Source organism: Lissotriton helveticus, chromosome 11, assembly GCF_964261635.1.
Source record: "Lissotriton helveticus chromosome 11, aLisHel1.1, whole genome shotgun sequence".
Classification (NCBI taxonomy): Eukaryota; Metazoa; Chordata; class Amphibia; order Caudata; family Salamandridae; genus Lissotriton; species Lissotriton helveticus.
This window is the reverse complement of record NC_136072.1, coordinates 1,869,700-1,941,788: the sequence shown is the minus strand read 5'-3', so window position 1 is coordinate 1,941,788 and position 72,089 is coordinate 1,869,700. Positions and strand designations below refer to the sequence as shown.

The window sequence follows — 72,089 nt, the reverse complement described above, 5'->3', positions numbered from 1 at the left end:
CGAGAAACGTAGTTAGATGGATATTAACATGTTTCTTGAGGATTTTGCATGCCCAGGGGAGCAAGGAGATCGGGCGGTAACTGTTGGGGTCGCCAGGGTCGAGGGTGGGTTTCTTCAGGAGTGCTCGTACCATGGCATGTTTCCAGGTAGATGGTACTATGCCAGTCACTATGGAGGAGTTCAGTAACTCCAAGAGTGTAGGCAGAATGACCTGGCCAGCTGAGACCAGCGTATTTGGAGGGACAGGGTCGCATGGGGAGCCAGACTTTATTTGATGCATCAAAGGCTCAAGTGTTTCTGAGTCCAGCTGGGGAAAATGATCCAAGATGTTTTGATGGGAGTCCTCTGCATCTATGGCAAGCTGTGATCCTTGGACAGGGGGATCTGGGTCCGTGTCTGGGAAGGATGAGTAAATTATATTCACCTTTTGAAAAAAGAAGTCTTGCATCGAGAGGGTGGGTTATGGTTGGCAGCTATGGGTGGTGGAAGCGTGGACAGGCTTTTTACTATTTGATACATCTCCTTTGGCTTGGATCTGGCCAGCATAATTTGCTCATTGTAAAAGGCCGATTGTGCTAATTTTATTTCAGATTTGTAGGCTCTGATAGCCTCCCTATAGATGGCTTTGTCCGTGGCGTCATAGCCCAGACGCCACTTCCTTTCCAGCCTCTTACACAGACGCTTATTGTCTCTAAGTTCTTCCGAGTACCAGGGTGCTGTTTTCCGATGCCTTTTTTGGCTGATGGTACGAAAAGGAAGAAGTGTCAAGTGATTTCTTGATCCAGGTATCATATTTCTTATTGTCTAAAAGGGGGTCACAGGTAAATGAGGGTCTAGAGGCTGTAAGAATGCTAGTCCACTGGTCGAGGCGTAGTCTGTGCCAGTTTCTCATTCTTCTCGGGGTTGGGGTAATGGAAGGGAAATTGTGTGTAGTCCAGGTGATGGGAATCAAAAAGTGATTGGTCCAGGGAAGACGGGTGATGGTACCCACTTTAAGATAGGCTCAGTTGCTGAAAACAGGATCTAGAAGGTGGCCTTTGACATGGGTGATGGAGGGGACGAGTTGTTCCAGCTGAACTGCGGCTAAACTTGCCGTCATCTCTACGGCGAGGTTGTCCGTGATATTGTCAAAGTGTATGTTGAAGTCGCCAAGTAGCGTAAAGTTTGACGGAGAGGTAACCAATTCGGCAACCACGGAGGATATCGCAGTGTGGAATTGTTTGTCTGAGCCAGGGGGCGGTAAATAAGAGTGCCCGTAAAGCTGTCATTGGGGGAGAATTCAATGACAAAAGACATGCTTTCGCAGTCGGCGATGCTCTCCATGGAGCAACGACACGTATATGTGTCTTTATAGATAATTGCGAGCTCCCCCGCCTTTTCCATGCGCGCGGTCTGCGCGGGCTATCTGGTAGCCTGGTGTAATGGCTTGTACCAGGTCTGGCTCAGAGTCTTGAGTTAACCATGTTTCAGTCAGGAAGACTGCGTTGTAGTGTAGTTCCTATAGTCCCAATAGGCTCTGCGCATTGGAATAATATCTTCAGTAGTGTAGACGTAGGACTGAGGTTAACTAGGTCTCTACTGACTATATTAGACTTAAGTTTTTGCCAGCTAGCTCAGAGTTCACTAGAAACTTTCTCGAATAAGCGAGGAGGAGTTTAACCTCCCAGGATAGACAAGAAGGGATTTAGTTTCTGACAACCATCAAACATGACAACTTTGCTCTCATTGATTAAGAGTATATCTCTAGAGTCGTGTGAAAACAAAAGACAACTATTTCACTCAGTCATAAGTGCATTGCAGAGAAAAGAGAGACGGGCGTTTTCAATAAAAGGTATTATTTATTGAAAAGTCTCCTTCCTCATACAAGAGAAATGAATATCTACAATTGCAATACTTAGGGTTACGTAGAATGCATATAGTAAAAGCAAGATTATTAAATAATACTGTAAAAGCATTGATATGGTTTCTTAGCCATATGATACTTTAAAATGGATAAAATATATACATACATATATACATTGACTAATCATACTCAACTGGTGCTTCTAAATACGCCTACCCCGGTGTACCTGACCTAAGCCTAATACGTGGGAAGGAGTAAGTAAGTAGCAGTTTAAGTTAAGTTTGTTTTGCCAAGAATCTGACTCAAAAATTCTCTGTAAGGGGTTAGTCAGTTCAGTACCTGGGATTTAGAAGGCAGGAGGGCTGGTATCTCTCTCTCAGGACTCGATATCCCAGTCACCCGCAAGGGTAAGCTGGAAACGCCGGAGGCTGGATTTTCTCGGCAGGAGAAAAGACGGCGTCTTTCTCAGCGCGTCAAAAAGGGGAGGGGCAGCGTCAGTGGGCTCTCGCATCAGCTGGGCTCTCGGCAAGTAGATAGCTGCTCCAGATTCACCACCACCGTGTGTTTGCTTAGGGCAGCGTCAGTATATTTATACCTGAAAGGTGCCGGGTTTGACGTAAGGCTGGACATAAGACGTCAATAAAGATGTCACTAAGACCTGGTCGTTCTTACAGTGCTTTACAGGAGTTCTTGGACGAAATCAAAACAAAGGCAGCGGGGATTTCCCAGGTTGCTGGAAGCTTGGATTTGTTTAAGAACTCTGCGTGCTTTCTAGGGGGCTGGAGGAGTAGGCTTGCTTAATGTGACAGCATGTGCTACGACTGAATTATGAATAGGGTTTCTATGCCGTTGTAGGGATATTATTGATTTATAACCGGACAAGGGCAAAGAATAGAAATATCGATTCAGGTTCCTAGATAAACACACTACAGTGTCAGGCATATATTCATCCAGTAGAAAGGACATTGCCAAGCTGTGTTTTGGTAGAGACCTACAGTTTAAAAGGAACATTTTATAGTCCTGTGAATCTTCCTTGATCTGTGAGGTAGTAAGCCCTGTATTACAATAAGAGCAGAGGTGTGGTACCTCCGAGGGGTGGAAAGAGTGGCGGCAGCTTGTTGTTACAGGGGTCCGCAGTTTATAAAGAGACCCTATGCTGTATTGCTTCCTTAATCCCAATAAAGAGGCAGGGGTAGTGGCCCCTGGCCCCGGTCTGCCACGGACAGGCGCAGACAGGCTTGCCGGGAATGGGAGTTCATTTTATAGGGCAGAGGAGGGTGGGAGGCAGCAAACCGCTGGTGCGCTAGCCTGATTTCAGCCCCAAGATGGCGCCCAACCCTGTCTCAGCCCGCGTCAGAGCCTGGGGTTAAAATTGCGGCGAGGAGCAGCGACAATTTCCAACAAAAGTAAGATTTAAAAATTCAAGTCACAGGTAGGATCGTAAATGTTTTAAAATTTCTAGCCGTCTAGCCCCCGGCTTCCGCCTCAGGGGAAAGTACAGTTCTAATTCCATCCCTGGGCCACCAGAAGTTAGCTAAGAATGTAAAGTGGCTCTTTAAGTGGCTTCCCTTACTTACAAATATGGGTAACGGGCTGTGAATGGCTTTCGATCTCAGACATCGGTCTTCACCATACCTACACGCGGGTGAATTCCAAAACAAGAATAGATTATTTCCTGATGGACATACAACTATGGCCAAGCCTTATTGATATGCGGGTCCTAGAGAGGAATGATAGTGACCATAACGCCCTCTCTCTAGAATTACAAGAGGTGTTTGGTTCCCGTTGTCAATCTGCGGAACTAAATCCCCAGAATCACTCTGTTACTAGCAACAACAAAAGAATGATTAAATGGCCACAAATAAGGAACAATGCAGAGTCCCTGTCAAAAATCTATACCATTGTAGCCAGTTTTCTAGTGTCCTTAGGGCCTAATAATTTTGACTTGCAAAGAATTGTAGACGCTTTCAGGATTGTATTAAGCAAGATCAATACATTCTTTTGTAAAACCTCTAGCAGGAACATAACCACAAGGTCCAAATCAAAAGTGTGGTTTCCTGGTGACTGTAAATTAGCACGCCAGCCTTTGATGGATGCAATAAAATCTGGCCACAGAGAAGCCATTATTAATCACAGAAGAGCCTAGAAAAAGGCCCAGTATGAGGCACTTTGGAATTGACACCAAGCGCAGTGGGAAGACCTGCTTGCTGCGGCTCAGACTAAACATTATTCATACTTCTGGCATGGGAAGAAGGAATGAGAAATAATAAAACTAAATAGGCCCGGCTGAAGGATTTATAGTGAAAGGCAGACTGCGATAATATGTAGAAGGCATCGTGTATGTATTATACTTGATGGCATTTTTCTTTTTCTATTGTTATCTTTAACGTGATCAAATGAATTAGAGGGGTATTACAATCCGTTTATGGGTGTACGGCATGTATAGGTCAACTGTTACTGCAACAAGGTACGGATGAATTTGTTTTTAAACTTGTAAATATCTTCATTTTAGCACAAATGTTATCCTTGGTTTTAAATGATTCTCCTACCACGTATTTCACTAAAATTTCATAGTAACTTAACCCAGATCTGAGACAGTTAGCCCCGGTTTTCTTAACCAATCACTCTTATCAAAAAGTTTGGCCTTTTTTCAGTTAATTGTATACGATGTGCTTTTATGGTTTTAATGCAAAATCAAATAAAGATATTTACTACTAACTACATGCAATGTGGCCCGGATCATTCCTTCTTCCCATGGTAAATCAGCAAGTAGACGTAAGATGTGCTTAGTGTTCCTGATAAAAGAGGGGAGTTTCTGTACTAATGGTTGAAGGAAGAGGGCCACATACTTGGCTAATCTTTCTGTCGGGCCCCCAATGCTGGACACAATCAGTCTCCCTGGTGGGAAGGATAGGTGCTTGTGTAATTAGACATGGGAGTGTTGGTCTAACCACCTTTAAATACATGTATTCAACACCATCAAGAAGGCCCTTTTCATGCCATTCCTTAAGACTGGCACTGATTTTACTCAAGAGTGACCACATGGGATTCGACTTCAGTTTCTCGTAACAGCTAGTGTCATTGAATTGTGTCCTTGCCTCTAGATCATAGTCTTCTTTATTCATGGCAATGTTCCCTCCCTTGTCTGCTTCTCTAATTATGGTCAGTCTGTCCGATTCTGGTTGTTTGAGTGCTGAACGTTCCCCCTTGTTCCCATTGTCTTTGAATCTGTGTTTGTAAGTTAGGTGTTTGCGACTGTGCTTCTCCCGATCCTCTTTACCGGTTTGTTGAAGGTATCCATCGTGTGACCACCCGGTAGGACCAGAGTACATTTTGATAACATTTTTAAACTGCTCGCTATTGTGCGATCTGTGTCAATGTTCAAGTCCTCTAATAGCCTGGCCATGTTGCTGGGAGCTTGTTCTAGGTCTGACATGGAGTGTCATGTATATCCTGTATACTCAATGTATCCGACACTATAGAAGATGGAATATTTACTCTGGTTTTATTATGTACAGGATTATTACTATAAAAAATCAGTTTTAATCCCGTTACAAATTTTAAAAGATCCACTTTAACTTTTCAGACATACCCCTCCTCATTTGGACAAAAACCCAAACCTTTTTCCAGTAGTGTTATGTCTGGTGAGAGTGTTATCACCTCCACCCCCATGTTCTAGGCGTTGATTAATTTCTTTTGTGCCCTGATCTCAACTTCATCCTGTCTTCCTCCATTTCCTGCTCTTGCCTCTACAGGTTTCCTTGTTAATCCCCCACGTCTGTGCTGGTCTTGGTTGCCCCTCTTTATTCTTTCGACCTCCTACCAAATGTCAATAAAAAGTTTCAATTAAAAACAGTGATGTAACTAGAGGCATATTATATATATATATATATATATATATATATATATATATATATATATATATATAAACATACATAATACATACATACTCAATCCAGCCGTGCATAACAGAATAAATGACAATAATAATTACTGCCTGTTTAGTAGTAAAACATAGCAATATTTGGTGTTTAGTGGAGTTATGACAACTTTTAGCCCTGGTGCCACTGCACCTGCTGCACGATTTAAATCAAGCCCCTTTTGGCTGCATTTGTGACTGCTTGTATAGTGGTAAACACGATCCAATAAAGTGCAAAGAAAGGTACTGCTCCATGAATAGGAAATACCACAAACGTTCTAAGGCCAAAGAATCTGCTTTACACAACAAAGTAATTTAAAAGCGAGCATTCCAACATACTGCAGAAGCGGTCTGTCTTCTCCCTGGGAAGAGATCTTATCGTATAGTTTAACAGTCCCTGAAGTCTGGACAGTGAATGGGTCTTAAGCAGTGTGAACAGCTTTACTAGAAGATCAGTGTCGTAAATGCGCGTAGCCAGAGGAAGTGTCTGTAAACGGTACATGCTGTGCATCCAGAGGCAGTGTCTATAAACGGTTCATGCTGTGCAGCCAGAGGAAGTGTCTGTAAACGGTACATGCTGTGCAGCCAGAGGAAGTGTCTGTAAACGGTACATACTGTGCAGCCAGAGGAAGTGTCTGTAAATGGTACATGCTGTGCAGCCAGAGGCAGTGTCTATAAACGGTTCATGCTGTGCAGCCAGAGCAAGTGTCTGTAAACGGTACATGCTGTGCAGCCAGAGGAAGTGTCTGTAAACGGTACATGCTGTGCAGCCAGAGGCAGTGTCTGTAAATGGTACATGCTGTGCAGCCAGAGGCAGTGTCTATAAACGGTTCATGCTGTGCAGCCAGAGCAAGTGTCTGTAAACGGTTCATGCTGTGCAGCCAGAGGCAGTGTCTATAAACGGTACATGCTGTGCAGCCAGAGGAAGTGTCTGTAAACGGTACATGCTGTGCAGCCAGAGGAAGTGTCTGTAAACGGTACATGCTGTGCAGCCAGAGGCAGTGTCTATAAACGGTACATGCTGTGCATCCAGAGGCAGTGTCTATAAACGGTACATGCTGTGCAGCCAGAGGAAGTGTCTGTAAACGGTACATGCTGTGCAGCCAGAGGAAGTGTCTGTAAACGGTACATGCTGTGCAGCCAGAGGCAGTGTCTATAAACGGTTCATGCTGTGCAGCCAGAGCAAGTGTCTGTAAACGGTACATGCTGTGCAGCCAGAGGAAGTGTCTGTAAACGGTACATGCTGTGCAGCCAGAGGAAGTGTCTGTAAACGGTACATGCTGTGCAGCCAGAGGCAGTGTCTATAAACGGTTCATGCTGTGCAGCCAGAGCAAGTGTCTGTAAACGGTACTTGCTGTGCAGCCAGAGGAAGAAAGATGCTCCACCTACTAGAGCAGATGTGGATGAGTACTTTAGCCTCGGGAACTGATAGGAGAGGCCCCTTTTAAGCTACATTAAATACAATAGATTTTACAGGAACAGCGCTGTGCAGGCGAAGCCTAAAATAAACATAACCTCATTTACTTTTGAAAAGCTTTGTATGGCCTGTGAAGTACCAGAGTCCAGCACACGCATCAGATACGACGGCTCTGTGTCCGGGAAGCTTCCGCAGCCCGGGTCACAGCACAGGAGACGGGTGGGGCCAGGGATCGGAGTCCATTTAGAGCAAAGGGCTCTGTGTGCTTGTATCAGGAAAAGAGACATGCTGAAATCAGTAGCCTCTTTAAACTGTGTTCCTTTTTCAGTCCCCATGCTTTTAATGCACTGAAAAAACGAATAAACTTCAAACAGGGTCTGCTATATGGCATTCTATTGTTAAACGGCAGGGGTGTTTATCCCACTTGCCATCCCATCTCGTTTCCCTTTCCCTGTCTCGCCCCCTCCCCCCTCACCCTGTCTTTATTACAAGTCGGCAATTTAGCGAATACCCTCATCTTTGCCTTGTATATGTATTTTTTATACTGAAACAATGTGCCTACCTATATTTAACTAGGATTAAACTTATATTTAACTAGGATTAAACAAGCATTAGTAAACCAGACTGATCTAGTGTCGAGCAGCTGTTTTTTTATGAACACTTATTACAAGCATAGAAATCATGTAAGTGCCCTTCACCAGGAGACAAGATTCCAATTTGAGCAACTTAACGGTACCTAGGGTTTAAATTACTGTAACCTGAAGAGCGTTTAGGCCCACTAAAAAGGACTTAAAGAAAAATATTTTAATACTTAATAATAAAAAGAATAGAAAAAAAGCGTAAGTATTTTTGAACAATCCCTGCAAAGTCTGTCGACGTCTAATCCAGTTGTGCAGCAGTAATGAGGCAAAAAGCAGTCACGGTCATAAGAGGAGGGCCCCTGCTGCCTGCTTTTGTCGCAGAAGTATAATGAATGACGAGTTAGAGAGACCAAAGCATGAAAACAGCCGACCCGAAGACCCTTCATGTATGAATATCGTTTTTTCTCAATAATATTTTCATGCTAGCTCTTGGACAGACATCGAAATGTGCGTTGGGTGAAACCTTGACTTCTGGCGCCAGCTTCATATTGGATTCTTAAATTTCATTTTCATCAAGTTCTCGCTTTTTATTCATTTTCTTTTTAACTCCGAACAAACATACATGAAGAATACTGCTTTAAGCCGACATGAATGACTTATTTATATTTGGCAATGAGCAGTGATTCATTTGAGCCATGTTGAATGTAGGTTTGGCCAAACGCCACTCATTTTTGGAGACTGGCACTTCGATTTCCTCAGCTAACTTTGAGGCAAAGAAAGAGAGAAAAACACAAAAGAGGCGACAGAGGAAGAGAAAGCTAGAGCACAAGGGATGAAAGCAAAGATGAAAAAAGAACACACTAGAGCAGAGGTCTTCAAACTTTGTTGCCTTGAGCCCCCCTAAGCTAAATATTTTGAAGTCGGGCCCCCCTCCAAAACGTTGTTGGAGGGGCAGGGCTCAGCACAGAGCTTTGGGCTTGTGACACCATTGCAGGGTTTATTATTCTGTAGCTCATAATCCACAGTAATTTGAGACTTATAAAAGAGTAAGTGCTTGAAACAAAAATTGATGAACAAACACTGTTCGTATTTAGGAGAGTTGTGAGCCCTTCACACTCCCGGGCCCCAATACAACACCACCTGCTTCACTAATAACAGCTGCATTCCTGAGTAGCAGGCTGTCTTGCGTACCTCTTGTATCCCTTCCCCACCATGCCTGGCCGCCACTCTGCTCTGGACACCGGCTCTGTATTCCCGCACATTGTCCCTTCTGCAGCAAGGGCTCCCTCTGCTCTAATGCTAGCAAGGAATATGAGCCCTCGTGTCCCTTTTGCAAAGACACCCACGCGCCACCCACGGAAGGCACCCTTGATGCAAAGTAACGCAAGGCAGCATGGAGCAAAACTTTGTGTTACTTTGGGGAACTATCCAATGCCAATCCTGACTTGCTTTGAGCAGTAAATCCCAGCGTAACACTCTGCACTGGGTTTGCATCGCAAAAGTAACGCAAACCTGTTGCAAAGCATTAGTAAATCTGGTCCCTACAGTGGTGCTGCGCAGTCTTGCTTTACATTTGATACAATCCAGTTTCAGGAAGCAGTCATAAACCACAGTAGCTTTGGTGTAGGTCCGGGTGAAATTTAAATAGCTCTGGCATAATTTGGGTCATTTTTGGAGTTTCATATCACAGGAGTTTCTCAAAATTATGCCATTATGCCAAACCTCGTAATTATGACATTGCTTGAGGTAATGTTACAGCGCCGAAACCTGGGAAGAACACGAACAACGAGAACGCCAGCAGCACTTGTGTTTTCACACTTTTTTTCAGTGCAAAGTTTATCCTTTGTTCAAAATTGGTACAATGACAATTTTGCACTAAAATATTGAGTTTAATGACAGATTTGCATTTTGGGTAGTTATGCGTAATTTTCACAAAATGTCAGATTTAATAAAAGCATTCCACAAATTCCACCCCCAGTTTGTTTTCCCAGAACACTGAAAAGTGACATTTCCTCTAATCCTTCTCTGTCGAACTGTCTGTGAATGAGATGGGAGAGATAGAGGGATAGAAAGTACAATGGCTTAGAAGGGTTAATGGTAAACCAGGCAACCCCTCCCTCCCCACTGGTTAATAGTCTGGCCACTCACTAGAACCAGGGATGGGTGACTTGTACAATGGTGAGCACTAAAGTGGCAAATTAAATACACTTACATTTTCAAAAGTCACAGGTCATAAATTACTATCTACACTTCTGCATGGCTCTTAAGAATAGCTGTAAAATAAAGCTACAGGCTGATGATTTGGTGAGATCTGATGCATTGTGGACGGTGGTTGGTTTGTTTTCCTAAATGCACCCGCTATCAGTGTTGCATGAGTGAAAATATCTGTTAGGTTGACTAATCCTCACCTCACCCATTAGAACCATTTTTTATCTAGGCGCTTGGTTCATCACTGAAACCAGGGCCCAGGCTAAAAACAGCCACTGCCGAGTATGCAAACTTGTTTTTAACTTCACGAAAATGAGACATGAATAAATGCCATATTCTATCAATAAAACTACACGTCTGCCCAGATGCTTGAATTTCCCTGCATCAGCCAATCATAAAGGAGAAAATAATATAATATAATATAATATATATAATATAATAGTATGCCCTCTGGAGAAAAACTATGATGACAAGCCAAAAAAGCTGGCTTAAAAGCCAACATCTTCTGAGAGGAGTAGACACTTGTTACCTGTAGGGTAGGGTGGGAATCCCCTGTGTCCAGCCCGTCCTGGGCACAGACGGGCTGAACTCAGGCGTAACTCCGGCGGAAATCCGGCATCCCCGCTGCGCGTCAGCATGACCCCCTTTTAAAGACGTCTAGCATCCTTATGACGACTAGAGCGTCAGACCTACGAAATGGCGCCAGCAGGCGTCCCTGAGTACCCCCAATATGGCCGCCAAAGATTCAACTAAACACCGGGAAGAGAGCCCGCGGAACAGCGGTGGGTTTGGATATTTTTATAGTGCAAGTGGGGGGGCTGGAAGCTAAAAACAGGGGATACTGAGCAAACGAAATTTTAAATAAAATACACAACGAGGTGGTTTAAAAAGTCCAGATTAGCAGCAGTTCCACTAAGAAAACACGCAGCGCGCAGGTAACGCTCTGAGTGAGCTAGCAAGGCTGAGCGCCTAATTTACCTCCCTTTTGAAGACGTCTAGCGTCCTTATGACGACTAGAGCGTCAGACTTACGAAATGGCGCCAGCAGGCGTCCCTGAGTACCCCCAATATGGCCGCCAAAGATTCAACCAAACACCGGGAAGAGGGCCCGCCCAACAGCGGTGAGTTTGGATATTTTTATAGTGCAAGTGGGGGGCTGGAAGCTAAAAACAGGGGATACTGATCAAACGAAATTTTAAATAAAATACAAAACGAGGTGGTTTAAAAAGTCCAGATTAGCAGCAGTTCCACTAAGAAAACACGCAGCGCGCAGGTAACGCTCTGAGTGAGCTAGCAAAGCAGCTAGCAAAGCTAGCATCTGTACATCACGCCCAGTTATCCTACAATGGATATTACTTTAACCGGATTCAGCTAGTGGAAGCCGTCTGAAGGACCACGCAGCACTGATGGTTGCAAATGGTCGACTGGCGCCCCCTTGAGATGTCTCAACGCCACCCCAGGGGCGCCCCACAGTTTGAAGACCACTGCACTAGAGTAACAATGTCAGGAAGTGTCAGAGTGAATTAACAAGGTCTAATAATCTACAATAAACACTATAAATGCACCCCAAGCTTCCATAAATCCAGCTCCGCTCTTAGGAACCAAAACTGTGGGTCCAGATGATTTTTTTTTTTTTAAACAAATTAAGCACTGACATGTTATGCATTTCTGCAAATTGAATTAAACATTAAGCATTTACATTTGCAAGGATGTTCCCTAAAATGCATTGAATCGTACTATATAAACTCAAAAGCAGGAGCATCGATTAGAACCCAAGAATACTTCTTCTGAACTTAAAACATTGAGCGCAGGCTGGCCTCCCCTTCATCTCTCTTGGTGGGGCCGTCGTGACACAATCAAAATGATGCTACCTCCAATAGTTTTGTGTATCCTCTCCAACATCCACTACCTATTCCATCTAAATTCTTTCAGAGGTCAATTCTATTCTGATCTCCTTTCTATGGAATGATAAAAAATCAAGAATGGCGTTACAGCAATGAGTAAAACCAAAATCTGAGGGCGGTGTCAATTTCCCCCATTTTTCAATTATCACGAGGCCTTTCAGTTACGCCAACTAACGAATTGGATTACCAATCAGACTGAGGATAAACCTCTCTGGGTCGATCTGGAGACCTCATTTTTAGTTCCCTTCTCATATCAGGAATATCTCTCCTTCACCCGCAAACGCTCTCTGCTCCCACGATTAAGCAATCCTGTAAATTATTATCTATTGCACCTCATTTAGTTGTACATAATTTAGATACTTTTCTCAATTCTACAATCTGCCACAACAAACAAATCCTTCTTAACAAGAAACCTCTATACTGGAAGAGCTGGAGACACAAGGGTCTGCTCTGGGGTCACCAACTTTTTGATCAGGGCTCCCCTTTTCAATGTACGCAATTCCACTCCCTATATCATCTCCCTTCTTCCTTTAATCCCACGTGGAGGGCTCAGTTGTTATCCGTGTGCAATATTGAGTTTGCTATATTTAAAACTAAGAATATTCGCAAGAGGACAAGAGGACTAAAAATATGGGCCCCTATAACCGAATGTATTTAATGGATTATAGAATTGTTCTCGCTTTCTTTTGCTTATTCTGGCTAAACATTAATTGTATCTCTTTACATATCCTTCTATTTGTCTAATCTGTTTAAATTGTATCTCTGATGCTGCGCGTTTATTGTTTCTGTTTCACTTCTGTTCCTTGCATAAACAATTAAAATAAAATTAAATTAATAATAATAATCCTACATTTTTTATCTTGCGGATTGTAACACTTGATACTTATGCTAAACTCAAATCTTCATCTTCCCCAACGCCCTCTTCCCTTGGTATAATCTTCTCCGTATAACCTCCAAAGCGACCCCCATTTATTCCCATTTATTGGTTCCCCCTGAGCTCCAGATAAAACGAAAGTAGATCTTTTGTGGGAATCTGATTTGGGAGTGAATTGTTTTATTTCTTTTTGGAACAGAATTTGGATGAAAATCAGGAAATCATCTCGAGCCGCCCGCACAACACAAACACTTTTCTTTTTTTATAATAGATTATTTTTTACACCTGCATACCTAAATAAAATTCACAACACAAATCTTAATACTTGCTGGACAGGCTCCCAGGTTAACGCTGATCTTCAGATGTTATTCACCTGTCCACATCTTTTTGTATTTTGGGGGCATCAAATTAACACTATTTTTCACACCTCAACCTCCCTCTACTTTAGAAATGTTTTCCCAGGCGGTCTAACACCGGACGGAGGGGGGGCGATCCCAAGTATTACTTATTGATTTATTGAAAGCCGTGGCTTTTCATCAGATATCAAAGAGCTGGAAACATTCGCTCTAAGTGGTCTTATTTTGCGTGGTGGTGGCGGTGTCACAACCAGCGCCTTGAGGCAGCATTTGTCTACCCCATCTCTCTTGCAACAAAACGACAACACCTCTGGGGCCTTTCACACAATATCCAGTCGATACTGGGAGAGAACTTCTTTGCCCGATCTCTCACAACAAGAAGCCCCCAGACCTCCCACTGCTCGTTGTACAGTGAGGCTTCATTCATCATTTCCTATAATGTCTTAAGATTGTTTCATTCACAAGTGTCATGTCATGTGATCCTGCGACTACACGCGTCCTCTTCTATAATTCCGTGTATTATTTTCATGTGTAGTTGATTAATACTTTTTATTGAACCTTCTTGCATGGGTGCATTAAGAAATAATGGCTTATACGAAGTATTGTTTATGACCATATTAATATTTCTAAATAAACACCTTGACGTTTAAAAACATTTTTTTTTTTTTTAGAACCCAAGAATACACTTTACAAGTTGACAGCTCGGCCATCGCAGCCTTTGTTGGTTTTACACCCATTAGTAGTTCTGTAAACTTCACTGCCTCCCCTGCAGTGTAACCACCCGCTCAAAAATGTGTAAAAAAGAATCCAGCAGATGAAGTGATTGTATCAACATATTGAACCTTGAAACAAACCACACTTAACACTTTGTATTTTGCGAGGAAAAAACTAAAAACCTCTGTCCTAACACACGTTTCATTTCTAATCAAATTAAATTCTTCAAAAGAGCTTAAGAAACTAATTTTGTTAAATTCAAATATCAAAAGAAGGACAACGTCCGCGAACAAAAAAGCGTCTGAACATAAATAAATAATTCCCATCACATTATCCACAAAGCACCCACCCGCCTCCAATCTTTCAAGCAACTAACCCGTGAAGGCTGCAGCTGCGGCTTTTAAAGGCACAAAAAAAAAACACAATCCCTCAGTGCAGGAAGTGATGACAGAGCAGGCCCAGCCAATGGAAGCCCCGAGAGTGAGTTCAAACTGGCGCCAAACTCACCTGGCATTAATTATGCAAATGAGGCAGGTACATAGGCGGCGGCTCCGAAGCGCTCTGGTTCGATCCATCAGTTGCGCCTCGAGTGTGTCCATGTCAGGACACAGCGTCCAGAAGCCTTAAGCCACACAGCGCCCAGAAGCCCAGCACGGAGCCCCACAGCGCCCAGAAGCCCAGCCCGGAGCCCCACAGCGCCCAGAAGCCCAGCACGGAGCCCCACAGCGCCCAGGAGCCGTGCACGGAGTTCTTTCATGGTGAGTAGCGCCTCTGAGGGGGTCATCAGGGCAGGAGTGGCCGGTAGACGGTCCCCCCCCCCCCTGACCTGGGGAGTCCGTCGCTCGCGGGCCCTGAACTTTCTATAATCCTCCCCGTCCATCTCCCCCCAGGGCCGGCGTCAGTCTGGTGCAGAGCGGGGGGCTCCATGCCTGGGGGGGGGGGCGGGGGGAGATGTCTCCATGCCTGGGGGGGGGGGCGGGGGGAGATGTCTCCATGCCTGGGGGGGGGGGGGCGGGGGGAGATGTCTCCATGCCTGGGGGGGGGGGCGGAGATGTCTCCATGCCTGGGGGGGGGCGGAGGAGATGTCTCCATGCCTGGGGGGGGGGGGGGGGCGGAGGAGATGTCTCCATGCCTGGGGGGGCGGGTGGGCCAGGCCCACCCAAACATGACCTTTGGCCCCCCCAATCATGACCTTTGGCCCCCCCAATCATGACCTTTGGCCCCCCCAATCATGACCTTTGGCCCCCCCAATCATGACCTTTGGCCCCCCCAATCATGACCTTTGGCCCCCCCAATCATGACCTTTGGCCCCCCCAATCATGACCTTTGGCCCCCCAATCATGGCAGAAGAGGCCCCTGGGAAAGCAGCAGCTCAGGGCCTCATCAATCTCAATGTCCGAAGTCGAAATGTCGTTTTCAGGGTCTTTAGAAGTTTAATTGAGTTTTGGGGATGGAGGTGGGCAGCGAACACATGAACAGGGAGAGCGAGCCCGGGCTCCGGCTCGGCTCGAAGAACCCATGGACGGTCCGAGCCCTGAAACATCACGTAAAATATGATACACTTTTTAAAATGTTGATGAGACTGTTTCTTTAACACGAGAAAGCTTTGATATAATGATGTCACAATCTAGCGCTGCACTAAGAAGCACTTGTTAAGTGTTAGGGCCTTATTTATGAAGGCCTCGCGCCGCCGGTGCGTGGTAAAAAGTGACGCGGCGCAAGGCCTTCATAAATCTGCCCCTAGCCTGAGCTTTTAGTCGGTCGTTCCTCGCTGCCCTCACATTGGTGACGGCGCTATCAGTGAACCAACAGTGGACCCTGTATGTGCCCATATTATACAGCAACATTAGTCTTTTTAATTCACACAATAGGTTTTGTATGGTTTGTTTTCTGATTTATGTATTTGTAAAGTGCTTTCATGCGCATATATGAAGAACATCGAGTTTTGGTGAAATAAAATGTGCCCCAAGCTCCCACAGCTCAAGTGGAGAAGCTGCGATGGATCCAGGTTTTGTATTAATTTTGGACAAATCATCGCTGAATGGCTGTTTGTCTCCTATGTCGATGCTTTGTTTTTACCTCCTAAGGTTTCTGTGATTTTTCTATAGTGTGACCTCTGCCTGCAGATATCGAAGCGCTTCACGTGAACACCGGTCGCATTGTACAAGGTCACATTCATGTCTTTGAGGCACTTGAGATTTGCCAGAGTGACAGGATGCTGAGCCAATCAATGACTCGAACCCAGCTCGACCAGCTCCAAAGTTGCAAGCTCTGGCTGGTATGCCACATCCTGGGTAGATGGAGGGTGGCGGGCAGAACGCACATAATGGCTCGGCTCACTATGAGCCCGACACTCCGACAGGACCTCAAGCGGAGCCAGGGCCAGAGCCAGGCTTCAGACTCGAGCCAGGCTTCAGGCTCGGGCCAGAGCCAGGCTTCAGGCTCGAGCCTTGGCGAAGCTTTCAGCGCCTGTCTTCCTAGTGCCAGATGTCCAGGCTTAGGTGTGGTAGCGGGACCTCCTTCACCTTAAGCTGCTCTTCCAGTCTGCTCGGAGTGCTGCTGCTGCTGGTGCTGGACATGAGAGCTGTGCTGTGGAGTATGGGCCTCAGCTGCCGCTCTAAAGTAACTCTCCAGATGCTGTGCGCCTGTCTGAAGCAGAGATGATGCACATCTTGGATTACAGATGTGACAAATTGGACCCACATTGCCCCAAACAAACCCTTGGCCCATCCAGACCAAAACCCATAGAACCGGGCCTGGTCCGCAGTGGGGGCTGGGGGGGGCACTTACAAGACTGACCCTGCCTGGGGGGGGGCGGGGATGTCTCCATGCCTGGGGGGCCGGGGGGAGATGTCTCCATACCTGGGGGGGGGGGGGCGGGGGGAGATGTCTCCATACCTGGGGGGGGAGATGTATCCATGCCTGGCGGGGGGGGGCGGGGGGAGATGTCTCCATACCTGGGGGAGGGGGGGGCGGGGGGAGATGTCTCCATACCTGGGGGGGGGGGGGCGGGGGGAGATGTCTCCATGCCTGGGGGGGGGGCGAGGATGTCTCCATGCCTGGGGGGCCGGGGCGGGGGTGCACGCACGGAGAAAGATCACAAGCAAACTAGCACCACGAATTGAACATTTAACATAGAAAGTAAGTGCACAAAAAAGGGATTTAATTACACAATAATGAATGAAAAAGCCACTTGCATTTAAAATGCAGTAAATGCCCGGGTCTTCGTGTCCGGGAGGGGGGGTGGAGGCTGCATTGTGACAAGATACTGTCTTTGAGATAGCGCAGGGTGTTCATGCGCCTGCTGCAGACCTCTCAGCCCCCCTCCTCTCTGCCCCCCTCCCCTCTGCCCCCCTCCCCTCTCTCCCCCCTCTCTCCCCCCCTCCCCTCTCTGCCCCCCTCCCCTCTTGGTCTGTTGTGTGTGTGTGTGTGTGAGGCAGCTTTGCTGCAGGCCCTCCACAGTGTATACGAATGGATATACTCTAAGAGTCCCATAGGAATGGCAGAGAGTACAAAGGTCTACGCATATACTAGTGATTAGTTATCTCTATATACATAGGGAAGGGATACGACTGGATATACTCTAAGAGTCACATAGGAATGGTAGAGAGTACAAAGGTCTCCTGCATATACTAGTGATTAGAGTTATCTCTATATACATAGGGAAGGGATACAAATGGATATACTGTAAGAGTCACAGACGAATGGAAGAGAGTACAAAGGTCTACGAATATACTAGTGATTAGAGTTATCTCTATATACATAGGGAAGGGATACGACTGGATATACTCTAAGAGTCACATAGGAATGGCAGAGAGTACAAAGGTCCACGCATATACTAGTGATTAGAGTTATCTCTATATACATAGGGAAGGGATACGACTGGATATACTCTAAGAGTCACATAGGAATGGTAGAGAGTACAAAGGTCTACTGCATATACTAGTGATTAGAGTTATCTCTATATACATAGGGAAGGGATACGACTGGATATACTCTAAGAGTCACATAGGAATGGTAGAGAGTACAAAGGTCTACTGCATATACTAGTGATTAGAGTTATCTCTATATACATAGGGAAGGGATACGACTGGATATACTCTAAGAGTCACATAGGAATGGCAGAGAGTACAAAGGTCTACGCATATACTAGTGATTAGTTATCTCTATATACATAGGGAAGGGATACGACTGGATATACTCTAAGAGTCCCATAGGAATGGTAGAGAGTACAAAGGTCTACGCATATACTAGTGATTAGTTATCTCTATATACATAGGGAAGGGATACGACTGGATATACTCTAAGAGTCACATAGGAATGGTAGAGAGTACAAAGGTCTCCTGCATATACTAGTGATTAGAGTTATCTCTATATACATAGGGAAGGGATACAAATGGATATACTGTAAGAGTCACAGACGAATGGAAGAGAGTACAAAGGTCTACGAATATACTAGTGATTAGAGTTATCTCTATATACATAGGGAAGGGATACGACTGGATATACTCTAAGAGTCACATAGGAATGGCAGAGAGTACAAAGGTCTACGCATATACTAGTGATTAGTTATCTCTATATACATAGGGAAGGGATACGACTGGATATACTCTAAGAGTCACATAGGAATGGTAGAGAGTACAAAGGTCTCCTGCATATACTAGTGATTAGAGTTATCTCTATATACATAGGGAAGGGATACAAATGGATATACTGTAAGAGTCACAGACGAATGGAAGAGAGTACAAAGGTCTACGCATATACTAGTGATTAGAGTTATCTCTATATACATAGGGAAGGGATACGAATGGATATACTGTAAGTCACAGAGGAATGGAAGAGAGTACAAAGGTCTACGCATATACTAGTGATTAAAGTTATCTCTATATACATAGGGAAGGGATACAAATGGATATACTGTAAGAGTCACGGAGGAATGGAAGAGAGTACAAAGGTCTACGCATATACTAGTGATTAGTTATCTCTATATACATAGGGAAGGGATACGACTGGATATACTCTAAGAGTCCCATAGGAATGGTAGAGAGTACAAAGGTCTACGCATATACTAGTGATTAGTTATCTCTATATACATAGGGAAGGGATACGACTGGATATACTCTAAGAGTCACAGAGGAATGGAAGAGAGTACAAAGGTCTACGCATATACTAGTGATTAGAGTTATCTCTATATACATAGGGAAGGGATACGACTGGATATACTCTAAGAGTCACAGAGGAATGGAAGAGAGTACAAAGGTCTACACACATACTAGTGATTAGAGTTATCTCTATATACATAGGGAAGGGATACGACTGGAACTACTGTAAGAGTCACATAGGAATGGCAGAGTACAAAGGTCTACACACATACTAGTGATTAGAGTTATCTCTATATACATAGGGAAGGGATACGAATGGATATACTGTAAGAGTCACAGAGGAATGGAAGAGAGTACAAAGGTCTACGCATATACTAGTGATTAGAGTTATCTCTATATACATAGGGAAGGGATACCAGTGGATATACTCTAAGTCACATAGGAATGGCAGAGTACAAAGGTCTACACACATACTAGTGATTAGAGTTATCTCTATATACATAGGGAAGGGATACGAATGGATATACTGTAAGAGTCACAGAGGAATGGAAGAGAGTACAAAGGTCTACGCATATACTAGTGATTAGAGTTATCTCTATATACATAGGGAAGGGATACCAGTGGATATACTCTAAGAGTCACATAGGAATGGCAGAGTACAAAGGTCTACACACATACTAGTGATTAGAGTTATCTCTATATACATAGGGAAGTTACACGAATGGATATACTGTCAGAGTCACAGAGGAATGGAAGAGAGTACAAAGGTCTACGCATATACTAGTGATTAGAGTTATCTCTATATACATAGGGAAGGGATACCAGTGGATATACTCTAAGAGTCCCATAGGAATGGAAGAGAGTACAAAGGTCTACTGCATATACTAGTGATTAGAGTTATCTCTATATACATAGGGAAGGGATACGACTGGATATACTCTAAGAGTCACAGAGGAATGGAAGAGAGTACAAAGGTCTACGCATATACTAGTGATTAGAGTTATCTCTATATACATAGGGAAGGGATACCAGTGGATATACTCTAAGAGTCACATAGGAATGGCAGAGTACAAAGGTCTACACACATACTAGTGATTAGAGTTATCTCTATATACATAGGGAAGGGATACGACTGGATATACTGTAAGAGTCACAGAGGAATGGAAGAGAGTACAAAGGTCTACGCATATACTAGTGATTAGAGTTATCTCTATATGCATAGGGAAGGGATACCAGTGGATATACTCTAAGTCACATAGGAATGGCAGAGTACAAAGGTCTACACACATACTAGTGATTAGAGTTATCTCTATATACATAGGGAAGGGATACGAATGGATATACTGTAAGAGTCACAGAGGAATGGAAGAGAGTACAAAGGTCTACTGCATATACTAGTGATTAGAGTTATCTCTATATACATAGGGAAGGGATACGACTGGATATACTCTAAGAGTCACATAGGAATGGCAGAGAGTACAAAGGTCTACGCATATACTAGTGATTAGAGTTATCTCTATATACATAGGGAAGGGATACGAATGGATATACTCCAAGAGTCACATAGGAATGGTAGAGAGTACAAAGGTCTCCTGCATATACTAGTGATTAAAGTTATCTCTATATACATAGGGAAGGGATACAAATGGATATACTGTAAGAGTCACAGAGGAATGGAAGAGAGTACAAAGGTCTACGCATATACTAGTGATTAGAGTTATCTCTATATACATAGGGAAGGGATACGGATGGATATACTCTAAGAGTCACATAGGAATGGCAGAGAGTACAAAGGTCTACGCATATACTAGTGATTAGAGTTATCTCTATATACATAGGGAAGGGATACAAATGGATATACTGTAAGAGTCACAGAGGAATGGAAGAGAGTACAAAGGTCTACGCATATACTAGTGATTAGAGTTATCCCTATATACATAGGGAAGGGATACAAATGGATATACTCTGAGTCACATAGGAATGGTAGAGATTACAAAGGTCTACTGCATATACTAGTGATTAGAGTTATCTCTATATACATAGGGAAGGGATACGAGTGGATATACTCTAAGAGTCACAGAGGAATGGAAGAGAGTACAAAGGTCTACACACATACTAGTGATTAGAGTTATCTCTATATACATAGGGAAGGGATAACAGTGGATATACTCTAAGAGTCCCATAGGAATGGTAGAGAGTACAAAGGTCTACGCATATACTAGTGATTAGAGTTATCTCTATATACATAGGGAAGGGATACGAATGGATATACTCCAAGAGTCACATAGGAATGGTAGAGAGTACAAAGGTCTACGCATATACTAGTGATTAGAGTTATCTCTATATACATAGGGAAGGGATACGACTGGATATACTCTAAGAGTCACAGAGGAATGGAAGAGAGTACAAAGGTCTACACACATACTAGTGATTAGAGTTATCTCTATATACATAGGGAAGGGATACCAGTGGATATACTCTAAGAGTCACATAGGAATGGCAGAGTACAAAGGTCTACACACATACTAGTGATTAGAGTTATCTCTATATACATAGGGAAGGGATACGAATGGATATACTGTAAGAGTCACAGAGGAATGGAAGAGAGTACAAAGGTCTACGCATATACTAGTGATTAGAGTTATCTCTATATACATAGGGAAGGGATACCAGTGGATATACTCTAAGTCACATAGGAATGGCAGAGTACAAAGGTCTACACACATACTAGTGATTAGAGTTATCTCTATATACATAGGGAAGGGATACGAATGGATATACTGTAAGAGTCACAGAGGAATGGAAGAGAGTACAAAGGTCTACGCATATACTAGTGATTAGAGTTATCTCTATATACATAGGGAAGGGATACGAATGGATATACTCTAAGAGTCCCATAGGAATGGAAGAGAGTACAAAGGTCTACGCATATACTAGTGATTAGAGTTATCTCTATATACATAGGGAAGGGATACAAATGGATATACTCTGAGTCACATAGGAATGGTAGAGATTACAAAGGTCTACTGCATATACTAGTGATTAGAGTTATCTCTATATACATAGGGAAGGGATACCAGTGGATATACTCTAAGAGTCCCATAGGAATGGTAGAGAGTACAAAGGTCTACTGCATATACTAGTGATTAGAGTTATCTCTATATACATAGGGAAGGGATACGACTGGATATACTCTAAGAGTCACATAGGAATGGCAGAGAGTACAAAGGTCTACGCATATACTAGTGATTAGAGTTATCTCTATATACATAGGGAAGGGATACGAATGGATATACTCCAAGAGTCACATAGGAATGGTAGAGAGTACAAAGGTCTCCTGCATATACTAGTGATTAAAGTTATCTCTATATACATAGGGAAGGGATACAAATGGATATACTGTAAGAGTCACAGAGGAATGGAAGAGAGTACAAAGGTCTACGCATATACTAGTGATTAGAGTTATCTCTATATACATAGGGAAGGGATACGGATGGATATACTCTAAGAGTCACATAGGAATGGCAGAGAGTACAAAGGTCTACGCATATACTAGTGATTAGAGTTATCTCTATATACATAGGGAAGGGATACAAATGGATATACTGTAAGAGTCACAGAGGAATGGAAGAGAGTACAAAGGTCTACGCATATACTAGTGATTAGAGTTATCTCTATATACATAGGGAAGGGATACGACTGGATATACTCTAAGAGTCACAGAGGAATGGAAGAGAGTACAAAGGTCTACACACATACTAGTGATTAGAGTTATCTCTATATACATAGGGAAGGGATACCAGTGGATATACTCTAAGAGTCCCATAGGAATGGTAGAGAGTACAAAGGTCTACACACATACTAGTGATTAGAGTTATCTCTATATACATAGGGAAGGGATACCAGTGGATATACTCTAAGAGTCACATAGGAATGGCAGAGTACAAAGGTCTACACACATACTAGTGATTAGAGTTATCTCTATATACATAGGGAAGGGATACGAATGGATATACTGTAAGAGTCACAGAGGAATGGAAGAGAGTACAAAGGTCTACGCATATACTAGTGATTAGAGTTATCTCTATATACATAGGGAAGGGATACCAGTGGATATACTCTAAGAGTCACATAGGAATGGCAGAGTACAAAGGTCTACACACATACTAGTGATTAGAGTTATCTCTATATACATAGGGAAGGGATACGAATGGATATACTGTAAGAGTCACAGAGGAATGGAAGAGAGTACAAAGGTCTACGCATATACTAGTGATTAGAGTTATCTCTATATACATAGGGAAGGGATACCAGTGGATATACTCTAAGTCACATAGGAATGGCAGAGTACAAAGGTCTACACACATACTAGTGATTAGAGTTATCTCTATATACATAGGGAAGGGATACGAATGGATATACTGTAAGAGTCACAGAGGAATGGAAGAGAGTACAAAGGTCTACGCATATACTAGTGATTAGAGTTATCTCTATATACATAGGGAAGGGATACAAATGGATATACTGTAAGAGTCACAGAGGAATGGAAGAGAGTACAAAGGTCTACGCATATACTAGTGATTAGAGTTATCTCTATATACATAGGGAAGGGATACGACTGGATATACTCTAAGAGTCACATAGGAATGGCAGAGAGTACAAAGGTCTACGCATATACTAGTGATTAGAGTTATCTCTATATACATAAGGAAGGGATACAAATGGATATACTCTAAGAGTCATATAGGAATGGTACAGAGTACAAAGGTCTACGCATATACTAGTGATTAGAGTTATCTCTATATACATAGGGAAGGGATACCAGTGGATATACTCTAAGAGTCACACAGGAATGGCAGAGAGTACAAAGGTCTACGCATATACTAGTGATTAGTGTTATCTCTATATACATAGGGAAGGGATACGCATGGATATACTCTAAGAGTCACATAGGAATGGTAGAGAGTACAAAGGTCTACTGCATATACTAGTGATTAGAGTTATTTATATATACATAGGGAAGGGATACGAGTGGATATACTCTAAGAGTCACACAGGAATGGCAGAGAGTACAAAGGTCTACGCATATACTAGTGATTAGTTATCTCTATATACATAGGGAAGGGATACGACTGGATATACTCTAAGAGTCACGTAGGAATGGTAGAGAGTACAAAGGTCTACTGCATATACTAGTGATTAGAGTTATCTCTATATACATAGGGAAGGGATACCAGTGGATATACTCTAAGAGTCACATAGGAATGGCAGAGAGTACAAAGGTCTACGCATATACTAGTGATTAGAGTTATCTCTATATACATAGGTAAGGGATACGAATGGATATACTCCAAGAGTCACATAGGAATGGTAGAGAGTACAAAGGTCTCCTGCATATACTAGTGATTAAAGTTATCTCTATATACATAGGGAAGGGATACAAATGGATATACTGTAAGAGTCACAGAGGAATGGAAGAGAGTACAAAGGTCTACGCATATACTAGTGATTAGAGTTATCTCTATATACATAGGGAAGGGATACAAATGGATATACTGTAAGAGTCACAGAGGAATGGAAGAGAGTACAAAGGTCTACGCATATACTAGTGATTAGAGTTATCTCTATATACATAGGGAAGGGATACGACTGGATATACTCTAAGAGTCACATAGGAATGGCAGAGAGTACAAAGGTCTACGCATATACTAGTGATTAGAGTTATCTCTATATACATAAGGAAGGGATACAAATGGATATACTCTAAGAGTCATATAGGAATGGTACAGAGTACAAAGGTCTACGCATATACTAGTGATTAGAGTTATCTCTATATACATAGGGAAGGGATACCAGTGGATATACTCTAAGAGTCCCATAGGAATGGAAGAGAGTACAAAGGTCTACTGCATATACTAGTGATTAGAGTTATCTCTATATACATAGGGAAGGGATACGACTGGATATACTCTGAGTCACAGAGGAATGGAAGAGAGTACAAAGGTCTACACACATACTAGTGATTAGAGTTATCTCTATATACATAGGGAAGGGATACCAGTGGATATACTCTAAGAGTCACATAGGAATGGTAGAGAGTACAAAGGTCTACGCATATACTAGTGATTAGTGTTATCTCTATATACATAGGGAAGGGATACGCATGGATATACTCTAAGAGTCACATAGGAATGGTAGAGAGTACAAAGGTCTACTGCATATACTAGTGATTAGAGTTATTTATATATACATAGGGAAGGGATACGAGTGGATATACTCTAAGAGTCACACAGGAATGGCAGAGAGTACAAAGGTCTACGCATATACTAGTGATTAGTTATCTCTATATACATAGGGAAGGGATACGACTGGATATACTCTAAGAGTCACATAGGAATGGCAGAGAGTACAAAGGTCTACGCATATACTAGTGATTAGAGTTATCTCTATATACATAAGGAAGGGATACAAATGGATATACTCTAAGAGTCATATAGGAATGGTACAGAGTACAAAGGTCTACGCATATACTAGTGATTAGAGTTATCTCTATATACATAGGGAAGGGATACCAGTGGATATACTCTAAGAGTCACACAGGAATGGCAGAGAGTACAAAGGTCTACGCATATACTAGTGATTAGTGTTATCTCTATATACATAGGGAAGGGATACGCATGGATATACTCTAAGAGTCACGTAGGAATGGTAGAGAGTACAAAGGTCTACTGCATATACTATTGATTAGAGTTATCTTTATATACATAGGGAAGGGATACGAATGGATATACTCTAAGAGCCACACAGGAATGGCAGAGAGTACAAAGGTCTACCGCATATACTAGTGATTAGAGTTATCTCTATATACATAGGGAAGGGATACGAGTGGATATACTCTAAGAGTCACACAGGAATGGCAGAGAGTACAAAGGTCTACGCATATACTAGTGATTAGAGTTATCTCTATATACATAGGGAAGGGATACGGATGGATATACTCTAAGAGTCACATAGGAATGGCAGAGAGTACAAAGGTCTACGCATATACTAGTGATTAGAGTTATCTCTATATACATAGGGATGGGATACAAATGGATATACTGTAAGAGTCACAGAGGAATGGAAGAGAGTACAAAGGTCTACGCATATACTAGTGATTAGAGTTATCTCTATATACATAGGGAAGGGATACAAATGGATATACTGTAAGAGTCACAGAGGAATGGAAGAGAGTACAAAGGTCTACGCATATACTAGTGATTAGAGTTATCTCTATATACATAGGGAAGGGATACAAATGGATATACTGTAAGTCACAGAGGAATGGAAGAGAGTTCAAAGGTCTACGCATATACTAGTGATTAGAGTTATCTCTATATACATAGGGAAGGGATACGACTGGATATACTCTAAGAGTCACATAGGAATGGAAGAGAGTACAAAGGTCTACTGCATATACTAGTGATTAGAGTTATCTCTATATACATAGGGAAGGGATACGACTGGATATACTCTGAGTCACAGAGGAATGGAAGAGAGTACAAATGTCTACACACATACTAGTGATTAGAGTTATCTCTATATACATAGGGAAGGGATACCAGTGGATATACTCTAAGAGTCACATAGGAATGGTAGAGAATACAAAGGTCTACGCATATACTAGTGATTAGTTATCTCTATATACATAGGGAAGGGATATGAATGGATATTATCTAAGAGTCAAATAGGAATGGAAGAGAATACAAAGGTCTACTGCATATACCAGTGATTAGAGTTATCTCTATATACATAGGGAAGGGATACGGATGGATATACTCTAAGAGTCACATAGGAATGGTAGAGAGTACAAAGGTCTTCTGCATATACCAGTGATTAGAGTTATCTCTATATACATAGGGAAGGGATACGAATGGATATACTGTAAGAGTCACATAGGAATGGTAGAGAGTACAAAGGTCTACTGCATATACTAGTGATTAGAGTTATCTCTATATACATAAGGAAGGGATACGAATGGATATACTCTAAGAGTCACATAGGAATGGTAGAGAGTACAAAGGTCTACACATATACTAGTGATTAGTGTTATCTCTATATACATAGGGAAGGGATACGACTGGATATACTCTAAGAGTCACATAGGAATGGTAGAGAGTACAAAGGTCTACACATATACTAGTGATTAGTGTTATCTCTATATACATAGGGAAGGGATACGAGTGGATATACTCTGAGTCACATAGGAATGGTAGAGGGTACAAAGGTCTACACATATACTAGTGATTAGTGTTATCTCTATATACATAGGGAAGGGATACGACTGGATATACTCTAAGAGTCACATAGGAATGGCAGAGAGTACAAAGGTCTACCGCATATACTAGTGATTAGAGTTATCTCTATATACATAGGGAAGGGATACGAGTGGATATACTCTAAGAGCCAGACTTGGGCATGGTTTGCGGCGTACCGACTCCCTTTGGGAGAGTTAGTGCACCTCGTAGGGCTGAGAGGTGTCCCGTAATACCACCGGCAAAAGGGCCTCGCTAACTCTCGCGTGTCTCGCGTACCGCGCGGTGAGAGTACGAGGCGTTCGGGTGGCTGTACGACTCGAACTGAGCTGCGGGATGGCTTCACGGAGTCTCACAGTTCAGAGCGTACAGAGCGGGGGGCCAACAGGGGACGAGGGGTGCACGCCTCGCGGACTCCGTGTGCAGAGGGCGGCGCACCTCAATAGCAAAACAGTACCCTAGAGTTCTTGAGAGGGGGGGTTCCGGGGCGGACAATGCCGGGGTCGATTCCAGGTCCCACGTCGCGGTGTCTTCCACTGTAGATTCGAGCTACGGCTTGGCTCAGGAGGGCGGCGTTGCATTGAGGGTCAGGTCTTTCGGCAAAGGGCTCCTGGTCTGGCAAGAGGGGGCAGGGCCCCGGGCAGCAGTGTGAGACGGGAACAACGCCTCTCTACGCACAGCGTGTATTCCTTCTCTCCCCGTGCCGCTGCAGTTTACGAACGGCGGCGGCTGGGGTTTCAGGGCAACTTCTTCTTCAGTGGAGTTCTGCAGTTAGGCAGGCGACAGGTACGTTGCTTGGGCCAGGGAGGCTGGTCTTTGCGATGTCAGCTGGGGCCCGCCAGGTAGCAGTTGCGGTGCTCGCCGGGACGGGGGTGCCCAGAGTCTTTCAGAGAGGGCAGATGCATGGCTCACAGCAGCTTCTCTTTCCAGGAGGGGTAGCGCCCACTGTTCCTGGGGCACAGTTCAGGGGGCAAGTTCCACAGCAAGCCCTTGGAGATTGTCTAATGCACAAGTAGTTCAAAAAGTCTTAGTCTTTTCCTTCCTCTCTCCTTCTGCAGCAAGGCACCCACCAAAGGCCAGTCTCTCAGGATTAGAGACAGTACTTCTCCATGCAGCTTTTTCCAGGTCCTTCTCTTCAGGCAGAGTTTCTTCTTGGCGTCAACAGGATCTGATTTACAAAGAGCAGGGCTCCTACTTTTATACAGCATTTTCTTTGTTCTTACAGGCCAGGGGGGCCTCTGCATAACTTCTTTCAGTCTCTGAGCACTTTGTTGGGTGTACTCTGGTGTCTTCTTTCAGTGTGAGGGGCAGGCACGTCAGACGCTCCACAGGAGGTGGAGCCAGCATTGTGTGGACAGGGGCAGCCAGGAGTACCTTGTTGACAGTGCTTCTCCCTTCCTGGGCCAGGTGTCGGCTGAGTCATCAGTCACTCCCCAGGGGCGGAGCCAGCATTGTGGTGGCAGAGCACAGCCCTATTCAGAGTCCAGGGGCACTCCCACCTCCCACTAAGGTGTAATCCTGGCATTCACCACCTGTCATCCCCCAGCCCTGTCACTCACATATCCCAGACAGTCAGATACACATCCAAGCAGAGGCGGGCTGAAATGGTTAGGCAAGCAAATGGTAACTTTCTAAAAGTAGCATTTGCAAACAGAGGATATTAAAATAAACTTTACTAAAAGAAATATATTATTCTGAGTTCAGGCATATTAAACTTGACTTTCTTCGATGTTCCCTGAGCCTACTGGGATTATAGAGTGTAATAATTCCAGCAGCCCATCTTGGCCTAAGAGAACAGGTTGCCTTACAATAGTGAAATACGAATTTGGCCGTAATTCACTATTAGGACATGCCATACACATCAGAGCATGTCCTACCTTACACTTACAGTGCACCCTGCCCTTGGGCCTACCATAGGGGTGACTAATATGAAGTAAAGGGAAGGTTTAGGGGCTGGCAAGTGTGTGCACTTGCCCAGCCAGCATGACAGTACCAGACAGCACGCAGGTTCTGCAATGGCAGACCCTAGACACATTTTAAAAAGGCTACTTCTGTGGGTGGCGCAACCAGCGCTGCAGGCCCACTAGCAGTATTGGTATTTACAAGCCCTGGCACTCCTGGTGCACTTTACTGGGGACTGACAGTAAATCCATTGAGCAAATCATGGAGATCAATTACAGGTACACTTTATATTGGGAGCACTTGCACTGCGGCACGGATTGGCTGTGGCGCAGTGCCCTGAGCAGATAACACCAGCAAAACATCTTGGGCACATCAGCGAAAAGTGGAAGGGAGACTCAAGCCAAGGTGCCAGGTCTAACACCCACACAGGGGGGGGGGGCTGCCCTCTAGGCAGTCGATACTGCAGCTGTCAATCACCGGTGTTGCACCATTGAGGCCGGGTTCAATAGTCCGGATGTGCCGGCGTAGAGTGCAGTCATGTGACGTCAGGAGGAACTAGGCAGAAGCGGCGGGGGCATCTGAGAGAGTACAGGCGAGACTTGAGTCTCTCTCATGCCATGGCCGGGCCACAAGAGGGGGCATGAATGAACTTGTGCAATGGGCATATGGCAGCTGGCGCTCGCAAAATAGACTGCCGCGAATTGTGTGATCCAGATCCGATAGACCCCACCGGCCTTCTTGTGAACTTGCAGCATTTCAGTTATGGCAACATTATTTATAAATATGGCAGAGCTCACATGCAGTCTTGGCTAAACTCCAAAGAGCATGTGAAGCTGTTTTTTTACCAATTATAATCCCTTGAATAACAAATGAAAGGACACCACACAAGGTATATATCAAATATATATGTATTTATTTCTAACACAACCCCTCTGCACTCTTTGAGGTCAGAGGTAAAAGTACATCACAAGTTACCTAATTAGCATAGGATAAGTTGCACAATATACAGTAATGCCCTAGAGGCCTCACAAACCATATACTAAAATAGTGGTATAAGAACCACGATAAATAGTGAGCAGGCCTAGGGCCTAGAGAATCGCTGGGTCTACACTAGACAACCCAAGGATAGGAGGTAGGAGACCCACGGGAGACACGTCCAGTGTCTAAACAATCGAGAGTTGCCATTGACATAATGGGAACGTAAAAGTTACAAAGTTACAGTTTTAGGGCACTTCCGGATGGACTACGACAAAACCCCTTTAGACTAGGACACTTCAAGAGTCAAGACCCACGGGAGCAGCGGAGTACTCGTGTTACCTCACCCAGGGAAGCCGGGTGCATAGGTGCTTTTTGGTGTCTGGTTTTGTCAATGTTTTACATGGAAATCTGCAAAGAAGTGCTGCAGGCTACCAGAGGAAAAGTGTCCAGGTGGATCGAGAAACTGAAGAACCTGAAAGCAGAGAGGGCAGAGTCTGGGTCACTAGCCAGTGACCAGGAAGGAACCAGGCATTGTAGAGGAGATTTCAGGTGAAGAGGTGAAGCTTGTCTCTGCAGCCACGAGGACCAGGAGGTGTTGACGATGACCAGGAGCTGGATTCGAACTGTCCCACAAAAAGTCTAGTTGACTGTGGCATCGGTATCCAGATTGAACACAACAAGCTTTGGCAAACGCAACCCATGCAGGAAGTGAATATTTGCTTCGAGTCAGACCAGCACGGTCTTGGCCGCTTCTCCTTTGGAGGAAAGCTGGAGCAAGCCTGCAGCAACCAGGCCAGTGGTGTAAATTCAATAGAAAGTCTTCAGAGGGCAAACTAGCCAGCGGGCTAGCAACTGGGAAGGCGTGTCAAGCTGAAATGCAGGAGCAGCCCCAGGTGACACTCGTGGAGTGTGGAGGGGTGAGTTTGGAGCAAACTGTGCTCTGGTCTGGGGCTTCTCGTACCCCAATGCACAACTTCAAGTTACCTCAGGAGTCAATGCAGTTAGCAAAATGCAGGATGTCCAGGGTGTCCGGTTCCACATCTCTCGTGTCAACCACTGGTCTCAGCTTTACTGTGGATGTGGATCTGAGTCAGGAAGTCTGGAAGTCCAGTTCCTGTGTCGCAGAGTCTTCGGATTCTGGCAGGAGCGTCGACAAAGCAGACCGGCAAGTTCCTGGTGGTGCCTGTTTGCACAGGGTGGTCACTCCTTGACCACAAGGGAGATGTCTTCAGTCTTCTAGTCGAAATAGAACGTCGAAGGTCCAAGAGTTCTGTATCAGTTTCATTCCAGGATAATCTAAAGTCCTAGGGACACAGCTCCTATCTTTATACTAAACTAAAGGGCTGGATTACCTGCTAGGTCCCTCCTATGGGTGGACCTGGGAAGGGGGTGGTTACACCCCTTTCCCTTTGTCCAGTTTTGCGTCAGAGCAGTGCTGGAGTGCCCCAGCAACTGGTTTGAACCGGGCTATGCATGGAGCACCTTGTGTGCCCCCGGCAATGTCTGGAAAAGCTTCTTTCCATTCAACCCACCCTGCCCCAATACACTACAGGCTGTCTCGGGAGGTGCTAGCACCTCCCTCGACAGGAAACCTATTGTCCAGGCCTTCCTTGCTGGAGTTTCCCCCAGCAGTAGGAGGTTACTCGTGTCTATGGCAGCAGCATCCAATTTGTGATGCTGAGGCTCTGTTTAACTTTAATCGGGTAAAGCAGTAACTACATGTCTTCTCCCTCTAGAAGGGTGGAATGCTACCCCTGTTGCCAGAACTATCAAGGGGGTAGTATTCCAAAGTGTTTGACACCTTACGCAACATGTTTTGATAAAGCCAAACCAAAGTTAGCAATAACCGCGAGGATTATAATGCACTTACGAGTGTATGGTATGGCTATATCATAGAACAGCTATAAGGAGATGGTTCCGAAAGCTGCAGAGGGGCTCAGCTCATGCTAGGGCACCCTCTCACATAAAACCAAGCACTCTGCCTCCAGGATTGTCAAAGCCTGCCATAGGAAAGACTTATAGGTTACTATGTGTCTATATATAAGGTAGATATAGATATACTATATCTAAGTAAGGGATGTTTACACCACCTTACCCAAGCTGAGTGACCAGCCTGTGGTGTCAGTTTAGAGGGCCAGCCAGGGGTGGCATAATACATGTTGCAGCCCCTGGTAGGCCTTGGATACACCTATACCCTGGGTACCTATGGTACACTATACAGGGGCTCACAAAGGTGACCCAATACCCAATCTGGTATGTACCTAAAATACATGGTATCAATTTAGAGAGGGAACAGCTGGGCTGTGGGTCTGATTAGCAGGCCCACAGCCCCACTAAAGTTGAAAAACCAGAAAATCACAGCAAAAGTGGGGGTGACCATAGGAAGCAGACCCTACTCCTACAATGTTCATACCTCAAGGACACAGCGCCCAGAAGTCCGTCAGTAGCGCCTCTGAGGGTCAGTGTTGATGCCCCAGGGACACAACGCCCAGAAGTCCGTCAGTAGTGCCTCTGAGGGGGTCATGTTTACGCCTCAGGGACACAGCACCCAGAAGTCCATCAGTAGCGCCTCTGAGGGTCAGTGTTCATGCCTCAGGGACTCAGCGCCCAGAAGTCCGTCAGTAGTGCTTCTGAGGGTGGCAGGTTCATGCCTCAGGGACACAGCGCCCAGAAGTCCGTCAGTAGCGCCTCTGAGGGTCAGTGTTCATGCCTCGGGGACACAGCGCCCAGAAGTCAGTCAGTAGTGCCTCTGAGGGGGCCATGTTTACGCCTCAGGGACACAGCGCCCAGAAGTCAGTGAGTAGCACCTCTTAGGGTGTCATGTTGATGCCTCAGGGACACAGCGCCCAGAAGTCCATCAGTAGCGCCTCTGAGGGTCAGTGTTCATGCCCCAGAGACACAGCGCCCAGAAGTCTTTCCCTAGCCTTGCTGTGTCTCATGTTGTCCCCTTCTTTAAAGAGGCCACTTCGTGGTCGCTCCCAGCTGCATCTATTGAGCTAATGAATCCTTGCACCCCCCCCCCTAGAGAGCGATGAGCTGATGTGTCCTTGCACCCCTCAGAGTGTTGTGAGCTGATGTGTCCTTGCACCCCTCAGAGTGCTATGAGCTGATGTATCCTTGCACCCCTCAGAGTGCTATGAGCTGATGTATCCTTGCACCCCTCAGAGTGTTGTGAGCTGATGTGTCCTTGCACCCCTCAGAGTGCTATGAGCTGATGTGTCCTTGCACCCCTCAGAGTGCTATGAGCTGATGTATCCTTGCACCCCCCTAGAGTGCTATGAGCTGATGTATCCTTGCACCCCCTCAGAGTGCTATGAGCTGATGTATCCTTGCGCCCCTCAGAGTGCTATGAGCTGATGTATCCTTGCACCCCCTCAGAGTGCTATGAGCTGATGTATCCTTGCCCCCCCTAGAGTGCCAAGAGCTGATGTATCCTTGCACCCCTCAGAGTGCTATGAGCTGATGTATCCTTGCACCCCTCAGAGTGCTCTGAGCTGATGTATCCTTGCACCCCTCAGAGTGCTATGAGCTGATGTGTCCTTGCCCCCCCTAGAGTGCCAAGAGCTGATGTATCCTTGCACCCCTCAGAGTGCTCTGAGCTGATGTATCCTTGCTCCCCCCTAGTGTTCTGACGTGAAGTATCCTTGCACAGCCCCCCCCCCGCCACCCCCCCCCCGAGTGCTAGCATTGAACTGCCATTTCTGACTCCTTCCTGTGTGTCTGGGCCTCGTGTGCCAAGTCCTGATGTGGCCTGTGCATGCAGGGAACGTAGGCCTGTGGCTTGTACATGCTTTCAGCTGTTCTTAAAGAGAATCTCCATTCTTGTGCTTGAATAGACCACGAATGCTGTCAAACTGAGCCAGAGACTGGCTCGAACCGGAACAGAAAGGAGTCCCGGGCACAACACTTCGTGGCCACATTAGATAATCTGCTGAAAATGTGGCCCACGTTAGCAAAGTGGGCAGTTCTGACTTGGTAAGGACAGCTGTAGAAGTGCTCTGGCAGGGATGGAGCACAGCTTGGCTTTGAGCTTGCTGCAGGTAACATCGCAATGACCTGTCTCCAGCCCTCAGACACTGCCCCCACACTGACCTGTCCCCAGCCCTCAGACACTGCCCCCACACTGACCTGTCCCCATCCCTTTTGCACTGCCTGGTCACAGTGACCTGTCCCCAGCCCTCCGGCACTGCCTGGTCGGTCTGTGGGCCAGTCCGACACAGACACATGAGAAACAAACCAGGTGCTTTTTTTAATGGTCGTTTGCCATCCAAGCTTCTAACCTTTGTAAAAGAGCGAGACGGCAGCAGAGCCCCGAAAGCAATCCCAAACTTTGCATAACTTTATTGATTTCCAGAGAAGGAAACTGGAACCAGCTGGAACAGGGCACCCCTGTCTAGAGTGCCCATAAACCTGTGGGTCTGAGAGGGGGGCTTTCTATGACCCCGATTACACTCAAACCCTTGATAGTTGCACTATCTGTGATACCAAAATATTGATGGCAATTCTCATTTGTGCAATAAAACCTGCACTCCTGCATGTGTCCCAAGTGGATTTCAGCAGAGTTTACAGGATGAAAAATGGCAGATAAATCATTTGATCAGTGGCGTTGCTAAAGGAGGCAGTTGAGACCCAGGCCCAGCTCTGTCAAGACTCTAACTGGGCTCCACCACCAAACACATTGAATATATCAAGGGGCAACAACACTGAAAAAACAAGCAATGGTAAAAGCATTAGGTTTCGCCTGGGGGGGATAATAAGTACAGAGGTGGTGGAGCAGAGTAATGAGTGCAGAGAGAATGGTGTGAGTCCTCTCTGTGCAAGAATGATGGTTAAGTGTCGAGTGCAGAGAGAATGGTGTGAGTACTCTGTGCAAGAATGAAGGTTGAGAAGTGTCTGGGTGCAGAGAGAATGGTGCTAGTCCTCTCTGTGCAAGAATGAAGGTTGAGAAGTGTCTGAGTGCAGAGAGAATGGTGTGAGTACTCTGTGCAAGAATGAAGGTTGAGAAGTGTCTGGGTGCAGAGAGAATGGTGTGAGTACTCTGTGCAAGAATGAAGGTTGAGAAGTGTCTGAGTGCAGAGAATGGTGCTAGTCCTCTCTGTGCAAGAATGAAGGTTGAGTGCAGAGAATGGTGTGAGTCCTCTCTGTGCAAGAATGAAGGTTGATAAGTGTCGAGTGCAGAGAGAATGGTGCTAGTCCTCTCTGTGCAAGAATGAAGGTTGAGAAGTGTCGAGTGCAGAGAGAATGGTGCTAGTCCTCTCTGTGCAAGAATGAAGGTTGATAAGTGTCGAGTGCAGAGAGAATGGTGCTAGTCCTCTCTGTGCAAGAATGAAGGTTGAGAAGTGTCGAGTGTGAAGGTTGAGAAGTGTCGAGTGCAGAGAGAATGGTGCTAGTCCTCTCTGTGCAAGAATGAAGGTTGATAAGTGTGTAGTGTAGAGAATGGTGAGTCCTCTCTGTGCAAGACTGAAGGTTGATAAGTGTTGAGTGCAGAGAGAATGGTGAGTCCACTCTGTGCAAGAATGAAGGTTGATAAGTGTTGAGTGCAGAGAGAATGGTGAGTCCACTCTGTGCAAGAATGAAGGTTGATAAGTGTTGAGTGCAGAGAGAATGGTGAGTCCACTCTGTGCAAGACTGAAGGTTGATAAGTGTTGAGTGCAGAGAGAATGGTGAGTCCACTCTGTGCAAGAATGAAGGTTGATAAGTGTTGAGTGCAGAGAGAATGGTGAGTCCACTCTGTGCAAGACTGAAGGTTGATAAGTGTTGAGTGCAGAGAATGGTGTGAGTCCTCTCTGTGCAAGACTGAAGGTTGATAAGTGTTGAGTGCAGAGAGAATGGTGAGTCCACTCTGTGCAAGAATGAAGGTTGAGAAGTGTCGAGTGCAGAGAGAATGGTGCTAGTCCTCTCTGTGCAAGAATGAAGGTTGATAAGTGTGTAGTGTAGAGAATGGTGAGTCCACTCTGTGCAAGAATGAAGGTTGAGAAGTGTTGAGTGCAGAGAGAATGGTGAGTCCACTCTGTGCAAGAATGAAGGTTGATAAGTGTTGAGTGCAGAGAGAATGGTGAGTCCTCTCTGTGCAAGAATGAAGGTTGATAAGTGTGGAGTGCAGAGAATGGTGAGTCCTCTCTGTGCAAGAATGAAGGTTGATAAGTGTTGAGTGCAGAGAATGGTGAGTCCTCTCTGTGCAAGAATGAAGGTTGATAAGTGTGGAGTGCAGAGAATGGTGAGTCCTCTCTGTGCAAGAATGAAGGTTGATAAGTGTTGAGTGCAGAGAATGGTGAGTCCTCTCTGTGCAAGAATGAAGGTTGATAAGTGTGGAGTGCAGAGAATGGTGAGTCCTCTCTGTGCAAGAATGAAGGTTGATAAGTGTTGAGTGCAGAGAATGGTGAGTCCTCTCTGTGCAAGAATGAAGGTTGATAAGTGTGGAGTGCAGAGAATGGTGAGTCCTCTCTGTGCAAGAATGAAGGTTGATAAGTGTTGAGTGCAGAGAATGGTGAGTCCTCTCTGTGCAAGACTAAAGGTTGATAGGTGCCTGAGTGCAGGGTGAGAGATGTAGCCCTGTCTAAGGTAAGATGTGTGTGAGTTACTTCCTGGCTGCTTTCAAAGAGAGGGGAAGGGACATACCCGAGTTTGCGGACAGTTGAAATGAAGCAGATGGAACTTTACCCCTTCCAAGATCAGCGTCTCGACCATAGCTGCGATCATGCAGAAACTATTTCATAGATTGAAATATGGAGTGAAAGTGCGTTGCGGTGTTCACCGGGGTTTAAGGCCTGTCTTCCAGAGAAAAGAGGCATTATGTGCTTAGTTTCCATGAGGGAGCCCACCAGGGTCTGCTTAAAAGGGTCCCCCGTGTGAACACATGTAGAGATTGAACCTATGTGAAATCTTCAAGTAGACTACACAAGATACCCAAAGATTTGCAAAAACAGAGGGGTTGAGATATAGGAACCGCATCCTTCACTCCTAGTGATTTCACAACAGTTCAAAATGCACGATTATCCTGTAGGAATGCAATTACAATTCAAAAAGTAACTAATGTGCAGTCTATTAACTAATCAATATCTGATACTGTTGGTAGAACTATTAACCTTTCTCTACTTTGTAATGCAGGTGGAATCAACAAAGCCTTTACACTCAACTGGAGCACAACACAGGCAAGTTTTCACTTATTGTGCAAGTTTTCACTTATTGTGCAAGTTTTCACTTATTGTGCAAGTTTTCGCTTATTGTGCAAGTTTTCGCTTATTGTGTAAGTTTTCGCTTAGTGTGTAAGTTTTCGCTTAGTGTGTAAGTTTTCGCTTAGTGTGTAAGTTTTCGCTTAGTGTGTAAGTTTTCGCTTAGTGTGTAAGTTTTCGCTTAGTGTGTAAGTTTTCGCTTAGTGTGTAAGTTTTCGCTTAGTGTGTAAGTTTTCGCTTAGTGTGTAAGTTTTCGCTTAGTGTGTAAGTTTTCGCTTATTGTGCAAGTTTTCACTTATTGTTCTAATTATTTAAACCTAAGACTCTTCTAAAAGAACCCTCTGAATACGAACCATGCGTGACAAACTGGCTTGACTAATCTTTCAACTCTGGAAAGAAGCTGCTGGTGCAATGACAGCTCGTGAATCTTCTAGCTCAGAACTCCTTTGAAAGCAGCTGAGAGAACTACCGACGGTTTAACAAAACAAATTCACTAAACTACAGTTTCTCTGGAGGAAACGCGGACTGAGCACCAAGCACTGCTGCAACAGTAATGGTCTGGCTGTGTCGGGGGGGCTCTGGCTGTGTCGGGGGGGGCTCTGGCTGTGTCGGGGGGGGGGCTCTGGCTGTGTCGGGGGGGGGCTCTGGCTGTGTCGGGGGGGGGCTCTGGCTGTGTCGGTGGGGGCTCTGGCTGTGTCGGTGGGGGGGCTCTGGCTGTGTCGGTGGGGGGGCTCTGGCTGTGTCGGGGGGGCTCTGGCTGTGTCGGGGGGGGGCTCTGGCTGTGTCGGGGGGGGGGCTCTGGCTGTGTCGGGGGGGGGGCTCTGGCTGTGTCGGGGGGGGCTCTGGCTGTGTCGGGGGGGGCTCTGGCTGTGTCGGGGGGGGGGCTCTGGCTGTGTCGGGGGCGGCTCTGGCTGTGTCGGAGGGGGGCTCTGGCTGTGTCGGGGGGGGCGGCTCTGGCTGTGTCGGGGGGGGCGGCTCTGGCTGTGTCGGGGGGGGCGGCTCTGGCTGTGTCGGGGGGGCTCTGGCTGTGTCGGGGGGGGGCTCTGGCTGTGTCGGGGGGGGGCTCTGGCTGTGTCGGGGGGGTTCTGGCTGTGTCGGGGGGGGCTCTGGCTGTGTGGGGGGGGGGCTCTGGCTGTGTCGGGGGGGGGGGCTCTGGCTGTGTCGGGGGGGGGGGGCCTCTGGCTGTGTCGGGGGGGGGGGCTCTGGCTGTGTCGTGGCGGGGGGGGCTCTGGCTGTGTCGGGGGGCGGGTGGGCTCTGGCTGTGACGTGGCGGGGTGGCTCTGGCTGTGTCGGGGTGGGCTCTGGCTGTGTCGGGGGGGCTCTGGCTGTGTCGGGGTGGGCTTGGCTGAGTCGGGGGGGCTCTGGCTTTGTCGGGGGGGGCTCTGGCTGTGTCGGGGGGGGCTCTGGCTGTGTCGGGGGGGGCTCTGGCTGTGTCGGGGGGGCTCTGGCTGTGTCGGGGGGGCTCTGGCTGTGTCGGGGGGGGCTCTGGCTGTGTCGGGGGGGGCTCTGGCTGTGTCGGGGGGGGCTCTGGCTGCTGTGTCGGGGGCGGCGGCTCTGGCTGTGTCGGGGGGGGGCTCTGGCTGTGTCGGCTCGGCGGGGGCGGCTCTGGCTGTCGTCGGGGCGGGGGCTCTGGCTGTGTCGGGGGGGGGCTCTGGCTGTGTCGGGGGGGGCTCTGGCTGTGTCGGGGGCTGCGGGGCTCTGGCCTGCTGTCGGGGGGGGGCTCTGGCTGTGTCGGGGGGGCTCTGCTGTGTCGGGGGGGGGCTCTGGCTGTGTCGGGGGGGCTCTGGCTGTGTCGGGGCTCGGCGGGGGGCTTGGCTGTGTCGGGGCGGGGGGGGCTTGGCTGTGTCGGGGGGGGGGCTCTGGCTGTGTCGGGGGGGGGGGCTCTGGCTGTGTCGGGGGGGGGCTCTGGCTGTGTCGGGGGGGGCTCTGGCTGTGTCGGGGGGGGCTCTGGCTGTGTCGGGGGGGGGGCTCTGGCTGTGTCGGGGGGGGGCTCTGGCTGTGTCGGGGGGGGGCTCTGGCTGTGTCGGGGGCGGGGCTCTGGCTGTGTCGGGGGGGGGGGGCTCTGGCTGTGTCGGGGGGGGCTCTGGCTGTGTCGGGGGCGGCTCTGGCTGTGTCGGGGGCGGCTCTGGCTGTGTCGAGGGGGGGGCTCTGGCTGTGTCGGGAGGGGGCGGCTCTGGCTGTGTCGGGGGGGGCTCTGGCTGTGTCCAGCATTGGCATAGTACATTGTTGGAAACGCATAGAGCTGGAAGTGCACAGGGCTGACGGTGTAGAAGGCACGGTGCAGTTCCTCTGCAGTGACCGGTTTCATTTGCTATGCTCACCAAAAGAGGACTTGAATGTTTGAGAATGTTGCTCTAGAGTGTAGTGATGAAGGTCCACTCAGGAAGGTTGTATTTCAGGATGCTTTATTCATAAAGATAACAGGTTGTAAGGTACAGGACATCATGAAGATTTGTGGTAGATCAGAGCCCCACCAGGAGCTGCCTGTCAGCTGCTCAGCCCATGACCATCTGTCTCTCTGCCTCCTCAGTCCCAATATTCCGAGGCATCATCAGACTCCAACATTCTAATGAGTCAGAGCTCCGGCACTGGCAGAGCAGGGCTGGTAAAGCACCTTACAGTATAATATGCAGGATACTACATAGAGCCTATGACTTTTTCACAAATGTACCTTAAATTTGTGTTTCAAAATGCACTCTTCGACTTGATTTTTTAGGTCTTGTGGTGTACTGCGCACATGCGCAGTCGAGCTCGCGAGATTTTATGTTTACAGAGTACTTTCACTAGTGAGGTTAAGCCCCGCCCCTCTTTTCCATTGGCTGGCGTCACTATTCATGCTAAACGGTGGCCAGCCATTGGAAAAGAGTATTAGTGATATACTCTTTTCTCTTTTGAAGCCGTCCCACTTGGACTGGCTTCCTTGACTTGTGTGTTATCATCTTTATGGGTCCAAACAGATGGCATCGAAGGGAGGGCACGTACGGCGAGAAAGTGGGTGAAGAGGGAAGATGTAGAGGGATGGGGAATATGGAAACGTGGAGCTGACAGGAAAAGGAAGGTTCACTTTGATAATGAAAGTTTGTCATCTTGCAATGATGTTGTTTTAAGAAACGCTGTAATTAAGTATATACATTTGTGCAGTCACTGATGAGTTTGTTTTAATTAATTTCACAGTTACCCCTGACGAAGGACCCTGTGTGGTCTGAAATGCATTGGGTTTATTAAACTGCTTTTTAATGAACTTTATTTATTTATTTATTTATTATTTATTTTATGCACTTATAATGCGCGCAGATACCCACAAAGGGTTTCCCGGCGCAACAGATGTAAGAGCTGAGAAAAGCAACCAAAAAACGCAGAAAAACACCCCATTTGAAAGCCTGCTATTATTTGTTAAAGAGCCAGGTTTTTACACCTTTCTTGAAACTGGCAAAATTTTCCTCCTTACGCAGGGCCAAAGACAAGGAGTTCCATAGGACTGGTCCCAAATGGGAGAACGACTTTCCCCCCATACGGGCCAGTTTAAATCTGGGAACCACAAAGTTGGCTCCATTTGAAGAACGGAGGTTTCGTCCAGGGATGTATGGCCTAACCAAGTTCTGCAGATACTTTGGTGCAGTCCCTGCCTTGATCCTAAACATGTAGGTCAATGCTTTAAACCGAACCCGGTTCTCAACCCTGAGCCAGTGAAGATCCTTTAGGTGCTTTGAAATCCTGGCTGTCCTGGGGATCTTACAAAGCAGCCTGGCAGCGGAATTTTGGACCAGTTGGAGCCGCCTGATCACGGCTAGATTGGAGCCCAGGTATAAGATGTTACCGTAATCAAGCCTAGATGTAATCAATGCATTGACTACGGTCTTCTGGGTCTCCATAGGCAGCATCCAAATGATCTTCCGTAACCATTTCAAGATGGTAAAACACATGCCAGCTACTTTGTTTGCCTGCAGTTTCATTGATAGAGAGTCATCAATGCATACCCCTAGGTTTCTAACTTGAGTAGCCGGACAGGGAAAAACACCCAAGGAGGGCGGCCAATGTGTGTCCTGCCATAAATCTCTCTTTTTCCCTAGGAGAAGAATCTCCGTCTTCTCCCCGTTGAGCTTCAGCTGATTAGTTGACATCCAGCTGAAGACTTCCTGCAAACCTGATTTCAATGCAGATGGGGATGAAGGCTTTGCATCGGTAAGGGAAAAGATAATCTGCGAATCGTCCGCATAAGACATCAGTTCTAAACCAATTCGCTCGGCTAAAACAGCGAGTGGGCGGAGATACAGATTAAAAAACAGCGGGCTCAAAATTGAGCCCTGCGGCACACCATGTGGAGATGGAAAGATGTCAGATTGGGCTTGGGAGGACGAGATCTGGAACGTCCGGTTGCTCAAGTAGGACGCGACCCACTCAAGCGCTTTCCCTCCGACACCATCATCACTCAGCCTAGCAAGTAGTCTGTTATGTGAGATGGTGTCGAAGGCCGCACTAAGATCAAGTAAGACAAGAGCAACCGTTTGCCCCTCATCCAAAAGTCCCCTAATCTTTTCAGTAACTCCCAAGAGGGCGGACTCAGTGGAGTGACCGGCCCTAAACCCGGACTGAGTAAAATGAAGTAAATTATTGTTCTCAGTAAACATTGAGAGTACACCGTGAATGTGTTTCTCTAAAATCTTAGAGAACGCAGGCAACAGGGAAATTGGGCGGTAGTTGGCCAACACCTCTGGATCCGCCGCCGGTTTTTTTAATAGCGGACTGACCATGGCATGCTTCCACGCCACTGGAACAGTTGCCAGGTGGATGGAGGCATTTAGGATATCAGCAATCGTCCCCAGGGCTGGATTGTCCAGCTGCCTCAAGATGTTGATGGGGAGAGGATCACATGGAGAGCCTGATTTGATGGACACAACTAAGGATTTTAGGGTATCCAAGGAAATGGGTGGCCAAGAGTCAAGCCGTGGTCCAGTTTGGTTTGCCAGGCGTAGAGACGGGACTTCCCCAGCGTCTCTCATCGGGGGATTTATGTTGGCTATAATTTTCTCTATCTTTTCCACAAAAAACGTGGCAAGATTTTGGCATTTTTGGGAGGTCAAGGGAGGTGTGGCAGCCATGGAATTTGCGCCGGCCAATTCCTTAACAGTGTTAAAGAGAGTCCGTGCTTTGTTTGCGGCTGTGTTGATAGTCTCAGTTATGTAACAGGCCTTGGCTCTAGTGCAGGCTCTGTGGTAGAGGTTTCTGGCACTACGATAAATTTCCTTTGTTCGGGGATCGTAGTGCTGTCGCCATTTCCGCTCTAATGCCTTACACTTGGTTTTTTCTACTTGCAACTCAGCATTGTACCAAGGGGCTGGGGGGCGATGAACATTACCTCTGCACTTAGTAGCAGGCAAACAGATGTCTACTGCTCTCTCCAACCAGGTATGGGCTTCACGCGCTATCATTTCCATGTCAGTGCCCAAGACGGGGGGGTGAGTCCTTAGTGCATTCTGCAACTCGGACAGATCCAGCCTCTTCCAGTTTCTCATAAGAATTGGGGGCCGAGCCAAAGATGGCGGCTTTGGATCAGTAGGGGAAATGCTAAAAAGGGTTAAAAAGTGATCCGACCAACAAATAGGGTCGGTTTTCAACCATTTTAGTTCGTGTAAGTTGGATATTATGGGATCCAACAAATGGCCAGCTTGATGAGTGGGTCCCTCATTCCGCAATGTCATGTTAAGAGTGTTCAAATCTTCCAGAAGGTTAGCAACCGTGCTATTTGATGTATCCTCCAGGTGGAGATTTAAATCACCCAGTAGGGTCAGATTTTGGGCATTCAGAAAATAGGGTGAGATGACATTGGCCAAGTTCGCAGCCCAAATAATACTGCTTCCAGGAGGGCGATAAATTAAAAAACCAGAAAACGTAAAATTAGGGTTCAGTGCAATTTTAAAAAATGCTGCTTCACATCCAGGGATGCTAACCGCTTGGAAAACACAGTTGAATTCCCTTTTAAAAATTACAGCAATCCCCCCTCCAACCTGTCTTTCCCTATCGACTCTAGCGATAGCATAATTAGAAGGTAATGCGGCCGCTACGTCTGGGCCAGCACCATCGTGCAGCCATGTCTCTGTAAGGAAAACCGCACATGGTTTTTCTTCTATTAGAAGATGGTAGATGTCTGTTTTATGCTGAGGCAGTGATCTGCAGTTAACAGTGTAGAATGTAAAAGAACAAGTGTTCTGAGCCACTGGTAGGGACGGAATCCTACGTTTGTGTATCACGTCTGGGTAGGGCTGATAATTGGATAAGGCAAAAGCACAGTGAGGACAGCTTTGAGAGCCCGCTGAAACAGGAGTTAAAATAGTACACTTGTTATTTGTACAGGGGCGCAGAGCCTTTAATTGGCCCGCCGAGAACATGCCTCTGACAGCGTTTCCTGCCCCGTGCCCCGACCTGGCCCGGACGGGCACAGACGGGCTGGTCTTTGGCTCGTCTTCGGCGCAGTCGATGGCGCCTACCCTGCGCGCCATCGCTGCGCGCTGGGGCTGACGAGTAGCTAAATACCCTCAAGAAGCGGAGGTCTAGAGCGCTAACCGCTCGACGCTCCGTGAGGTGCCGCCCCTGTCCCGCCCTCGACAACCGCGATTGGCTAGAGTGCCGGTTGCCTTAGGATTAGGCGGAAACAGTTCACGGGACAACAATTAGGGTCACAGGTGAGTGCAAGTGAGTGCTCGTTTTTCAGAGTGGTATTAAAAACATCCTACAATATTCAGAAACAGTTCTAATAAGTTTTAAAATAAAGCGTCTGCCAAAATACACAGCGCGGTGTGCATAAAATAATTTCCAGCCTCTGAAAACGGGCTGCGTTTCAGTAATTACAATGCTCAGCGCCCAGCGGGGAGTAGCTGCCACCAACTCGAACCGCGTGGAACGTCTGCTTCCTCGCAACCTAAATACCCTCAAGAAGCGGAGGTCTAGAGCGCTAACCGCTCGACGCTCCGTGAGGTGCCGCCCCTGTCCCGCCCTCGACAACCGCGATTGGCTAGAGTGCCGGTTGCCTTAGGATTAGGCGGAAACAGTTCACGGGACAACAATTAGGGTCACAGGTGAGTGCAAGTGAGTGCTCGTTTTTCAGAGTGGTATTAAAAACATCCTACAATATTCAGAAACAGTTCTAATAAGTTTTAAAATAAAGCGTCTGCCAAAATACACAGCGCGGTGTGCATAAAATAATTTCCAGCCTCTGAAAACGGGCTGCGTTTCAGTAATTACAATGCTCAGCGCCCAGCGGGGAGTAGCTGCCACCAACTCGAACCGCGTGGAACGTCTGCTTCCTCGCAACCTAAGTACCCTCAAGAAGCGGAGGTCTAGAGCGCTAACCGCTCGACGCTCCGTGAGGTGCCGCCCCTGTCCCGCCCTCGACAACCGCGATTGGCTAGAGTGCCGGTTGCCTTAGGATTAGGCGGAAACAGTTCACGGGACAACAATTAGGGTCACAGGTGAGTGCAAGTGAGTGCTCGTTTTTCAGAGTGGTATTAAAAACATCCTACAATATTCAGAAACAGTTCTAATAAGTTTTAAAATAAAGCGTCTGCCAAAATACACAGCGCGGTGTGCATAAAATAATTTCCAGCCTCTGAAAACGGGCTGCGTTTCAGTAATTACAATGCTCAGCGCCCAGCGGGGAGTAGCTGCCACCAACTCGAACCGCGTGGAACGTCTGCTTCCTCGCAACCTAAATACCCTCAAGAAGCGGAGGTCTAGAGCGCTAACCGCTCGACGCTCCGTGAGGTGCCGCCCCTGTCCCGCCCTCGACAACCGCGATTGGCTAGAGTGCCGGTTGCCTTAGGATTAGGCGGAAACAGTTCACGGGACAACAATTAGGGTCACAGGTGAGTGCAAGTGAGTGCTCGTTTTTCAGAGTGGTATTAAAAACATCCTACAATATTCAGAAACTTTGCCTCAGTACGTGTTATTGGAAAGAGGTTCGGATGGCCCGCGATAACATGAGAAACCCAGAAAATTGCAGAATCTTGCTGGAGGATTTAAATGTATGAGATTGAGAATTCATGAAGGTTTAAAAGGACGTAAAATAATTTTGAAAAAAATGGAATAGTAAAAGAAAGTGATGCATTTGCAAACAGAAACAAAGCTGTCGCCACTGGCGTTGGGGCAAAAAAAGCCCCAAGTTTTGATGTTGTTGAAATTCACACGTGCTATTGTGGGCTTAGCACGTCAACGGTGAGCACGCATAAGACTAATAATTGGTTTAAAATGGAAGAAGATATTGTGAGAATAGGTGTGCAACACGCCCTTGTATGATGTTCCAAACAGATGGCCCCATAAAGAAGATAAACCTTTTATGGCAGCCGTCCAAGTGGAACGGTTCTAAAAGAGAAAACTCGGCATTGTGGTGAGCGCACTTTGGGTATAATCCTGGCACACATGCTTTACTTTTAACATTAAAAGTAAAGAGCGGGTGCCACGATTATACCAAAAGTAAAGAAATAGAAAAAAAATCTATCTTTACCTTTGGTATAATCGCGGCACCTGCGCTTTACTTTTAATGTTATAAGTAAAGCGCTGGTGCCACGATTATACCAAAAGTAAAGAAACAGAAAAAACATCTATTTTTTTACTTTTAGTATAATTGCGGCATCCGCGCTTTAATTTTAATGTTAAAAGTGAAGAGCGGGTGCCGGCTGCCTGGCGAGCGTTTACCCTGACTGATACGGCTTGTTTTTAAGTCTCCCCCGGACACCACTGCTGATAAATGCACATCACACTTTGCGCAGGGTGCAGTATGGTTTAAAGCACCATAGCACCCATGCAAGCAGCAGAACACAAAAACACTAGAAGTGGGGGCAGATAGAGGGTCCTGCCACCAGGACGTCCCCACCCTAGCCCCGCCATTGCGCGTGTGTCTGCGCCGTAACCATATACTGTTGTGAGCCGTTTCACAACCAAGTGTGCGGATGTTATTAGGCAATGCAACAACACTCGCCACCCTCCCAACCCGGGCTGCAAACAGATTTCCAGCTGAGCCCCTCAACTACTAACCCACTTCCTGCCCCCCCTCTCTGGCCCTGAAGGGCGTATCCGGGGCACCTGAACCGCGTTCAGTGCAGTTCTGTCGGGGCACCTCAGTCTGAACACAAGCACAGCTGCCCATCAGAGGAACCTAAAGGACATTGGGGTGGGCTGACAGGGCAGCCCACAGATCTGGGGGCGGTTGGCTTTCTCCCACACCCCTGCCTATCAATCTGGGATTCAACCCCTTAGCTCCAGACGTCGGTCAGGTCAGACATTTGTCGCTCATTCCGAACGCGCAAGTCTACCCCCAAAGTAACACAAGTCTGGTGGCTGTAATAATAATAATGGGGATATTTTATGTAGTGACACTACATGCACAATTGCCTGTGTGCTTCACTAGGACGCGTTGTTAATGCTCAACTGAATGTTGTAAGTTGTATCAAATACTGGCATGGTGACCGGCTCAGACGTGACACGGGGTGCAGTCAGTAGATCTGTGCAGCAAGTACGCGACCGACCCTGCTATCTGTTCGGCGTGTGGTTTTGTACAGTAATTTAACAGGGAACCCAGCCTGCAGTACGGTATTTAACAGGAACGCATTTCTTTATTGGGTTTACCCATGGGAACGCTTCGCAAAATATTGTGATAATCTAAGCGCTTCAAAGTATGAACCGTGATTAACGTTTACAACCAGTATAAAAAGTTTGCAGGAGCCAATGTGCAGTGACTCCGGAACGGGAAATTACCTTTATTTTGCGGGTTAATTTTACTCCCAACTACGCATGGCTTACTCTGTTAAAATATCTCAAAGCGGGCCATAAATACAATTGCATATGAAACAGAAGCCTTCCCTGATACTGGAGAGAAACAACAAAATGTACACGTACAATACAAAGGGGTGGGGGTCGAGAGAGCAGGAGAGAGAACGAGACATGGTAGAGATAAAATCCGGGGAAGAGAGAGTTCATGCAGAGAGACAGTATATAAGAGGGAGGGAGAGAACGAGAGACTCAGAAAGAGGGCACAAAGGTAGTGAAAAGAAAAGAGGGAACATTAGAAAGAAAATAAGAGGAGCATGGGTAAAGGAAGGTGAAGCACAGGAGAGTGAGAGGGACACAGATAGAGTAAGTGAGAAGAATAGAGAGAGAAAGAACTAGTTCTTTTAATCATTAGGTAATGTTTATCTGTCCAGAAAAGAAAACCTTTTAGTGTTTTTTTATACTTGTATGGTGCAGTTCTGCTATACTTTCGTGCTTTAAAGCAATCGTACAATCACAATAAACTTTTAACTTTGGGCCCTCTGATATGGAGGTGTAAGAAGAGCTGAAATAGTAACGTCACCGCCACTGTTGGGGAGTTACAGGAGAAGAATCATGGAGTTGGAGGGGGAACTTTCTACCCATGAGGCTATAGGGTTTGGAGGTGGCAAACATCAGAAAACCACCTAATGCTGCTAAGAACTGTCTAGCCACCACCGTTCCCTCCAGGGCGCGTGCACCGCCTCTCGTGGAGCGCGCACACAGGACGTCACTTGAGTCGCGCCGCCGGCCGCTTTAAAGAAGCGAGCGGCGCGAACATGAGGCACTTTTCCACGGGGTGGTGGCGGAGCGGTCGTGAGGAGTGCAGGTAAGGAGGAGGGGCTGCTGGGGATTGTGGGGCTTGTGGCTGTGGGAGCGCGGGGCAGACTGTGACCTTTTGTTTAAGTATTGTTGTTAATCAGAGCCCGTGAAGGGGCGCTGATTAACAGCAATACTTAAACAAAAGGTCACAGTGGGCAGTCAGGGGGGCGGGGCCGCAGGGTCACAGCGGCTGGGGAAACGAGTGGAACAGGAGGCAAAAAGGGCACAAAAACAAGGAAAAAAACGAGTGGAACAGAGGGCAGAAAGGCACAAAAACCAGTGGAACAGAGGGCAGAAGGGCACAAGAAATGAGGGGAAAACGAGTGGAACAGAAGGCAAAAGGGGCACAAAAACGAGTAGCACAGAGGGCAGACGGGCACAAAAAACTAATGGCACAGAGGCAAAATCCGGAATACAGAAATATAGGGGCAGCTAAGAACAGAAGGCAGAACGGGCAGAGACACGGGCAGCGGGGGGTACAGAAGGAAAGACCGGGCAGAGAGCAAGGGGACAGCGAGGGGAACAGTGGGAAGAAAAGGGGCATGAATGACGTACAGGCAGCGGGGAAGACGGACAACAGCAGTCAGACACAACAATGAAAATACAGGCAATTCAATAAATTTGCAAACTGCCCTTAAGACCCTTATTGTGGCGCTGTATGTGTGAAAATGCACCTTCTTTTCACTTTTTTTAAGTAAATGTTTTGAGTGCCATTTGGCGCCTCAGACACACGCGGTTTGGTTACTGGCGCACATAGCAATGATTGCAGCGCACAGAGACCCTCCACTGCCGCACACAGTACCAGGACTGAGATAACGAGTAAAGGCGTGACTGATGGTGGATTAAAGATGCATATGTAGAAACCAGACTATCCAGCCCTGGTATTAATCACCGGCCACAAGCTTCAAAGAAAAACGTTTGATGCCAGCACTTGTTCGTTTACAAACTAAGCACTCTTTATTTTCCCATGTAAAAATGAACCTGATGGCAGAAGTGGGCAAGATCTTTAAGGGGAGAGGAGTTGGCCTAACGGCTGGGGCACTCGGTTTAAGAACTTGAAGTGGACTAGTCTGTCTGCCATTGAGTGAAACCTTCTTAGTGACAGTGCAGCAGTAGCGCCATGTGTCATCATCTAATACCATGCCTAAGTCGGTCTGCCATGCCAGTCGTGCCTTAGTGTATGGGTACCGTGTAGTTGTCTGTGTGAGCTCGTACAGACTGGACAGCAGCCCCCTAGGTGATGCGGTTTTGATTACATGTGTAAGCTCAGGGACCTCAGGGGGTTCCGTTATGTCCCCATCCAGCAAGTCACCCAAAGCGCTGCGCACCCTATGGAACTGAAATTGCGTCAGTAGCGGTGGCTCCTCGCTGGTGCCCAGCACCTGCTCCCACGTCTTAACCACTCCGTCAGCGAACAAGTCTCCAGCTGTGTTTACGTTCAGTTTATGCAAAGCTTCAATCACTCCCTTTTCCGTGAGTGGCGGTATCCATATGGCCCAGTCAACTGGCATCACAGGTGAATACAGCAATGCCTACCCTGCATCTGCAAGAGGCTGTGCCATGCATGATTGGTGGCTGTTATAGAGTCCAGCATGCCCGTTGTACGATCCATTGACTGGAAAATAGTGTGCTGGAGTGTGTCTGGTTGTGCAAAGATGGTCTCCATGCGAACATGAGGTATGTTTCTGTCTCCGTGTAGCCAAGTGTGTAAATGTGATGCCTGTGCCGCTCTGTAGTATGCCTCCAAGTCCAGGGCTCCAAGCCTGCCCATTGTGTAAGGCATAGTAAGTGTCGTCCACCGGAGGCGAGGCTGACCGCCCGCCCAGGCTAGCTTTGTCATCAGTTGTTGCAGTCGTGTAAAAAATGATTTGGGGAGGACAATTGGTAAGGTAAGCAACAAGAACAAAAACCTATGGAGCACAACCATTTTCATGATAGATATGCGTCCCATTAGGGACAGGGGAAGCTTGCTCCAATGAAGCACATCGTCTTCTAGCTTACTAATCGCAGTGCCATAGTTGGCTATAAAGAGGATTTCCTAATCTGTGTGCAGATGTATCCCCAAATAGCAGACCGTATCCGTGGTCCACTGGAGAGGGTATTACATTTGTGCTTGCTGCGTGAGCGGTGTAAGTGGAAAGGCGAGCGATTTGGTCCAGTTGACCTTTAGACCAGAGAGTGCCCCAAAGCGTACCACCTCCCTAAGTACTGATAAGTTGTTATCCGGGTCGCGGACGAACAGCAGGGTGTCATCTGCGTACATCGAAACTATAATCCTGTAGCCTGGGAAGCCTATGCCTTCGTTCCCGTGGTATTCCTGCAGAGCGCAAGCTAGCGGTTCAGCCACCAGGGCATATAGGAGGGGCGAGAGGGGGCATCCCTGCCTAGTCCCTCTGCTAATAGGGAAGGGGTCCGTGACCAGGTCTCCCATACGGAGCCTCGCACTCGGTTCGTGGTACAACGCTCCCAACATTTGGAGAAATGGTTGTCCCAGGCCCATACGCTGCAGCACTACACGCATGAAGGGCCACTACAGAATCAAAGGCTTTCTCCATATCGAGAGACTGCCAGTGCCTTTCTATCTGGTCGAACATGTTGGATCACTCCCAAGACCGTACGTATGTTATAAACTAGGTTTCTGCCAGGGACAAACCCCGCCTGGTCCGGGGCTACCAGTCCGTTAACAAGCAGGGCCAATCGAGTGGCCAGGACCTTGGCAAATAGTTTGGTATCGACGTTGAGCAACGACAGGGGCCTGTATGAGCTGCACTCATCGTGTGGCTTTCCCGGCTTCAATATAAGTAACCAAGATAGCCTCTCTCATAGATTGTCGCATGCTGCCTTCTACACATGTCGTCAAAGAGGGTCGACAGATGCGGTAGCAGTTGGTCCTTGAAGGCTTTGTAGAAGCCCGCCGTTAGGCCGTCCGCCCCTGGTGCGCTGCCCGATTTCATACTGGCAAGCGCGTCCAGAATCTCGTCCCTTTCTATTGGTTGCATGAGAAATTCCCTATCGGGGTTGGCCAGTGTGGGGATGTCTATATGACTTAAATAGTCAATAATTCCTCTTTCATATCGCCGTCCTTATAGGAATACAGATCAGAGTAGTCATTTTTAAAAGTCTCAGCTATTTCTCTATCATATGTGGTTGGCACTCCCTTAGCAGTGTTCACCATTGGGATGTGATGGCGCCGCCGCGCTCCCTTTATAAGGTTGGCCAGCACTGCGCTCGGCCGCTCTCCCTCTCCATATACCCGAGCCGTGGAGTATTTGCTCATGTGTTTGATCTCCCTGTCCGCTTCCTCATGATACTCCGCCAGTAGGGTCCTAATTTCTGCGCTCACAGCGTCATCTGCGAAACAACTCTGTCTGCGCTCCAATTCCCCTCGTTTTTTCTCAAGGTCCGCCAATCTCTTCCTGATCGCTTTAAGTATGCCCGAGTGCTTTGACATCGTGACTCCTCTAATATAGACCTTGAAGGCCTCCCAAACTACTTGGAAGCTCTCAACCGAGCCTATATTCTGTTAAAAAAACATGTCTATGGCCTCAGCCAGCTCTCCCCTAAACACTGGGTCCAGTAGAGTTAGGCGGGAATCTCCATGTAAATGGCGGTATGATTTTGCCTGGGATGTGAATTTCCATAAGTACAGGTGAGTGATCAGACAGGGTTCTGGGCAAAACCCTGCAGTCTCTCCACCGGTCCAAGAGGGAGGAGGAAGCAAGCAGGTAGTCTATCCTAGTGTGGATGTTATGATATGCAGAGTAGTGCGTGTACCCCTCTTGTCGCAGATTCCTGGACCGCCATACATCCCCCAAGTCCAGGCAGGTGATTGGGCTCTGCAGCTCCAAGTCTGCGGGGAGGGCCAGTTGATCTGTCCAAAGTAGGGTTCATAGTGAGATTGAAGTCTCCCCCCCCCCCCCCCCCCACACACACACAATAGCGAACTCCTTTGGCTAAGTCGTTTGATCATGGCAGCAAGGGTCTTGTAGAATTCTGGCGAGTCAAAATTGGGGCCATTTGTGTTGACAACTGTAGGGTCTGCGGCAGGGCCATAACATCTAGATATAACAAATCCCCCATCAGGGTCCGTTTCCAGCGTTTGGATCTGCAGTTTGGATTTCGGGTTAACCCATGTCAAAACCCCTCTGGCGCTAGTAGTGAACCCCGCAGCAGGGATGTTACCCTCCAACCCTCTGCTTCGAAGCATGTGGTTGTGTGCAGGAAGGTGCGTCTCCTGAAGTAGGGCTATGTCTTATGTGCTGGCGCTGAAGGTAGTTGACGATTTTCCTGACCTTACGGTGGTCGTTCAGACCGCAAACATTCCAAGTTATAGCTGTCAGTCTAGGTGTGTGTGTTGTTCCGCCGTCTGTGGTGGTGTCAGCCATTACGTCTTGGTATTGGATAGGAAGAAGGCATATTTCTGTCTGTGTAATCAATGGTCATAGAGTGCAAAGTCAGATTAAGCAATTTCCCCAAAGTAACTGAACAAACTTCCGTCAAACATGATATTACTGTTTGTGAACTCCTCAGAACTCCTCCATCCCCCTCCCACAGCAGACCAACCCCAACTCTGCCCGGCATGGTAACGTCCCCCTCCCAATTCTCCCCAAAAATGCTCAAAAAATCCCCAAAGGGGACCAACAGTGCACACAGCGCAAGGGCCGAGGTTGCCAGGTGGAACAGCCGTAACTTCAGGCGGTAACTGCGTTGGCCCCGCCCCACCCACCAACGCTAGAGGAGGTTATGTCGGCGTGTGCCGTCAGGGCACAGATAGGCTACTATAACATATTTACAAACCGGCACACCCCACGACCAAAGCGTCCCAAGCTGTTGCTGATACATGCGCCGCGTCAGCCTGCAACTCTCATATGGCGGCTGAGCCGGTGTGCGTACTATAAGCGCAGCGACAACAGACAAATCAAAACAGTCTCACCAATATGTCGAGTCCTCGGGATTCCCATGGCCCCCTCTCTCAGAGGCATAATCAGTGGGCGCTCGGATGTAGTGCTCCATGTAGCAGCGCCAAGTCCCAAATCTGCATCAAGGGACGCTGCGAACAGTCAAGGGACCCACATGCAGCAAATCAGCGAGTCCATACAGTTTTACTAGTCCTGTTTGTCCAGTTGGCTGCCGGAGTCCTCCTCGCCATTCTGACTCCTAGGGCTACACCTGCTTTCCTTTGTCCAAACTTTATACGCCTTGTGTAGGTCTTTAGGATCCGTGAAGATGTGAGTGACCTTGCCGTTTGATTCTCAATTTTGCTGGGTATAGCATGGCGTAGTCCAGCCCGAGGTCACGGAGTTGTCTCTTGTACAGAGCAAAGTGTTTGTGTTCTTCTTGTACCTTTGCAGTGAAGTCCGGATACAGTGAGATGTCAGATCCCTCGAATTGCAGTGTCTTTTTCTCTCGGGCTATCTGCAAGGCTGTGTCTCGGTCCCTGTAATTTAGGAGCTTGGCGATGATTGGCCTCGGGGTGCTCCCGGCTTCGGGCGCGGGCCCAGCGTGCGATGTGCCCTCTCGACTATAAACATCGGCAAGAACGCTTCCGCTCCCAGCAGCGTTAGCAGCAGTTTCTCAACGACTAGCTCCACTTTACCCGTTTGTGTGGTCTCCGACACTCCTGTGATTGTATGTTCGATCTGCGAGAGCGGGCCTCCAAGTCCTCCGATTTGTCTTGTATGACCTGTAGTATCCTGTCTTGCTGCTTTTGGACTTTGTCTTGTTCCGTTTGCGCCTCTTCCACTTCCGTTATGCGCCTCTCCGCCATGTCTAGTCGCTCAGCATGTTTGTCAACTCTTTCCGACATACGCTCCATTCGATAGGAGAGGGCATCTATTTTGGAGCCCAGCGATGCTATGCTGTCTTGGAGGCCCTTTTCCATTGTTACCGGCAGTGTTTTAATGTCTGCGTAAAACGTGCCCTTGGCCCCTCTCGCCTACGGGATAGACTCAATTACCTGTGCCTCCGGGGCTCTAGTGCGGCGCTGCTCGAAGGGTAACTTGGTTTGGGTTTTGTCACCCGTGCCTATTCTGCACCCAGGTCTCCGGGCAACTGCTGTCGTGTACTCCTGCTGTGTCTCGGCGATATATCACCGAGAGTTCAGTACGTCCGCCCTCCAATCACTTGGCCGTCGTTATCTAGACCAGGTTACCAGGGTCGGCTCAGGCCCAATGGACTCAGTCCAGCAATCTTTCTAGGGCTGTTCACGCTGCCGATGCAGTGCTGTGGGTCTCCCTTATCGCTGCGCCACAAGGCCGGCACCAGAGCCCGCCACAGAGAACCCACCGAGGCAGGCCACACTCACCGCCTGTTATCAAGCGCCGCTGTTCGTCCACTTCTCCGTGCTGCCGCAGCATCCTAACTGAGAGCTCCCCAAGTCACCGCCGACACATATGCTCCCGACGGTCCCAAATACCGGCTCTATGGGCCTTGCGTCGCAGTCTGCCGGGCTCGGAGGGTATCAAAAAATGTATGCGGCCAGTGCCAGTGGCGCAGTTGGGGCACCATGTGTTCTCGTTGTGCAGGGGGTGGGCGCAGGGCCTCCAAGAACCGGGCTCTGAAGCGCAGCGCTAAGTATGGGCCCTCGATCTGTCCGCCGGGCGCTCCCTCTGCAAGTTGTGGGGCTGCGTAGGTCGTGGTGGTGCAGTCCGCCACTCCTCAGGAGAGTCGCGTCTTCCTCCGGTCTTTTGCAGCTCACCGCCCCCCCCCCGCCCCCTCCCCACCGGGCTGACGTCGCTCTGGTCTGCCGCGCATACTGCGGCCAGCGTGGATAATCAATGTTGGGGATGAGCGGCCTAGATCTCCGGCACTCAATCATCCGCCGCCCGAGTCGCTGTGGCTCGGAGTGCCCCCATTTCTCTCGTACCCGGCAGCGGAGATCTCCGGGCGTGTTTGCCCACCTCTGTGCCCCTTCAGGTCCCGTGCCGGCAGGATAATTGGTGAGTTATTGTGGCGATGGCGCGGAGCGTCTAGATCACGCGTCCGCCATCGGCTGTGGCAAGCTCCGCCCCCTCCAGCACCCAAACTTAGTATAAGTATAGGAGCTGTGCCCCTAGGACTTTAGATTCACCTGGATGACATCTTGAAGCTGAAATCCTGGAACTTCGACATTCCATTTTGACTCGAAGACTAAGGACATCTCCCTTGTGGTCAAGGACTGACCACCCTGTTCAAACAGGCACACCAAGCAACTTGCCGGTCTGCAATGTCGAGGTTCCCGCCGGATCCCAAAGAGGCTGTGACACAGAACATGGACTTCCAGACATCTCTGACCACGACCCACGACCACCGCAAAGCTGAGACCCGTGCACTGTCAGCTCTGCACCCACACAGCACAGCATTCAACCTTGTACACTGCCAGTTCTGCACACACACAGCACAGCATTCATCCGTGTGCACTGCCAGCTCTGCACCCACACAGCACAGCATTCAACCTTGTACACTGCTAGTTCTGCACCCACACAGCACAGCATTCATCCTTGTACACTGCAAGCTCTGCACCCACACAGCACAGCATTCAACCTTGTACACTGCCAGTTCTGCACACAGCACAGCATTCATTCGTGTGCACTGCCAGCTCTGCACCCACACAGCACAGCATTCAACCTTGTACACTGCCAGTTCTGCACCCACACAGCACAGCATTCATCCGTGTACACTGCCAGCTCTGCACCCACACAGCACAGCATTCAACCTTGTACACTGCCAGTTCTGCACCCACACAGCACAGCATTCAACCTTGTACACTGCCAACTCTGCACCCACACAGCACAGCATTCAACCTTGTGCACTGCCAGCTCTGCAGCCACACAGCACAGCATTCATCTGTGTGCACTGCCAGCTCTGCACCCACACAGCACAGCATTCATCCGTGTGCACTGCCAGCTCTGCACCCACACAGCACAGCATTCAACCTTGTACACTGCCAACTCTTTACCCACACAGCACATCATTCAACCTTGTACACTGCCAGCTCTGCACGAACAGCACAAAATTCATCCTTGTGCACTGCCAGCTCTGCACCCACACAGCACAGCATTCAACCTCGTGCACTGCCAGCTCTGCACCCACACAACACAGCATTCAACCTTGTACACTGCAAGGTACACGGAAGGGATTTGTAGATGCTGCTTCTGTCCGGAGGGTGGAAGAGGCTTTGACCCATTTCGGGACCTGTTGTAATTTCTCTTGTGGGCCTAAAGCCATTCCCCTTCTTTTGATTTGTTTCAGTGTCCATTAAAAATCTTTGCTTCCTAGTGATCACCCTTTGCCTCTTTGTCCCTCTTTTTTCCTTTGTTCCTCCCACGCAGCAGGAACTAAGTACTGTCTCATTCCGCTATGGTTCTTTGTCTATTTTTGTCTTGGTTTCCTGCTCTGTTAGCCTGTTTTCAGCTTCAGAGGCATAGCTGCTTACATGTAAATATAGCATTCCTCCCACCTTCTCTTAATGCCGCAGTTGTTAGTGCTGCATCCCTCCGTACCTCCCGCTCCGTAGATTGTATTTGTTTAGCCTTTTTGCACTTTTCATGTCCACCGTCAGTTGGGCTTCTTCTTGGTAGGGTATTCGTTTTGTTTTTGGATTTCTTCTAAAGGGGATTGGGCTTGTTGATGTCTTGTCTCCCAAATGATAGTTTTTCTCTGTCATGGTTTCACTCTGCTGCTCAGGAAGTTGCTTGGTCGCACTCCAACACCACCTCCTGCCGGGCTCTGGTGCACTTCGTGGTCTGTGGGTTACAAGGCTGCAGTCGATTCGTCGGGTGTGGCTGTCTTTAATAAACACCGAGATAGAGCTACCCAGCAACCGTGCCTCCGTCGGTCTTCGGACTCATGCCTAATCATGGTGATAGTTTTCACTCAGCTGTCCGTGAGCCCCAGCTCTGCTCAACGCGCAGGAAAATAAATTACATGCATCCCCAGACACGTGAATAAAAAAAATAGAAGTTTCTAATTTGCAGCTGCTGCCTTCAAACTCTGTCGCTGAGCTTGAGAAGGGCCCGCTGCTGGGTCGTCACGTGTTGCACTTTAATAAACCGCGAGAGAGTGACGGCATCAGCCGCGCCTCCCCATCTCTTTGGACGCATGCCTAATGAAGACGCCAGAGAGGGACCGCAGCCGCCGCGCCTCCCCATCTGTCTTTGGACTCATGCCTAATGAAGACGCCAGAGAGGGACCGCAGCAGCCGCCGCGCCTCCCCATCTCTCTGGACTCATGCCTAATGAAGACGCCAGAGAGTGACCGCAGCAGCCGCGCCTCCCCATCTGTCTCTGGACTCATGCCTAATGAAGACGCCAGAGAGTGACCGCAGCAGCCGCGCCTCCCCATCTCTCTGGACTCATTCCTAATGAAGACGCCAGAGAGTGACCGCAGCCGCCGCGCCTCCCCATCTCTCTGGACTCATGCCTAAGGAAGACACCAGAGAGTGACCGCAGCCGCCGCGCCTCCCCATCTGCCTCTGGACTCATGCCTAATGAAGACGCCTGTTTTCACTCCGCTGTCATTCAGCCCACAGCACGGCCTGTGAATGTCCTGTCATTTAATCTCTGGTAACTGATGGTATCCAATACATTTACGCACTCCTAGATGGCTGGCTGGTCGCCACTGTTTACAGCTAACCAGTCACTGTTAACAGGTAATGCAATGTAGGTGGGAACTACGACCACATCCGATAAACAAACTGTTCATTCATTTCAATAAAGATCCCCAAAAAGGTAAACCTCTGTGCGAGACTCACATGTGGGCACAATTATGTCGTCTTATCTTTCAACTTGGGCCATTTATTATAATTAGTAGCACAAGAAGGGTACAAGGTTCCCCGGGAAGAGTGGTAGAAAGAAGGAGTGTGTGTGCGAGTAAGAGGGGGGAATCCCCCAGTTGGAACTAAAACCCTCACACACCCAGCAAGCTAGGTGTCATGCTTCATCATATGGGTTCTGCTCCTCGTCAGACTGGCGCTGCAATGTCTGACGGGCTCCCGAAACCGGGGCTCTTTATCGGAGATCTTTTGTTCCGGCCATATGGTGCATGCGTGTGAGAGGGCAAGGGGAGTGTGGTTGTGGCGTGAAAGTGAAGTTAAAAAAGGTGAGTCAATCCACAGTCTAGTTTATTCTCGTGGTAGACTCCCTTGTTTAAAAGGGGTGAGAGGGGAGCTGCTCTGCGTCCAGCCTCGGACGCCGACCGTGGGGTAGGTGCATCGGTCAGGACCGGATGCCGATAAGGTAGCATACCTTCCTAGCCGGTCCCACGGGAGCAGACTGCGAGGTACCTCAGGGAATCATCTGGTGTTACAACACTGCAGCAGGACCTATTGGCCTGCACCCCGGTATAACTGACCAATAGAAGGTTGTATACCCCAATTGCAAGTTTTGTTCCTTCACCATTATAAATTGTCACTGTGTGGTACTATCTGTTGAGGTCCTGAAGAATTGCCATCAGTCATGAAACATGTTGACCATACTTGAGGGTAGCAGTTAACATTGCTCGGATAGTTCCGGGGCATTTTAGCTCCCCTCTCACCCCTTTTAAACAAGGGAGTCTACCACGAGAATAAACTAGACTGTGGATTGACTCACCTTTTTCAACTTCACTTTCACGCCACGACCACACTCCCCTTGCCCTCTCACACGCATGCACCATATGGCCGGAACAAAAGATCTCCGATAAAGAGCCCCGGTTTCGGGAGCCTGTCAGACATTGCAGCGCCAGTCTGACGAGGAGCAGAACCCATATGATGAAGCATGACACCTAGCTTGCTGGGTGTGTGAGGGTTTTAGTTCCAACTGGGGGATTCCCCCCTCTTACTCGCACACACACTCCTTCTTTCTACCACTCTTCCCGGGGAACCATGTACCCTTCTTGTGCTACTAGTTTCTGGACCAGTACAATGGACCCCGTAAAATATTGTCCTAATCCAGTCCCCCTTTGTTGAAACCATTTATTATAACACTGCACCAAATCTTGGCCCCACCCAGCACATCTTGAAACCGATCACACATTTTAATAAAGCCTGCTTGCAGGCTTGTTCCTCGAAAGCTCCCCTTCCACCCCACGCTTTAAATCTGCTCAGTGCATTCATTCAGACCAGGCTGGTCTCTCCCTGACTACCCCTAGATCAACCACAAATCTTAGATTGGGAATTACAAGAAATACCATGTCCCCCTCACCACTGACCTTGAATTGACACTCTCCCTTAACCCATCATTTCTAATCTTCTGTGCACAGCTCCATTTTCCAGTATTACAAAGACAACAAGTCAAGTCCAAGAGCTCGCACCAATGTCATGCAAGTACACCAGCCAGATAGTTTTTTTACATTTAGTACTTTGTTTACAGAACATTCATTAGTAAAAGGCCTTGGGTACATACAAAGCTATATTTCAAGAAAGCAGGTCTGCCTGTTACACATGCGGTCTGTAAAAAAATCAAAATGTACTCTTATCAGGGGTTTAATGTTTGCATATTGAGAAATACTCAAATCTGATCACAGCAATAACACAGTTGGCTTGTACTGATGAGCGTTTTGTTCTGAAGTCAGGGAGCAGTTTGATTTCTTCAACCGAGAAACCCACCATTTTCACTTAGAAACAGTTTGAGCAGCAAAAGGCAGAAAACGCAAGAACATTAATCGAGAAGATGGGCCTGCATATTACACATCAAACAGCGTACCCAAAAATAGGTCAACGTCACATCAAAGCAAAACAAGAATTTGCAATGCAATAGATCATACAATTGCAAGAGTTTGAGCTATTTACATTGTAACTAATAACACCTTTTATTTATGTGTTTTGAAAACCTGCATGCGGTGCATAAGCACACACTTTGTACTTCTAGTCCTTGCTTACGAGAAGCAAGGCTGGCAGCAAGAGGTGCAGTTACTGCCAGCCTTGCTTCTCGTAAGCAACAGCTATAAGTACAGAGTGCGTGTTTACGCACCACATGCAGGTTTTCAAAACACATAAATAAAAGGCAGTGTCATTACAATGCCAATAGATCAAACTCTCGCAAATGCGAAACCTTTTGCATTGCAAATGCTTGTTTAATAACTTGTCAGCATCTACAGCATACACTGGCAAAGCCAGAAAGTCAGCTACCACTTTTAAAAGGTGGCGCTATTGGCTTTGCCAATGTTTAAGTGTTGTTTTTGTCTGAGCAGGCTGCATGCGCTCCTGGAGGGGCAGGTTTTAGAGTTGTGCACGGTGTGGGCAGCCTCGCTCACTGCCTGCCCATGAGCCTGTCTGCACCCTGCCACAGGGGCGTCGGCCCAAAGCGCTCACCAAGGAGCCAGCCTTGCCACAGGGGCATCGGCCCAAAGCGCTCACCAAGCAGCCAGCCCTGCCACAGGGGCGTCGGCCCAAAGCGCTCACCAAGGAGCCAGCCCTGCCTGCCACAGGGGCGTCGGCCCAAAGCGCTCACCAATGAGGCAGCCCTGCCACAGGGGCGTCGGCCCAAAGCGCTCACGAAGGAGCCAGCCCTGCCACAGGGGTGTCAGCCCAAAGCGCTCACCAAGGAGCCAGCCCTGCCTGCCACAGGGGTGTCAGCCCAAAGCGCTCAACAAGGAGCCAGCCCTGCCACAGGGGCGTCGGCCCAAAGCGCTCACCAAGGAGCCAGCGCTGCCACAGGGGCGTCAGCCCAAAGCGCTCACCAAGGAGCCAGCGCTGCCACAGGGGCGTCGGCCCAAAGCGCTCACTAAGGAGCCAGCCCTGCCACAGGGGCGTCGGCCCAAAGCGCTCACCAAGGAGCCAGCGCTGCCACAGGGGCGTCGGCCCAAATCGCTCACCAAGGAGCCAGCCCTGCCACAGGGGCGTCAGCCCAAAGCGCTCACCAAGGATCCAGCGCTGCCACAGGGGCGTCGGCCCAAAGCGCTCACCAAGGAGCCAGCCCTGCCTGCCACAGGGGCGTCGGCCCAAAGTGCTCACCAAGGAGCCAGCCCTGCCACAGGGGCATCGGCCCAAAGCGCTCACCAAGGAGCCAGCCCTGCCTGCCACAGGGGTGTCAGCCCAAAGCGCTCAACAAGGAGCCAGCCCTGCCACAGGGGCGTCGGCCCAAAGCGCTCACCAAGGAGCCAGTCCTGCCACAGGGGCGTCGGCCCAAAGCGCTCACCAAGGAGCCAGCCCTGCCACAGGGGCGTCGATCCAAAGCGCTCACCAAGGAGCCAGCCCTGCCATAGTGGTGTCGGCCCAAAGCGCTCACCAAGGAGCCAGCCCTGCCACAGGGGCGTAGGCCCAAAGCGCTCACCAAGGAGCCAGCCCTGCCACAGGGGCGTCGATCCAAAGCACTCACCAAGGAGCCAGCCCTGCCACAGGGGCGTCGATCCAAAGCGCTCACCAAGGAGCCAGCCCTGCCACAGGGGCGTCGGCCCAAAGTGCTCACCAAGGAGCCAGCCCTGCCACAGAGGCGTCGGCCCAAAGCGCTCACCAAGGAGCCAGCCCTGCCTGCCACAGGGGCGTCGGCCCAAAGCGCTCACCAATGAGGCAGCCCTGCCACAGGGGCGTCGGCCCAAAGCGCTCACGAAGGAGCCAGCCCTGCCACAGGGGTGTCAGCCCAAAGCGCTCACCAAGGAGCCAGCCCTGCCTGCCACAGGGGTGTCAGCCCAAAGCACTCAACAAGGAGCCAGCCCTGCCACAGGGGCGTTGGCCCAAAGCGCTCACCAAGGAGCCAGCGCTGCCACAGGGGCGTCAGCCCAAAGCGCTCACCAAGGAGCCAGCGCTGCCACAGGGGCGTCGGCCCAAAGCGCTCACCAAGGAGCCAGCGCTGCCACAGGGGCGTCGGCCCAAAGCGCTCAGCAAGGAGCCAGCGCTGCCACAGGGGCGTCGGCCCAAAGCGCTCACCAAGGAGCCAGCCCTGCCACAGGGGCGTCAGCCCAAAGCGCTCACCAAGGCGCGAGCGCTGCCACAGGGGCGTCGGCCCAAAGCGCTCACCAAGGAGCCAGCCCTGCCTGCCACAGGGGCGTCGGCCCAAAGTGCTCACCAAGGAGCCAGCCCTGCCACAGGGGCATCGGCCCAAAGCGCTCACCAAGGAGCCAGCCCTGCCTGCCACAGGGGTGTCAGCCCAAAGCGCTCAACAAGGAGCCAGCCCTGCCACAGGGGCGTCGGCCCAAAGCGCTCACCAAGGAGCCAGCCCTGCCACAGGGGCGTCGATCCACAGCGCTCACCAAGGAGCCAGCCCTGCCATAGGGGCGTCGGCCCAAAGCGCTCACCAAGGAGCCAGTCCTGCCACAGGGGCGTCGATCCAAAGCGCTCACCAAGGAGCCAGTCCTGCCACAGGGCCGTCGGCCCAAAGCGCTCACCAAGGAGCCAGCCCTGCCACAGGGGCGTCGATCCAAAGCGCTCACCAAGGAGCCAGCCCTGCCATAGGGGTGTCGGCCCAAAGCGCTCACCAAGGAGCCAGCCCTGCCACAGGGGCGTCGGCCCAAAGCGCTCACCAAGGAGCCAGCCCTGCCACAGGGGCGTCGGCCCAAAGCGCTCACCAAGGAGCCAGCCCTGCCACAGGGGCGTCGATCCAAAGCGCTCACCAAGGAGCCAGCCCTGCCACAGGGGCGTCGATCCAAAGCGCTCACCAAGGAGCCAGCCCTGCCACAGGGGCATCGGCCCAAAGCGCTCACCAAGGAGCCAGCCCTGCCACAGGGGCGTCGGCCCAAAGCGCTCACCAATGAGGCAGCCCTGCCACAGGGGCGTCGGCCCAAAGCGCTCACGAAGGAGCCAGCCCTGCCACAGGGGTGTCAGCCCAAAGCGCTCACCAAGGAGCCAGCCCTGCCTGCCACAGGGGTGTCAGCCCAAAGCGCTCACCATGGAGCCAGCCCTGCCACAGGGGCGTCGGCCCAAAGCGCTCACCAAGGAGCCAGCGCTGCCACAGGGGCGTCAGCCCAAAGCGCTCACCAAGGAGCCAGCGCTGCCACAGGGGCGTCGGCCCAAAGCGCTCACCAAGGAGCCAGCCCTTCCACAGGGGCGTCAGCACAAAGCGCTCAGCAAGGAGCCAGCGCTGCCACACGGGCGTCGGCCCAAAGCGCTCACCAAGGAGCCAGCCCTGCCACAGGGGCGTCAGCCCAAAGCGCTCACCAAGGAGCGAGCGCTGCCACAGGGGCGTCGGCCCAAAGCGCTCACCAAGGAGCCAGCCCTGCCTGCCACAGGGGCGTCGGCCCAAAGTGCTCACCAAGGAGCCAGCCCTGCCTGCCACAGGGGCGTCGGCCCAAAGCGCTCACCAAGGAGCCAGCCCTGCCTGCCACAGGGGCGTCGGCCCAAAGCGCTCACCAAGGAGCCAGCCCTGCCTGCCACAGGGGTGTCAGCCCAAAGCGCTCAACAAGGAGCCAGCCCTGCCACAGGGGCATCGGCCCAAAGCGCTCACCAAGGAGCCAGCCCTGCCACAGGGGCTTCGGCCCAAAGCGCTCACCAAGGAGCCAGTCCTGCCACAGGGGCGTCGATCCAAAGCGCTCACCAAGGAGCCAGCCCTGCCATAAGGGTGTCGGCCCAAAGCGCTCACCAAGGAGCCAGCCCTGCCACAGGGGCGTCGGCCCAAAGCGCTCACCAAGGAGCCAGCCCTGCCACAGGGGCGTCGGCCCAAAGCGCTCACCAAGGAGCCAGCCCTGCCACAGGGGCATCGGCCCAAAGCGCTCACCAAGGAGCCAGCCCTGCCACAGGGGCGTCGATCCAAAGCACTCACCAAGGAGCCAGCTCCGCCACAGGGGCGACGGCCCAAAGCGCTCAGCAAGGAGCCAGCCCGGCCTTCGAGGCGCCTGTCTCAGTTCTCTCGAAATGTGGGACTGGCGAAGCGTGCGCGCCAAGAAACAGTCTTTCCTTTAAAATTATGGTAAATTGAGGTTGGGCCCTTCAACGCTGACGGGAGAGCTGTTCCTTTGGGTGGTTGTTTAGCTTGGTTTTAATTGTTGTTCATGCGGACTTTCTTGTGTTCATCCCTTTGTTCTCTTCGCACTCGGAGCCTTTTCTGGCGCCTCCTTCAGGTTTTTACCTCCTTCCTCGGGGCCCCGCATTGTTAGCCGGCCCGCCTGGGGATGAGGCCGGAAGCGGCCCCATTGTGCTGGGTTCAGCTGGGAAAGAAGAGCCTCAGTAAACAGCCGTCTGCAGGGCTGTGCCACAGGCTTCCCTGACCCGGGCCAGACTCTGAGAAGGGGGTGGGGGAAGGGTGCAGTCTTGGCCTCAGAGGGGTGTGGCCTCAGTGCCAGCAAGCAGTGGGCGGGGCCTATGAATGGGCACATACTCTGAATCAATATCCTGCCCCAGTGCTATACCCAGGGTCACTGGCATTATTCGATTGTGTGGTCGCTGCCTTTTTGCGCATCCTTATAGATTTGCCTCATTTGCCACATAATCTATAATTTGCTGCATAATCTGCAGATTTAACAAAGTTTCTAACTCAAATAGTTCAAATGTTACTAAAACACAGCAACACTTGTTCCTGCGCCGTGGAAGGCCATTTGCATAGGTTGACTGGTCACCTTTCTAGATGCTTACTGTTATATTTAGGGTTACACTGGTACTAATGAGGTGCAACCAACACCCAAACAGTGTAAAAATGACAAAATAATGAAGTAATACGGTCTTAAAGTGCTGCATGATTTGCCATTTGTTGCCGCCTAATTTACACTATGCTACTGCATACTTTGGCCCTCCCCTGCTGCATAATCCCAGTGGCCCTGGCTATATCCTGCTTCTGTACCCCATGTGGTATGTGCAGAGATTTACCTATAGTAAGGATGTTCAGAAGGTTTGATGGTAACAGGAGACCTTTCCACTGCTCCTTGTGAGACTGCAGTGCATGGAGGTGACCGGAGCTCCCAGCAACGAAGAGGGCAGTGCACAGCGACTGGAGTTTGTATGCAGCCCTCTGACCGCAAACGGAAGCTAATCAGGGTAGGTTGGTGGGCTCTGCTCAGGGACTGGAGATCTTAGTCCCGAAGACGCTACACCCCCAAAATGCAAAAAAAGAAGTGAAGTGGTCGGCCAGTGCTTAATTTGAGGCAGTGGTTTCCGGTGCTCTGCACCGGCACTTAATTGTCAACACCAGCACTTATGTCAGACTGCCACTGGGTGGCGCTGTTTGCCTAATTCAGAGATGAGCATACCAGCATTTGTTTGTTAATTCAATATAGATTAAAAACGACTAATAGCTGTCGCACACGCCCTTATTATACCTTTGTGGGTCTGCAACAGTCTGAATTGTTACACTAGTAGAAGTGCTCATGCCAGTAGTTGTGTTGGTGCAGTCATTGGCGGTGCAGGCAATGGGCAATGTGTGGTGCAAGCTGCAGTGTCCTCCTGACGAGGGCCCTGGCACTTACTGGTTTACAAATTAAGCAATGGGCCTTGCACAGCCAGAGTACATCCTGTCCTCTGCTCGCAGCCAGGCGACATGGAACGGCACCCTAGAAACCAAAGCGTTTTGTGGAACTATCATCAGTCTGTGAAGTGCAGGAGTGACTGTTCCCGCCTGCACTGGAAGAGCAAGGGTTAATCTGGACCCACAGGGGAGGCCTTTCTCAGGAGGCTTGAGGTAGCCAATGGCTGGGCGGCAGTATTGTATGGGGGATGATGTCATTCAACTCTGGTGTCATGTGATCTTGATGGAGCAGGGGTGAGATAAAAAATGTTGTGTACCCCTTGTGAAGTCATACTCTTATAACCATAACCAATTTAATCGTGTGAAGCTTGAATAACTAACCACCAAAATTACACTTAGACATAAAATTACATGTGGGTATGAACTGCTATTTGTGAAAATTAATTAGTTAATAATTGTGAACATAGTCATATTAATATAGTGCTAAAGTATGAAAACAGCATGTTTTTTTGCTTTATAAACATGTATGTCTTATCGTGGCAAAAAGAAAATAAGTAGTGTTGGACTTGGCCCGTAGGGCACGTTCACCCCTAGACTTTTTGCTTTTATTTGTGACCCTGGGTTAGTGATTTTTGGGTCTCTGCGCACTTTTACCCTGGGTCCCAGAGTAAAGTGCGTGCGTGTAGTATGGCTGGCCTGCCCTCCCATAGGAATGCATGGGGAATGTGTGTGTCCCTGGTAGTTCCTTATGCGTGGGGAGTGCAGGCTCGAGTTTGCTATGTGTGAACTCGTGAGAGTGAATGCTGCACGATGGTATGTGTGGCTTGTATGTGTCTAGAAGAGAAGTGCTACTTCTGGACATTGAGATATGTGTGCAGTAAGGGTGCTGGAGCGTGATTGGCTGGAGCTGGCTGGCATGCCAGGCTCCAGGAAGTCTGGATGGGTCTGCCCGGTGGTGAGTGTGAGATCAGCATGAGTGATGTGTGGGAGGAGTGCACCTGTGTCCTGGATGGGCTGGGTTTTCCCCACACAATGCTGGCTCCGCCCCCCTGTGGTGTGTCTAACGACCCTAGCCTCCCCAGTGAAAGAAAGGGGTGGTTGGGCCATCAAGGGGGCTCCCAAGCCAGCTGCAACTGGTTTTCCCCCACCCTGCACCCTTAGACAAAGGAATGTACTGTATAAAAATGGGGCTGTGTCCCCACAGAAGTTGTTCTGCTTTTGGATCCTGCCAGAGGGGGCTGTTGCTGCTGCTGGGGCCAGGAGGACCACCACTTGGACTGTCTCCCTGCCTGGAGACCCAGCGTGCTTGCTCTGGCCCAGCCTTGCCCCCCCCTGCCTGCCTCCAGCCCCTGCTGGAGCTTGTGCTGTGCCTAAAGCACTGAGAACGCTGCTCTCTGCCCTTCAGCGCTGGGGAGCGCTGAGATTCATTGCCTAGCGCTTGAGAGCGCTTTATTTGCTCCTAGCGCTGTGAGCGCTTTATTTGGTCCTGTGGCGTTGGGGAGCGCCTTTCCTGTGATAGCGCTGCTAGCGCTTTGGGTGCCCTTCGCCGGTGCCCACCCGGCATCTGGTCGCCCCGTGTGGTGATCTAGCGGCGCGGGTGCCACCCCGCTCATTGCCACTTTATTTTGCCCGTTTCCTTTGAGAATCAAGAGCCGCCGCCCACCCGGCGTTGCCTTGTGTTCACCGCCGCAGCCCAGGAGTGTGTGTAGCCCCCGCCGGGCCGCCGCGCTGCATACCGCGACCCGGAAGTGCTGGGTCGGCTGGCCAATCGCTGCGCGGCCCGGGAGAGGCGAACCGGAAGTCCCGCCCCCGCAGCCGAGCAGCAGAGCAGAGACGCTGCCGGCCGTGTTCGAGGTGCCACGAGGGACGAGGAGCCCCGCGCCGCCCGGAGAGGTGTGCCAGCAGTGTTCCTGCCCCCGCAGCACCAGCGAGGACCCGGTGAGTGCGGGGCGGGTTCTTTGTTGTTCTACAAGCGGCCCCGTTGGGAGGGGGCCGCTCCAACGGGCGCAGCATTACTTTGTGGGAGCCGAGAGGCTCCGGGGGCATTCACCTTTGTCCCGAGTCCCCCGTGAGGGACTCCACCGAGGCCAGTTCTTTGGTCGTGAGCCTGCGAGGCTCCCAACCCCCCTTTGTGCAGAGTCCCCCGAGGAGGGACCCCAACGTGCCACAATCGTGTTGGCGAGCCCAGAGAGGCTCTGGGGGCATTTTCCTCTTTGTAAGAAGCCCTGAGAGGCTCGAGGGCTCATTTGATTTACGAGCCTGCGAGGCTCGAGGCGCCATCTCTTGTTCTTTGAGCCCCGAGAGGTTCTCCAGTTGTTCCTGGGTCCCCCGTGAGGGCAACTGCCACGTTTAGGCCCCCTGACTTTGGGACACAGGGCGTCCTAGCCCTAGAGAGGCCAGTTGGCCTAGGGACAGTCACAGGTGGTGACTTATGTGAGTTTGGCGCAATTGTTCATTTTCTGCACCTCTGAATGTATTGTTGATGCATCATGTGTTTTCCTCCCTTATACCTCTGAATGAATGTTATGCATTGGATCATGTTATGTTCTTACACCCGTACAGGTATGGTGATACTTAGGTGGTTGTTGTCCTCCTAGCGCAGGTGGTGCTAGTGAGGTCCTGTTACCAGTGATTACTGGTTGTGTGCTCTAATTTTATATTGTGTGCTACAGTGATTTTACTTTCTAAAGTGCTTTTTCTGAAAGTGTTACTTCTAAAAGTGCATACCCTTGACAGTGGTCCAGGTGGCCCTGTCCTGTACATAATCCCTTGTAAATTCCGCCCGTGCCTGTTGGCACAGTGTAACAATATGTGTGATTTATCTGATGTATATTTATTATAATACAAAGGCTATTTTCATATAACCTTGTGTGGAGTTTCCTTTGTGGTGGGCCTTTGGGTGTTGTTACTGGGGTGCGTGCGCAAATACTTAACTTACATCGCCTCCAAGTTTAGCCTTGCTGCTCGCGCCACGTTACCTAGAGGGTGAGCAGGGGTTATCTTGGCGTGTAACTCCCTTGCCCTGACTTGGGAGTGGTGGTCTCTGACTGACTTTGGTGAAAGCCCAGGCCAGCCGGGGATCCCATTTCCAACAAGTACATTAGTTAAGTATAAAAAGCTACATGCCTGCTTCTGCTAGGTAACTTACTAATGGGTGAATTTAGAATGGTGGGAGGTGAACAGAAAAAACTGTATTTCTATATTTTAACACTCTGTTGTTTGTTTTCGCACTAGTTCTCATTGAGGATTGTGTGGCCTAGCGGTAATAAATGGCTGCTGACTGAGAGTCTTTCCGCCTGCGCAATAGTGAATATCCAAGTCAGCGGAGAGCCTGGTACGTCCAGCGGGTGATGTCACGGTCAGCTTGACCCAGGAGTGCAAGAGGATGCCAAGAGTTGTTTTGCAGTTGGGAACGGAAAAGCGATGTAAGGAATGAACTGAAGGACAAAGTGTAAAAAAGAAACTGAGATGACATACATGGGAACGGACGAAATGACTGCGCATATTTTGAAAAACTGGTTCTACCAAGGATGGATGTGGGGATCGTTGTCATCCCATTGATGGACCAATCAGAATAAGTTGTGGACCCTAAAAGTTTCACATTTAGTTAGATAGCTAGAGAAAAAGAGTATAAAAGAGCTTGTTCGAAAAGGGTATAAAAGCTTGCTCCTGAATTTTACTTTGCACCACGACATGCTGTCGGTCTGAACTATTTTATGGTGCTCGAGACTTTGAAATATTGTTGGACTTTAACTTTGGAGCAATGGAGATGACTGAACGCAGATTTTATTTTTAAGCTTGAAGGAGGATAGAGGCAGTTTGAGACTTGTGCATCTGTTTTATGGCAGAGTTAGGTCATATTATTTCCATTCCATTTCTTTTTAACATGTACTAAATAAATGGCTAAATTATTTCTTGTCTGAATAAACTAATTCCCTTTTCCTAAATGAATAGATAAAGCTTATTTTAAAATTAACTAGAGTTATTTTATTTAAATTAAATGTCATGACAGAATAAAGTTAATGTTTTATGTGGATTACTATGATTAAGCTGGTCTTAGTCTCCTTCAACTAACTTCTACAAGATGATCTATTGACCAGATAGTGGAGTGCCTTGGTGTAGAGTTCTCCAGGTAATAGGTTAGCACATGTATAAAAGATTCTATAAATGTATATAATGCATAAAGCATAGACCTAGGTACCCCGCTAACCAGCAGCTCCACTTCTTTATCACTGATTCAGATGTAATGTGGATGTATGTGAGTGACTCACGGTGCAATGGGCCCCACCGATGAGTGAATAGTGGTTATATCTGAGTTAGGTGAAATGAGTAGTAAAGGTTGCTAGAGAGCCGCGCTGGATCAATCTCGGGTACCAAGATGCTCCGGTTGGATGGCTAGGTGCTGCCCTTGGGCTACTGACTACATAAGAGTAACGTGGTTGAGCAGCCAGACTTACTCCAGTAGGAGGTACCCACCACACAAGGCAGTACTCACAGCTGTACCTGTGAAAACACAATAGGTATTTTATTTACAGGTAACAAAAAAGGGAGGTTAAATTTGGGACGTCTTCGGAACAGATGTGTGGGGCAACTGTTGCCCGGCGACAGCATAATATAGCACTTTTCTGATATCTGACATGATTTCTCAATAGCCCTGGGTTCAAGGCTGGACAACTCAGTGAATTTGATAATAGGAAGTTGTGAATCCAGCAAAACAGTCACAATGTAAAACGTACCACCCAAAACGATCAAGCAGAGGCGCATATTTCATGTGTTGAATGTCCATTAGCTCAAATCCTTGATGGGTGAAAGGGGCTACTGTGAACTAGGGAATCTGTGCCTGGGGCACGTGACTGAGCTCAGACGTGGGACTTGGTCTCGCCGCAATCTGGGGCTGCTATGGGTGGTTTAATGGGGCAAGCAATCAAGGTATGTCCATGAGAGCACCAAACCTCATGGACGCGTATCCCAAAACCCCTCCTTAACGGTCAAGACTTTTAGTTGGTGGCCGCACCCACTAGTCCGGGAGCAGCGACTTCACTGGACACAGGAAAACAAGTTGGAACTGGGATTTAGGGAGCACACTTAACCTTCAGTAGCTAGTAACTCGGAAAGCAGAAACTTTAGATGGAAAATCTCAAGTTCTAAGACTACAGTGACCGCCTTCATACAGGAAACTGCTGTATGGCCCAAAGTTGAGAGGGGAAACTCTGTGGACCCTAGAGCAGGGAGGGTAGAAACAAACTCCTATAGTCATGGAAAGTACTGAGATCAGGGCCAGACAGAACTTTAAAAAGCCCTGGCAAAACTGATAAATTCACCTCCCATGTGCAGACGTGCTAATGTGCGCTAGAACCAGACTAACTCTTTCAAGCTGCTGCCGGGATCTCGTAACATGCACCATCACTCCTGGAGGCAGAAACCGGCCTCAAAGTGTAAAAACCAGCCTCCTGGAGCTCCAGCCTCCTGGGGCTCCAGCCTCCTGGGGTTCCAGCCTCCGGGGGATTGCCCGGCTGGCCAGACAGTCCATGACTGAGAGGGTTGGGATGATGCAGGTACACCAGACATGCAGGTACACCAGACATGCAGGCATGGAATACCTTTTAGCAAGCCCTCAATCTTCTCTTCACTCAAATGTTCTTGGCCTTGTTGTGGCTGCGGGGTCTTTAGGACTTCTGGGTTGCTGGCTCCCTGAAGATGGCCTCAGGCAGCTGGACCTTGCTCTCTATCCTACTGGTCAGATGTCTGCTCCTCTTCAGAAACTGGCCAGTAGTCCCTCCTTTTCTTCCAAGGAAGTTCCCAAAACATGGCTTCACTAGTTCTTAGCATCAGTCTTGAGTTCTTTGCTCTGGTCCAGAAAGATAGAGGGCCAGTTTCACAAAGGTACACCTATATTTTTGTGTAAGTTTACTTTTTTTCGGTATTCACAAAGGTAAGTTTCTACTAGTAAAGTTAGACTTTGTGTCAAAATTTTCCTTTGTGATAACCTAAAGTAGTAAAATTATAGAAAAATGTAAGTTTACCTTTGTGAATTCATCACCCACAGAGGAAGATAGGGCAGGGTATAGATGGAAAAGGCAAGAGTATTAGGGAGATGGCAGGAGAGAAAGGCTTGAGGGAGTGCAGGCAGCAGCAGTGTCCACTTCCTGGTAAATGTCTCACATAGTTGGTGAAAAGACTCTACCTTGGAAGACTTGCTTGGGGGTGATTTTATTCTTTGGGGACATCAGCAGGATACGAAGGCCAAGCAAAGCCCAGGCTTTTTTCAAAATGTCGATCTCCGTGTATATGTGAACGAACATGTGATAAGCGAACGATGTATCATTTTATAGGACATGGTGTCCTACTGGTCATACTATGTCTTACTGGCAACCTTGTGTGATAAGTGTGCTGAATCTTATCATATGAGATGGTGTCCCTCTGGTCATATCTGGGATATACCACACTGGGCCCTACTAGGCAGGAATGTGACACTTGATCATCAAAACTCTACAGTCGCCTCCCATCTGTTGACCAATGAATGGCATGGAGCTGCCTCAAATTGATCAAAGAAAAAATACTCTTGTGGTGACTGGAAACCTGACTCTCTCTGAACCTGGCCTGAGGACCTAGGGCCACTGTAAAAACAATATTTAGGAGGTCCGAATCCTTGGAATTACCATGGACGCCAAGCTGTCAATTAATGCACATGTGGGAAAGGTAGTTAATTCAAGCTTAATCACAATCAAAACACTGCAACACATCTTCCCGCACCTAGGAGTCCCTCACAAGATTCACGCTCCCTTCTCACTTTGCAGTGTAGTTCCTATATTCCCAATAGGCTCTGTGCATTGGAATAATATAAACAGCAGTGTAGACGTAGGACTGAGGTCGACTAGGTCTCTACTGACTATATTAGACTTAATTCGTTTTGCCAGCTAG

The 72,089-nt window shown here is 48.5% G+C and overlaps 1 long non-coding RNA gene across 1 annotated transcript; it reads left to right on the top strand.

The window, feature by feature from the left end:
* Positions 1 to 14,544: 14,544 nt before the first annotated feature.
* LOC144792926 (uncharacterized) lies at positions 14,545 to 69,204 on the top strand. Its single transcript, XR_013602639.1, has 3 exons — positions 14,545 to 14,573; positions 37,199 to 37,242; positions 68,403 to 69,204. It is a non-coding gene; the product is annotated as an uncharacterized LOC144792926 (long non-coding RNA).
* Positions 69,205 to 72,089: the final 2,885 nt, after the last annotated feature.